This window comes from Antennarius striatus, chromosome 4, assembly GCF_040054535.1.
Source record: "Antennarius striatus isolate MH-2024 chromosome 4, ASM4005453v1, whole genome shotgun sequence".
Lineage (NCBI taxonomy): Eukaryota > Metazoa > Chordata > Actinopteri > Lophiiformes > Antennariidae > Antennarius > Antennarius striatus.
Window position 1 is genome coordinate 18376736 of NC_090779.1, and position 72089 is coordinate 18448824.

The 72089-nt window shown below is 39.4% G+C and overlaps 2 protein-coding genes and 1 long non-coding RNA gene across 4 annotated transcripts; 1 reads left to right on the forward strand and 2 right to left on the reverse strand.

Moving 5' to 3' along the window:
• Positions 1-7267: 7267 nt before the first annotated feature.
• si:dkey-246g23.4 (uncharacterized protein LOC559426 homolog) lies at positions 7268-14915 on the reverse strand. 2 transcript variants are annotated; one of them, XM_068313675.1, is made up of 6 exons: positions 14857-14915; positions 12910-13141; positions 12233-12376; positions 11444-12150; positions 10362-10602; positions 7268-8015 (listed from the first exon to the last, which is right to left on the reverse strand). In XM_068313675.1, exons 2-6 carry the CDS (start codon positions 13118-13120, stop codon positions 7885-7887), a joined length of 1434 nt encoding a protein of 477 aa, XP_068169776.1. In that variant the 5' UTR covers positions 13121-13141; positions 14857-14915; the 3' UTR covers positions 7268-7884. The 2 variants fall into 2 exon arrangements, with proteins under 2 accessions (XP_068169776.1, XP_068169775.1); XM_068313674.1 differs by having other exon boundaries at positions 14762-14901.
• A 15116-nt stretch (positions 14916-30031) lies between these two features.
• kcng4a (potassium voltage-gated channel, subfamily G, member 4a) lies at positions 30032-54001 on the reverse strand. Its single transcript, XM_068313526.1, has 4 exons — positions 53749-54001; positions 50390-51176; positions 49631-50272; positions 30032-32109 (listed from the first exon to the last, which is right to left on the reverse strand). Exons 2-4 carry the CDS (start codon positions 50495-50497, stop codon positions 31237-31239), a joined length of 1623 nt encoding a protein of 540 aa, XP_068169627.1. The 5' UTR covers positions 50498-51176; positions 53749-54001; the 3' UTR covers positions 30032-31236.
• On the forward strand, positions 50142-52672 carry LOC137594197 (uncharacterized). The gene is made up of 2 exons (XR_011035219.1): positions 50142-50544; positions 52540-52672. It is a non-coding gene; the product is annotated as an uncharacterized lncRNA (long non-coding RNA).
• Positions 54002-72089: the final 18088 nt, after the last annotated feature.

Sequence of the window (72089 nt, forward strand, 5' to 3'; positions counted from 1 at the left end):
AACCCTCCCACAGCTTCTCTCTACTTTATCATCATTCCCATTTTATCAGCCAATTTTTGTCACTCATATCAGCCTTCACCCTTCTGCTGTACCCTTCTCATCTCTGCTGGTGCTTATCACTGCCACCAAATGCGATGAACTCAGGTAGTTGTGCAGCATTCCTCAACATGACCCTCAGAGGCAAGACTGCCAGTTAAAATAAAACAAAAATAACTATTTCAGCTGTTTCTATAGTGACCTTGAGCTGAAAGGTCCCTCTGTGGGGCCAAAAGTACCCAAGGCCTTTCAGTAAGCTGCTCAACTTCAAAGAGCTTCCTGTGTTTTCTGCTTTATTGGAGATGATGTTCAAAGGATGTAACGCAGACATTCTCATATCTCTGCATCTCCTCTCTCACGGTCATTGAGTGGGATATAGGCAACAGGTGGAAACTGAAATAGTCCCACAGGTTTTACAGTTTATGAAAATGTTTACCTCGTGTGTCCCTTTCAAAAACTAAGGAAAAACTAATTCAATGGAAGAGCCAAAAGCACCCTGAAATTAAGTCTAACCTTTAATGCTGACTTTGATCTAAACTCTAAAAATATACTCTACTTTTTCATTAACTTACACCCAAAACATTTAAATAGCCTCTTATGTCAACCTGTGCAGCTTTATTTTGTCTTTCTCATAATAGCTTGGTGACATCACAATGATGTCATAATTTAAAAAAAAGTATACTGATTTTAATCTCCAATGGGAAGTTAGTGGCACACTCTAATTAGCTGAATTAAATTAATGTGTGTGTGTGTGTGTGTGTGTGTGTGTGTGTATCTATATATACAATATATATACGGTGTATATATATATACACACACACACACACACACACACACACACACACACACACACACACACACACACACACACACACACAGTACACATGCCAATATACATTGGACGACCTGCTCTACTGTCCGCTTTACCACTGAGCCACTGCCGCTCTCAAGGTTATTTCTTTAATCTCTGGAAAACTCCCAACAGAAGAACAGACGAGATGACATCTTTGATTATTAAGTCTTATACCCAGATAATCTGCATTTCATCACCATCCACATTTACTCATTTATCATCCCAGTCAGATATTTCTAACATACATATGTTTCGGGAACACAGATGTATAAAAGGATTATAGCACTAACCCTAGCCCTAACCCTAACCCCAGATTTTGGATTTGCTGGATGAGAATTTGTCTGACGACGTTGAACTGGCAGTCTTTCTTTTCCTGAAAGTAGGTGGCCTGTCTCACTCTTGGCAGTGAACCATGGTAAACAGTATGTGTGTCTCTGTGTGTTTGAGTATGGGTATCAGGTTTTTACGTTGTTGCTGTGAAACAATGGTTGTGTCTTTGTTCTTGTCTAGCAGATTGATGGTTTGTGGTGTTCTCTTAGTGTGTTTAGATGTGCTAATGTGTGTCCGTGTACATGTGGGTGTAGCTTGTGACTGTTATGGGCCACTGTTTGTAAATCCTGGTTTTGAGTTTATTATTACCGATTTATGCAGAGGGACTTATTTATATTTCTTATCTTTGAATGATACCAGCTTGAAGATGTTTATCTGGTGTCTCTTGTTGGTTTGTGGTTTTGAAAGCTAGTTTCTCGATTGTTACGCATACCAAACCTTCTGCCACAGGGGAATGAATCTGAGAAAAAAAATAACCTACTGACTTTTAGGGTCAGGCCTGACACTGTAATTTAACACTTTTGTTTTTAATGTTTTTTTTTAAACTCTGCCTTTTATATGGGAGCTTACTTTTTTTTTTTTTTTTACCAATGAAGAGCAAAGGACACACAGTTTAAGACTAGAGCAAAAGTGGCTGTAACATTCTGTAACATGCTTACAGTGTATGTGGTTGGCACTATACTGTAAATTCTCTATCTCTAAGTAGGCCTGCTAGAGGTTGCAGCTGTAATAGCAGTATTTTGCCACTAGAGGAAGCTGTAGCTTCATTCTCATTTTTCAGCTGATAGTCGTTCATAAATGGAGCTATGGCAGCAAAGAATTCCATAAATCCTGTTCATCTCTAAGGGATTGGTCACTCTGATTGGTGACAGTTCTTAGGAGCACCGAAGCTAATGGCACTGTCAATGTTCTAGATACAAAGCAGTGTTTTAATGATGTCTTGTTAATGTTTTAAGTGTAGCATGTAGGTTTCTCAGTTTGCATGGCTGGAATAGTTTCAGATTTTATTAACAATGTAGGCACCGTGACTGAGCCCCTTGGTGTGTTTTAGTGTGCTGGCCAGTGTTCCATTTCATGTAATGGTACCTGATGTACCATCTGCCATAAAGCATTGTATTTAATGCATGTGTTCTCATAAAAAAATCAATGTGTCTCTCTCTGCATAATGACAATATTTTTAACTGGTGAGCTATATGTCACTCAAAGCTAACAATAAGCATTGGTATTTGCTAGTTACCAAGTAAATATTAGTGTTGGCCCAGGCTGATATGAGGATAATTATTTGGTTATCTAACTACTCATTCAACGCTTGCTAACGGATGTACTTCACTGTGTATTCTTGTTATGAATTAGATTTTTATGGGATAATATAAGATCACCTTCACTCATATGCGGTATCTTTTTTCATAAATGCTCAGCGTTTTTACAGGTGAGAGCAAGGTCAAAATGACATTGTTCCCTGCTGAGTGCATCAAGAACTGAGTGTATCTGTCTTCTCTTATTTAAATAATCTTTGGATTGCGTAACTGGTAGCCTTTGGTCGACAGAAAAAAAGATTGTGGAGAGAAAGAGAGCGAGAGAGAGGAGCCAGAAGCAAGAGAAAAAGTGAGGTGAAGTGAAAGACGCTATGAACTCAGCTGCCTGAGTTCTTAGTGTTCAGTAGCAGGGATAAGAAAGAGTAAGGCTGTGAGTTATAGGAGGAAAGTGAGAAGAAGTTGAAAAACGAGTGGGGACAAAATTGGAGCATAGCGTGGGAATGAGGGCAAAGTTTACAAAGTTTACAGAGGCTGGGAACAGATTTGGAAATGAATAAAACAAGAAGAAAAAACTTTACATCAAAGTTTATAAGTAAAGAAAAACGTGATGACAAATGATGATTAGTGTATCTAGAGGGAATTTAGCTTAATGAGTGTTACTATTGACCAGACTCACACACTTCAACAGGTTTCAGTCATATACTCTCATGTACAGTATGGGGCCTGTTGGGAAACTGATATATAATGAGCCTGGGTCTTTCCAGGGATCTTCTGATTTGCTCAGTCACAAACTGTACAAATAAGGCAAACACGTTATAGGATAGATTTATCTTCCTTCTTTTTCTAATTAAGGTTTATAATCTATCTGACTGCTTCACACAGTTTTTTAAGAGTGAGACAGTAAAACTGCAAAGCGGGTTTTATATCCATGCCTCCAGATTGTAATAGATGGCAGAGGTTTTCCCCGCTTTAATCTACAGAAACCAATGCTGGTCGGACCAAATCCAAACTGTGAGAGGTGGTCCTCCAGACTACAAAACCTTTTGATTTAACAGCAAAAACAAATACTCACTTTTTACCTTTGTCCACAAAAGTGTTTTTAACAGGCAGGAAGAGGCCTGCTCAGCAGAGCTGCTTGGGTCCTTGGACAACATCTATGTAGCTGCCGGAGGCTACTATTTTCTACTTCCAGCACAGGTGTCCAGGTGCAGACATGCATGTGTAGCACAACTTTGTGTCATTTCAATCCTTGATGCTGCTGGTATCCGTCCTCCTCCCTTACAAGGAGAAAGTCTTCAGTCCAGTTGTGATCAGGGAAATCTGGCCAGCAATTAAAATAACTGCATGGATAATGTCGTCACAGCTGCATGAGCCCTCTGCTGATCCGCAATCTTGTTTTAAATTTCAATCTCCATTTTTCACGATTCTCAATTATACTTCGGTTTTCAAAAAAAACACAAAAAAAACTAACTAAAAATTAAAATTCAAGTTTAAGTCACTTCAATTCACATCTGTCCACCACAAATATCAGGGTCTTAAAATCACTAGAAACCTGTTAAAAGCACATAATATCATGATTAATATCAACACATTAAGGTAAAGCATAATCACAAAGTGACAACGTGTACAACATCTTATATGCATACAGTTCTCATTTGGCTGGTTACTTCTTACTCTCTCGTTGGTTCTTACTTTCTTATTATTCATCTTATTACTTGTGTGCTCATTCTGCTATACTTCTGTAACTTACCTCTGATAATGCTGCCGCAATAATGGAAATTTACCCGCTGTGGGATGATTAAAATAAAACTTGCTCATATATCATTTTTTTGGTTTCATATCATTGACATATGTGCCTGAAGGAGCTGCCCTGAGGAGCTGCCCTGATCACTGAGCCAGATCCGTCTCTGGACAGCTACCAACCATTTCACCATGAATCAGGCTGGAATTAATCTTTACCATCAGAGAGCAGAATAGGATATGAAGTTCAGGCCTCCTGAGATTTGCAGACACTCCACTCTGCAGAAACAGCCACAGTGTGTGTTCCAAAGAAGTTCTCAGATGAAAGGAATTTCTCTGTTGTCAGTGAAGTCTCTGAGCAGACCGAACGGAGTCTGCAGACGTTATCTCCGATGTGTCCCTTCCTCTCTCTTGTATTTATGTCCTATGCAGTGTTTTAGTTGTTTTCAGTGTTTTTCTTATTCTCTACTTCAGTCATTGAATTTCTCAAATAGATGCTGGATCCAGCACAGGGTGTGGCGTATTAAAAAGAATAAGATGTACGGTATTTTGATTATGGCAACCTTTTTTTTTTTAGTTTTAGTTTTTTTTTTCTTTTTCACAAAACTATTTGAAGTTCTGACACAATTGTTGTGTCTCTGATAAAACAGAATGTAAAACAGAATTTAAAAAAATATTCGTTGTTTTAAACTCAAATTTCAAGTTGTTCATGTCAAGTTCACAGTGTGTCTGATTTTCTGTAAATTAAAAAAAAAATCTTTAGCGGAGTTTGAATTAATTGGCCCTTAATTAAATGTCACCCCTTAAGCAGACTTCCCAATCATTGACGAGCATTCAAATTTTTACCATTTAAAAAAAAATCAAATTAAACCATCACATTTTAAATTGAACATTTGCAGTTCCATGAGCCTTTACACTCCTAAGAACTATAAAGAGTAATCGATCGCTTACAACATGAGGTATTGAACCCACACGTTGTTACAAGCCAAGTACAAATTGTATTTCTGCTGGCCCAGTGTGGGTGACTTTGTTTTGTCTGCCTGGGTGGCGCTGCACATTTTAAATGCAGCTGAGTTGTATTAGCACATATTTATGGTTTTACATAGAATAGAAACATATTATTAGTGTTGAAAAGGTAAAAATGTCCTAATTTGGGGGTTTAAACAATAAAAAGAATGTACGTATACCCTAAAGGTAGCTCGAACCCTAACTTTTATTTGGTACTTTTGGTCAGGCTCTAAAAATATATAGATACTACATTTTGATTAACTTAAACCCAAAAACCTCTTAAATTGCCTTTTATGTCAACTTCTACAGCTTTATTTTGTCTTTCTCACAATACCTTGGTGATATCACAGTGATGTCATCAAGGATATATTTTTTAAACTCCCAACAGGTGCACAGGAGGAAAGGATGGTATAATTGATTATTGAGTCTTATTCTCAGATCATCTTCATTTATAACCTACATTTCTAACATACATATCCTATGGGAAGAAGCAATTACTGCACATCCTGCTCAGACATAGCCTTTGTCTTGATGCAACACAGAAGTATACAAGGATTAAAAGATCAAACTTGCGTGTATATCAAGTAATTGCAGATTTTGGATTTGCTGGATGCCAGTTCAACATCATGTCTGATGTTGAACTGGCAGTCTTCCTTTTCCTGAAAGTAGGTGGCCTGTCTCACTGTTGGCAATGAACCATGGTAAACAGCATGTGTGTGTCTGTGTGTTTGAGTATGGGTATCGGGTTTTCACGTTGTTGCTGTGAAACAATGGTTGTGTCTTTGTTCTCGTCAAACAAATTGATGGTTTGTGGTATTTTGCTCTCTATTTGTAGTTTTCTTTTCTTCAGTCTCTTTGTGTGTGTAGATGTGCTGATGTGTGTCCGTGTGCATATGAATGGCTGTTAAGGGCCACTGTTTGTAAATCCTGGTTTTGAGTTTATTATTGCAGATTAATGCAGAGGGACATTCTTATTTATATTTGTTATCTTTGAATCATACCAACTTGAAGATGTTTATCTGGTGTCTCTTGTTGGTTTGTGGTTTGAAAGCTAGTTTCTCGATGGGTGCATATACCGAACATTCTGCCACAAGGGAATAAAGCAGAGAAAAAAATTATCTACTGACTTTTAGGGTTATGCATAACACTGTAATTGAAAAGCCTTTCATATGGGAGCATTGTTCATTTTAGATGTTAGGAGCAAAGGATACTGTCTAAAGGTTATGTAAAGGATAAAGAAATCATGCAACTTTCTGGGAAATGCCGAAATGTTCTACTTATAAATTCTGAAACAAAAGAGCAGCTGTTGAGATGATTGGCGTTGTATTAGTATTATCTTGCCAGTAGAGAGAGCTGTAGCGTCATTCTCATTTTTCAGCTCATTAGTCATTTATTCATGTATCTGTGACTGCAATGATTTTTTTTTTTTAAAGAAACCTATTAAACTTATTGCATTGTCAGATCAGTTACTAAACTCTTGATTCTGATAGAAACAAAATCCCATAAATCCTTGTCAAATATCATATCTGTGCATTTAATTTCTGTGATGTAACTACAGTACTCAGTATGAGACACATTAGCTGCAAACTGTGGCTCTAAAATATTTATAGTGTCATTAAAACTTGCAAGCAGTATTGTAACAGACACAGATGCTGACCTTCACATTAACATTATCACATCCAATCAATAAAACAGTGACTGAACAGGCAAACTGACCCTTCAAATGATTTTTCATGTGACATTCCCCTTTTTATCTGCTACTGCATGAACTTCCTACCTTTCAGGCATTAACTGTGAGGCAGCTGTGAATATTTGTGTAGTTTTTCATTAGTTCAAGTCACAGCAACCTACGGAATTTAAATTTAAAAAATGACTGTTATTTAACCTCCTATATAAAATTATTAAAAGGGATAACACATGATTGAGGTCAGGTATAGAAGTCCCCCACTTTTAATGACTTATATATCATGTACTGTATATCTAGTATATCTAGACAAGTCCAAAATACACAGTTCAACAAACATAAGACAAGATAATCCTTTATTGTCCCACAATGGGGAAATTTGTGACATTTATCATCTTTAATTTTTAAAAAAATGCTTCTTTTGTCATATTTCTATTCCAGTGAATAAATTCTGTCTGTTCACATTTGGTCAGTTTATATGAGCTGTATGAGAAAAGCCATACAGTTTAAACATGTTCTATAAACTACGTTTTCACAAAATTTGCAATCAGTACAGCTAAAGAATAAAACTAAATTCAGGTTTATCTTTTGAGAAGGATTTTCTATAATGCATGTTTTTAATCTGATGTAAATATTTGCTTTACTAATGATAGATTGTTTGAAATCCTTTCTTAGATTGTTTCTAACTCTAAAACTTAAAACTTGTTGACGTTGCAAATGTGATGAAGGTGAGGTCTGCTTTAATAACAAAGAAATAAACTTCAGTCAGAAGGTTTCTGTAACACGTCCTCTGAATTAAATTGTCTAACATTTCTCGGTTATTTAAACTTTCAGTCTGTGCTTTGACGTACTGTGATCCAGATGTCCATTCAACTATTCATTCACCGGAAACAGTCATTTCATTCTAGTCATGTCCAGCTCCTTTGCTGCAGCTCTGACACGTTGTCCTACTTTGTCTGTTTGCATATGGTGGACATCTATTGGGCTGATACCTTACCGCTGCGATTCATCTGATTGACAATGAGAAGGAACACTGCAGCGATCATGAGAGCCACGCCCGACATGAGGAAACCAGCTCCATAATCACTCATCATGTCTATGAAATATCCTAAAGGGAAATGCATGTGAGCATGAATGAGTTCATTCAGTGATATTGTTGTAATTAGTTATGTACAATTATCAAAACAATACCATAGTGGAATTTATTTATACAGACAAAAACCCTCAATTGTAATTATCTCATTTTTTCCTATACTGACAGATAGTGAAGAAGAGGTAAGGAAGAGAAGATTAATTTTATCCTGAGGTCCTATCAGTGCCGTCCTCCTGTGAGGGAAATATAATTAGAAGGCTTTGATGAATCCGCAACGTCCATCAACTCTCTGGTATTCAAAGTACTTATATCAAAGTACGTTCAGTAAATAAGTTAGAAATAGCCTGTCAGAAGGACCACTTTCAGTTATAAATAGAAGAGCTTGGGCACTGGCTCCTTAACAAGTTATAGAAGAGTCTTGAATCTAGCATTTTTGTCAAATCCTTGGAAAAGTTCTTTCAAATCTGCTGTTAAAATACTTGATCTCAAATGCCCTCCCTCAAGCTATTTCAGTAAGCTTTACAAGTATAAATAATTTAGCTGGAATGGCACTCACAAAGGTGGAAAATGATTTTTTATTATCATTATTATTATTATTGGCTGTAGACTCAGCCGAGTCAGCGTCTCTGCTATCGTTGCTTGAATAGACTTTGGCATTTGACAGAGTAGATTAGAAACACTTGAGAATTATTTTGACATCTCAGTTCAGGTGTTTCTTTGGTTGAAATATTTCATGATCACAATTTGTCATTTAATAAAACATTCTCTGAACCACATTCTGTTCGGCATGGAGTTCCACAAGGGTCTGTTCTTTGTCCTTTGGGATTTTCATTTGATCATCCATCTATCCATCCATCCATCCGCCCGCCCACCCGTCCGTCCATCCGCCCATCCATCCATCATCCATCCATCCATCCATCCATCCATCCATCCATCCATCCATCCATCCATCCATCCATCCATCCATCCATCCATCCTTAGACGAGACAACAGGAATCATCTCATCTACTGCAGGTTCTTCACCTTGGTTCTGGAGCCTAGCCCAGTTTGCTACAGGTGAGAGACAAGGTATATTCCAGATGCTTTGCTAGTACAACAACCACTCATGCACATACGTTCATGTCTGGACTATTTGGTGTCATCAATTTACCAAAACCCGAATAGAACCCACACAGACACAGAGAGAACATACAAACTCTGCACAGAAATTAATTGAACCTGGAATCTTCTTGCTGTGAGGCAACAGCACTACCCACTGCCCCACTGTACTGCCCCCACTGAGTGTGTGAGAGTTTTCACATTTGTTTGAGAACTAGTTTCATTGTTAAGCAGATGATTTACATTTGTTTATGCATGTGTTTGTGCAGATTCTCATTCACACACATCATGGAAAAGCCCAATTTACATAAAAATTGTTTCCCATCACAGCTTACTGCTGACTCTACTCAGAGGCATGGCATTGTCTAGCAGCCATTGTTGTGTCTGACAGCCAAAAACAAGCTATAGATCTGTCAGGATGTTTTTACCGGTTATTCCTTTGAGGTGCGTCTGAAAATGAACAATAACCTTCATGATCATATATATATTTCCTCTATTAGTTAGTAGAAAATAAATCATACAAAAAAAAAAAAAGGAGAGAAAGGGTATTGGGTTGCATTCATCAAGAGGTCAGAAATACAAATCTAAATGATGCTGATATTTCTCTCTGTCAGCTGGGCGTACAAGCAACTGCTTATTAACAGTTTCAAAGCCTATATGTTGATGTTATTAGAGCAAGTCATCAAACCATCAGCTTCTTCTTAGGGAAAAGGCCTGAACTAGTGTGAGAAAATAATTTATTTTTATTTTGTTAAATGCTTTTTTGCTTTTTGCTTTTCTATAATACAATAATGGTATTGTATTTTTGAGAAGCAATCAGTCATGAAATTAACAAAACCATAAATAATCATGATATTCCAATTTTTGCACAGTTGATCTGTGAATATGGAATGTTTTGTCCTGGTGAGATGGAGGACAGCCAAACTCCATGACCGGTGTTTTATACCATGAAGGAATAAAAAATCTCATTGTTTCTGAACTGCCTCATAGGAATGGAAATGCAATTCTAAGTGGTACAAAAGAACAATTTGTTAAATGTGTTGGAAGTCACATGCACATGCAGGAAAATTAGAATCAGCTGAAAACAATTCTCCTTTCACTTAGTGCAGCTTCATTTCCAGCTGGTAAATGGTTAGTATGGTGGAGTAGATCAAAAGAAATTTTACAGCGACAACAAGAAATTGGAAAGAATTTATTGTTGATATTGGCAGCAGGTAGATTTTGTACTTACATTTGACTGCCAAAGCATTTTTTCTCACTTACCAGCGACAGGTGGTCCAAAGAGGCATCCACTGCTGCGAATTAGCATGTAGAACCCCAGGGCATTTCTGAACTTGTGGATGCCCACCAACTCTGCCAGCACAGTTATATGAATGGCCACTGTACCACCGTACACCACACCATAAGCTGCGCTGATAGCAGCTAGCTCTATGAATGAAGAGGTCAGGGGGCATAAGAGCAACACAATTGCCAGCATAATCACTGTAGCCGTCAGCTGCACGATCTGGAAGGAGTAGACAAAGGAGGCACTCTTCTTTTATAGAATCATTGACAATTTGTTTAATACAGGTAGTCCTGAACTTAAAAACATTAGATTTACAAACATTTGAGATACGAACAAAGCACACAGACACATCTGACTATTGTACTGCAGTTTATCTTTCTGCCACAACCCCCACTGAGCAGCACTGCTCCACACACACACACACACACACACACACACACATCTCGAACACTCTACTCCCTCTCTTGTTCTTGTATGTTGTTGTCTCTGCGTGTCTCAGCATGTCAGACTTCATACCTTTTAAATTTTACTGTTTATCATCGATAGTAAAGCAAAGGCAGGAGACAATAGTGGTGAAGATCTCTCTGACAACCACTCTGCCTCTCACCAACAATAATTCCTCCCTCCACCTCCTCTTCCTTTGTTCGAGAGGTAAGCTATCTAAAAATCTAAAATGAGCCCCCAAACAGCAACTGATCAGCTCAGCCTGGCTCTACCTAAAAAAAAAAAAGAAAAATCCACATGACAGCATTACTTTGATGAGTATATTTTAAATTTGTTATTAACTTTGTTCATAATAACAGTAGCTGTTTCCCCTTTTCCAGGCTGTTTGCTATGATAAGATAACTGTCTGATGGCTTGAGGTTCCTCATTACCATATAGACATAATAATTGTATGCATCTTCTCAGTTAATTCTGAGAAAGAAAGCAGACATGCTGGCAAACCTTCCCTCTATTTACTCTCATGCACTATGCAATGGTATGATGCGAAAACCAAGTTTTTTTTCTTCATAATTCACTTTAAAACTGTTGCATTGGTTGACTATAACATTAGACCCACCATCTTCATCATTTTCATGTTTGCCACCCAGCCAAGGAACACTCTTCCGCATAGGCCCAACACTGCAAAGATGGACATGAGTGCAGCTGCCGCGTACTCTTCAATCCCCTGACTACGAGCATAGGGAACCAGGTAGAGAGCTGGGGCAAAGTAACCCAGTGCTGCAAACAACCCAAACATTGAGTAGACCATGAAATGAGCATTGGTGATGAGGGTAAAATCGACATAGTGAAGGATTCTGGTGCCGAGTTCAACCCTCTTTTTGATGTTTAAACCAGGAGCTTTCACTGCTGAATCAGATGTCCCTTTAGGGATTTCAGGACATGCTTCAACTGTCACCTTATCTGACCCGTTATTTATCCTCAGGTCTTCTGTCTCTAGGGAGTGCGATTTGCTGTGCTCTGAGTTGTCTATGGATAGTAATTTCAGGGGCAAGCCATCCTCCATCTCACAATTCACATCTCTGGTCACGTTTATGGGCCTCAGTAATATCCCGCATACACACAAATTAAGTTGCAGACCCCCTAGGATTAACAAAGCTCCCCTCCAGGAGTAGCTGTCAATCAGCAGCTGGAACAGGGGTGTGAGGACTAAGGTGAAGATGTCCTCTCCAGCGCTGGCCAAGGCATTTGCAAACGGCCGCCTCTTGTCAAAGTACAAGCCTAGGATGCTCATTGTGGGAGTCCATGTCAATGCAAGACCAAATCCTGCAGCAAGCCAGACCAGTGAATATCATATTTAGCATCACTGAGTTACTGTTGTCTAAGTGTGTTTGAATTTTCCACTCACCATTTAGCAATCCCACTGTTACGTAGAGTTCATTCAGGTTACGAGCAAAAGCTCCAACCACAATTCCTATGCTGCATATCAATCCTCCTGTTATCACTACAGAGCGATGGCTGTAGTGACCACTCAGAGCTGATGCCACTGGAGCTGCAGTTGGACATGGTCATTGATATGCAATCCTATTCAGGATTTACACACAGTAATTGTATTTGGGAAAGCAAATTTGCACTATATCTATGATTATGATCTTTGCATTGGGCCAATGGTCTATTTACTTCTTTAACATTTAAATGAAGATGTTCGTTTATGATATAATCCAGGATGGCTCATATTCTTGGTAGACATAGATCTTCATTTAAAGAACATAAGACTTTAAGGGGTTTAAAAGTTATTAAATTATTTGCAATGCATCCGGATAGGGTTACATTGGAGCAGAGGTGATTTCTCTATGAATGGAAGGGAGGGTTAGCTTCGCCTACAATGTCAAAAATTAAGTGGCCAAATATGTACTGTTGTGTTAACATTTCATTGACTACAAATGCATTAGAACACTTTCATGTCCAAGATGAGTTTGTCCAGAATCAGCTACAAGTTGACTTGACTCAACATTAGCCAATAGAATCCAAGCCTCTATTCATGCCTACAAAGAAAAGTTGATTGATTGATTGATTAAAAATTACCTATAACATGAATGGCAGCCACTGCTATAGAGCTAATCCAGGATGCTCTTGTCGCCGTTGTGCCAAAGTAGTGGTGTATCTCAAAAAAGAATACACCAAAGGAGTTAATGACCCCAAATGACAGGCCGTAGACCACAAAGCACGAGAGGAGGATGAACCAGCTGTAGCCACCATCAGGCGCTGCCATCACATTGTGTGCTTTCATGTCCATGCCAATCTGTGATACAAAAAACTGCCAACAGAGAAACACTTGTGTGAATTCATTTACAAATCTTTAAATCCCTGTATATAATTGAAAATAGTACGAAGACAACTTTTCAATTGTTAAACAGGGAAATGTTATTGAATTTGACAGTGACAGCCTCACTTAAAATTTGTTGCCAGCATTGCATTTTATGTTTTCCACTGCGTTGCATCACCTCTTTGTTTTGAAATACTAAAGGATGTAAATGATTTGTTGTTTTTTTTAAAGTGAAAGGTTTTCCCATTCTTGCTTGATGTGGAATTTCAGCTTCTCAAGAGCTCAGGTCTCCATTTTTGTATTTTAATTGACAATGCAGAAAATAATTAATGTCTGACAAGTCAAAAATTTAGGAAAGCCACTGTAGAATAGAGACCGCTTTGTTATGGAAACCTGTTGTTTTATCATGTGTTAGGTCAGGTCAGGATAATAAGGTTGAATATAACTCAGTAAGTGTTTGACTCATTATTAATCCTCTGACAATGACTTCTACAGGAACGCTTATCTTCAGCCTATGAGATGTTTCTGGTGATGTTCATTATCTTTGATACAGTTGTAGAGTAGAAATTGTACACTCAATGTATGGACAATTTAGTGTGTCCATTTACTCTGTTGCATGTTTTTGAAGGAGGGAGGAAGCCAGAGAACCCATATAGAACCCACACAGAAACAGGAAGAACATGCATACTGACAGGTGGAATTGAATTGCTGTGAGACAATAATACCATATACTGATCCCAGATTATTGAATTAAATCCAGAAATTGTGGACAAAACCAACGTCATTACTTCACTATTGCCATCTTGTGTTTTAGCTCATTATCGGTCAGAGTTTGGTGCTGCTGGACAAGACCATAATGTTAAGACAAAAGCAATTACTGAATTTTTTCTCATTTTTTAATTTATTTTTTTCATTTTGACCTTGGAATCAAGTTATTCAAAAATATCATGGTGAAACAAATTACCACAGAAGCACCTGGGAACACGTTTAAGAAAGCTACAGTGTGGTTGGCTGAAAAAAGTGTGATCAGATTTTTGAATAGGATATTTATAGGAATTTTACATCTATTTCTTAGAAAATCCAACAGTAAAACAACTTGACAACTAGTTTTACACTTTGTTTTGTTAAATAACAAGGCTGTAGTGAAAGAAGCAAACAAGACAGTAATAGCTGATGTGTGCATTTCAACAAGGGAAACTAAGAACACTGGCAACTCTCTTTTTTAACATCTCCTTTATGGCCATTAAAGTACAGATTACTAAATTTATAAGGTGTCCTGAATACATCATACAGCCTATCAGTATCCATGTCCTTTACTGAATGAAGCCCTGTAGATGTACAGCTCTCCAAAGTGTTGATGTCGTGATTGCAGTGATGGCACAGGGATATACAGTACCCTAAATTCTTTAATGACAGTTGTAAAGTTTACTATTTTTAATTTTTAATTTATTCAATTCTGTACTTGTCTACAGAATTGACTAAAAAGTGGAAAACATTTGTAATGTCTTTCAGTTGATGAAAAATACACACAATTAGGGTGACAATGGAGCATTACAGACTGAATAACCTGTGTAATTTATTCCATATTTAAAAATCACACTCTTATCATACCTGTCAGGTTCAACTTGAACTTGAAGACATCATGGTCACCCTGCAAAGGAGCTTTTCAAGCTTGGTGTGATAAAAACCAAATAGCAGCAGTTTACCTTCAATGCTGTGTCATGAGTAGCGGTGTCTACTTTGTCCTTGTCTTGTTCTCAAAAAGGTGGATCATGCCAAACAGAAAATAAGTGACAAATATCGAGGCAAACAAAAAAAAAAGTTAAACCGGCATGTGGACATCAATAAATCATGAATTAAAGTTGTGCAACACAACCTGAACAGACCTTTGTTACTCATAACTGTGCTGCATGTAGGTCAAAGTTTCACACGTTGTTTCAGTCAAGAGCTAGATCTGAATCGCCCTTCTTTGATGCCACCAGTTCCCAGCATAGAGACACATGTTTGACATTAATTACCTGTTACCTGAGAACTCTGTTCCAAATTAAATATATCTATATACTGTATGGCATTAAATAACTATCATGAAATGCTTAGAAAGCACAATATGGATTTGATTTCAGTTCATAAAAATAGCATCATCGGTGACCAGCACATTTGAAGCTGTGATCCTGCCCTTTGTACAGGAGATTGTTAATCATTGGAATCCCTCTGGTGCTCCTGAGATGCTGCTCCTCCTCGACATTTTCAGGAAGTTTTTCAGGCTGTTTTCACATCTTGTCTTGTAATTATTAATAGCAGTTTGTCATCTTGAGTGGTCACTGCCAATTTTAAACATGCAACTGTTAAACCTCTCCTTAAAAAATTAGGGCTGGATCCCACGATAATGACAAAATTGAGACCCATCTCAACAGTGCCTTTTCTTTCTAAAATTTTAGAAAACATCATGTACTCCCAGTTTATGGACTTTCTAAATGATCATAATATTTTAGAGATTTTCCAATCTGGTTTTAAGCCATTGTACAGCACTGAATCAGCACTTTTGAAAAGTTTTTAATGATATAATTTTGGCGACCGACTCTGGTCACTGTGTTGTACTTGTACTCCTTGATTTGACTGCAGCATTTGGTACAGTGGACCATTATATTCTGATTGCTCGCTGGCAGCAGTGGGTGGGCATTAGTGCCACAGCACTCAAATAGTTTAAATCCTATTTATCTCAGCGAACATTCTGTGTCAGTCTTGATGATTGCGTGTCTTCCACTGCCCCTCTCACGTGTGGGGTACCACAGGGCTCTGTGCTTGGCCCTCTGTTATTTTCCCTACACTTACTCCCACTTGGTGCAATTCTAAGAAAACATGGCTTTTCTTTTCATTGTTATGCTGATGACAGTCAGATATATGTCCCACTTAAGAAGTCTGACTTCTACAGTCCTCGATTGTTTATGTGACATTCAAACCTGGATGTCTCAATTTCTGAAATCCCCATAATTAATCTTGATTGATTGACAATATACAACAAGACAGTTGTAATCAACTTGGGGTAAAAGTGGATAAGGAACTTAAAATTGACAGCCAGATTAAAGTGAAGTCGAGCTTTTTCCAGTTGAGGGAGTTGGCAAAAATTAAACCAATTTTAGGAAAAAAACATTTTGAGACAGTAATCGATGCCTTTGTGACCACTTGGCTGGATAACTGTAATGGACTTTATGTGGGGGGTTAGTGGGTCCTCCATTGCCCACCTTCAACAGGAACAAGTAAGTACAAGCACATCTCACTGATTTTAGCTTCATTGGACTCGCTGCCCATACATTTTAGGATTCATTTTAAAATCCTTTTATTTGCTTTTAAAGCCATAAATGGCCTTGCTCCAACCTACCTACTTCACAGATACACGCCCAGCTGCTCTCTCAGGTCAGCTGACCAGCTGCTCTTCACACAGCCTAAAGTCAGGCTTAAGCTCAGAGGGAAATGCCCATTTTCGTTATCATTTTAAATCTCTTCTTTAAACCCACCTGTTTTCTCTGGTGTTTGACACCATTTAGAGTGTTTTGTATATTATTTCACAGTATTTTAATTGTTATCTGATTTTATTTCTGCTTTTAACTTATTTTAAGTTATTTTATTGGATTTTTATTTGATATTTTATTTAGCTGCATTATGTTCATGGTTTTATGGCGCATCTGTTGTGTTTTTATCTATTGACTGTGCAGCATTTTGGACACCTTGTGTTTACTTAAATTGTGCTATATAAATAAAGTGGATTGGATTGGAAGCAGCAATTCTGCAATTCTCATAGTAGATACTGATAATTTAGCCTTTTGTGATTGTAAAAGGAGGCTGATTTTGATTTAAACAACTTGCCATGTTAAAACTCTCACATCTCTTAAAATTCCTCTCTGAAACCATATGGAACATGTATTGCAAATCTGAATCATATTGTGTACCTGAAATGAAAGAGAAATACATTGTCTTCATCTTCTCCTTCTTCAGTGCTAGTAATTTATCAACTCCATGTATTGAAGGTTAAAAAAACATGCACAAAGATGTACATATAGTCAAATGTCATCATAGTGATATATTTTGTTTTCAAAGTGCTTTTTCCTGCATGCAGCAGGTTTTCAAAGTTATTTATGAAGTTCCATCATTTTGCAAAAACAAAATATTGTCATTCAATTTTAATTGTTACATGACTGTTTAACACCCAAGCAGCAGGCTTACACAACTCAGATGCTAGTTCACAAGGTGCAAGTAAACGCAGTGGGGCATCCAGTAAGTTCTTTTATATGTGCTAAGCTCCCCCATGCTCACCACTCTCCTGCTGCTTCACAGACAGCTAGCATGAATCCCCTATGATCAGCATGTCTGAAAATGTCACAAATAAAAGAAAGCCAACAAAGGTGCAGAAGTAAGTCCAGACGTGATGCTGTTTATTAAATAGAAAATAAATATATTTAACAACCTCAAAACCTGCTAATTCTTTTATTCCTACTAGACAGCACAAAGAGCTCCATAAAGGCAGGTCCCTCTCCTCATCATGCCATTGTTACACTTACTATGATGTACCAACTCCACCTCTATGACGACTCTGGTGTCAGTCCTGCATTTTGTAGCCTTGCTTTAATGAGGCCACTAATTGTTATTTATAGTCTATTGATCACTGTAAAACTGTCAGCAAAACACTAAACGATTTGATGGTGTCACTGAGCTGACTCACTGGTCTGCTTTTGCATATTTAATGATATATTTTCATTTAAAAGCCTGCTTAAAATGTTGTACTCTCTATACATGTATCATTTTGTGTTTTGTACAATTTGCACTAAAGTCTTAAGCATCATGGTAGCTGCATTTTCATCTATAGCAGTAAATGTATTGTACAGTATTGTACAGTTTTAGTCATCGGCAGTTCAGATTGGCGTCGTATTCTTGCGAAGGTCACAATGTTGCAGTGCTGTTTGGATGTTAAAGCTGGGAAAGACAGAGGAAGGGGGAATAAAAGAATCAATCTTTTTTTGCTGCATCCTTCCAATATGGAGAAAATATTTTGCAAACTAGGATAGTTTCTGTTACATAATATTGCGAGTAATTGTTGCAGCCTTTTCTGTCAGAGGATTTCTCAGTAATTTTACTCTTGCTTTGGCACACAGAACATTGAATTATACATTCTCAATGGGTGTTCAAAAAACAATTAAATATTTATAAGGATTTGTGATGAATAATAAATCTATGACGGGGATGACTGGGAAGGGTAGACTAATGGTACACAGTAGACAGGAACACTTTCTGAATGATGGATGTCTGCTGGTGAGGTCTGACAGGCTGAGCACAGGACTGAGGGCACAGGACTCCTCCAATGCGCTTTGTCTTCTTCACTGAAAGCTCCTCGGGTTTCATGATGCCTCTCATCATGTCTGAGTTGTTTGGCTGTGTATGCTACTCTTTGATATCACCAGAGTCTCAACAGAAGAACATCATATTTCCTGTCTTTTAAAACATTTCATATTTTTTTAATGTTGCAGGTTCTTCATGATCAAATTTATTCACTGAATATTTAGTCAAGGATGTACTCACATTCATTAAAAAAGAGAAATTAACAGCTTTTTCAAAGAATTTCAGCTTACTGATACTGGTGAAGGCCTTGCTGATGAAACTGTTGTTGTTTACTACACATTTGTTTGAATATTTTATATCTACTGTATAATTAAAATATTCTGTATATTAATGACGCAACAATTCTGAAATGCAGTTCAGCTACATTGTCCTTGGAGAATCATATTTGATTTCTGCTTATGTTTGCAAGGAACTCATGTTGTAGTTACATTGCCTGAACAATTGACTTGTTTTTGGATGGGATTCCTATAAATATTGAGATTGTGCAATAACTTTGGTAGTTTTCATCAGCAGATTGAAGTTTTCCCTGTTTAAATGGAATTCATCACTGACAGAATGATCCTGTGAATTTTGATAAACCTCAACTTTGTCCTCTGTTTATAGCGTGAAATTTCATATACGAGATTTAAATTGAAATATCTCAACATCTTTCAGATGGATTATCATAATATTCACATTCCCCTCAGGGTGCGCTCAAAACACATCGATGATTTTTTAACCATTCAGTAATATTTGAATTTGCCAAATTCTTGGATCCAATAAGGCTTATCTACAATGCAATGCAATGTAAAAGCAATATCAGTTACATATGCCACAACCGTTCTGAAGGGTAGAACCAGATCACGATGGAGGTGTTTTGGCTGGCCTGGGGAATGTGAATCCCCCAGGAGGAGCTGGAAAGTATTGCTGGGGAAACTCACTTGTAGAATTTCCCATTGCATCCCAGACCTCCAAAAGTTGAAGAAAATGAAAAGATAGATGGACGGATTTATCTCTGCACAGTCTCAGTGTCCACTCACACATGAAGCAAACTAACTGCAAAGCAGTTAAGGACATAATTAGAAGCTTGATGATGTGATGAGCCAAAGGTGTTCTAAAGAACAAGGCGGCAATATTATTGGTCAGCTCAGTCTGCTCCTGCTTGTTTTCATCTCAGTGCATGTCTCTTATGGTAAAAGACAATTCCTGTTTTAGATAATGCTGGAAGCATGCCACACAAATATAAGTAGTTCCAGTTTTAACCAGACAAAGACTGGTCCACCCAAAAGAACCCACACCACACAATCAGAAGAGCAATCTGGTGTCCTTCAAATGCAACGAGGAATGTCTACACAGGGGAAACCAAACAACCACTACACAAGCGCATGGCTCAACACAAGAGTCAACTCATCAGTTCAGGACTCAGCAGTCTTCCTTCACCTCAAGGAAGAGGGACACTCATTTCAGGATACCCATGTTAAGATCTTGGACGGGGAAGACAAATGTCAACGTGGAGAAGCATTCTCTGAACGGGTAAAGTCAAAAAGCCACATTAAGTCCAACATCAGAACAAACTGTTCACTTAATCATATTTGCTGTTGTTTTTCATGGTGTGTGAAATGATAATCCATGGGGTTTTAATGTTACGTTTTATAGGGCTTTGTATTAGGATAAATTCTCTTATCCTGTTTGCTTGATCGTCCCTCATCCATGGTCCTGATATCTAATTAGACCATCTTCCACATTATGTTGATTACTTATTTTTTCATGATTTGAAACCCCCCAGGCCCTCTGTCTTTTTGACAATCGCACCCTTCTAAAACCATGTAGAGACAATGAAGGAATGTTTCTGAAGTCATAACACACATTGATATGTGCAGCTTGATGGAGCTCAACTGGTCTCTGATGACTTAATTAGAAGAAGTGTGAGGTTATAAATTGCACAGCTGGGCTGAAGCAAAATCTAAAAATGTTTTTCTGAGCAAATTTTTATGGTAGTCGCATTCTGATAAACTGTTAGGCACCTTTTCCACTCTTTTCTTCTCTGAAAAACAGCTTAGTCAGTAATCATTTAGGATTCAACCCTACTTAAAAGGCATGTCATGTACACACACTCATTCACCACACACACACACTGCCATTGCTGTGCTGCAGCGCAGAGCTCACATCTGCACACCCCTACAGCTTAGTCAGTGATCATTTGGAATTCAAACCTGCTTAAAAACCATATTGTATATGCACATTTACTCACACCAACCTACACACGTACTGACAATCCTGTGCCGCAGCACACACCTCACATCTGCACTCCCTTCCAGCTTGCAGATATCAGTCATCCATTTCCACACTTTTAGATTTGGCAGAGATTTTTGTTTTTAGCTGAGTATGAATTCTTCTCATGAATGAAAAGGAGAGTAGAGAGGTGTGGAGCTGGTTTCGTCTGGAGAGCGGCTGACAGTGTTTTCAGAAATTATGCAGACACAGGACAATTCAGCCAGGAGTCTCCTGGGGGAATAGATTTGACCTTTTTGAGGTTGATAACTCTTCCTCTTGTCCTCCAATCAACTTCTGTAAAAGTAAACTGCATGTTTTGTACAAATGTAGATGCATGCCACTTACTACTTGTAGCTGCAGCTTGCAGCATGTAAATTGAGCCTGTATTTCCAGCTCTCATCTCCTGCTCCCCACCTCTGCTTCAATGCTTAAGCCTTTGCTTGCCTATCTGTGGCACACTCCCAGTAAGCACAGGTGTGTGTGGGCTTACCCAGATGGTGTTGTTGAAGCTGGAGGGAAGCAGCCTACTTGCTGATTCCACATGGGTCACCACAATGAACCTTAACTAATATCAGCCAAAACTAAACTTCAATTAATTGTGTTACCACAAACGTGTGGGTTGACAAACAAGTCTGGTGATGAGAAATCAACACATTAAAAATCTGAAAATTTGAGACATGGAATAATCAAATTATGTCTGTGTGCTACATGGAGTTGGCAGCCAAGAATTGATTGGCTTAGCATGAAAACTGACAGCTGAGGAAACGGTTATGCCCAGTTGTTCAATGAAGACACGACTTGTCATTTTTCTCTCTGGGTGCCATATATCAGCACATTAATGCTCCTCCTTTTAAATATTTAAAAGACGGAAGGTAGATATTATAATATATGCTTTTAAGTGGGGTTAGTTACAGGACACCTAACCCCATCTCACTGCCAGGAGTTTGTAACGGATGTCCAACTTTTCTTTACTCATCACACAAGGGATTTTGAATGCCCCTTTTTTATGCACATGCAAATCAGATTGGCAAGACAAATTCTGTTCCTTATTAACTTATGTAAAAGAACAGGATATCTAGCACCATGCAAGGTGCAGAGTGCATTTTCTTCCAGCATTAGCACACACCTGAGAGGATTTTTAAAAGATTATTTCTCAATATTTTGTTACTGAATTCTCTTCTCATGTAAAATGCCCACCTTGTGATGAACTCATCCAACACAATATTTAATTTTGTTTCCCTTTTCATACTTGCAATCACACTTCATAATACAGTCGCCTTGCTGCAATGTTATGAAGCTGGTTATAAGTCTTTCATTTAATTCATTTTAAATAAATAGATTTTTCTGATGGTGTTGTGTTAATGTGAGATTGGTGTACCGAGTATAGTTTGGTCTGTCCTATCATGGTAACATCATTGACAAACATCAAAGACACAGATTAACAACAGAAAAAATGAGTGTCACAAATTTATCAGCAGTACAGAGTAGTTTCACATCAGTTATTTTATACCCCATCAGCATCAGAGAATCACAGGAACCCTCTGCAGAGACCGAGTTTGTACCTTTTAATTAGTGGCTTAATTTAAGAAGGGATTAGTTGGACATCATGGGTAGTTCTTAAAACATTTGCTAATGTAATATTGTGATGAACTGACTACTTGCTGCAACCAGCTGAGTATAACCAAACTCTGTTTATTGAAAATGATCACAAACTCAAACACTAATCTTCATAGCGCTGTACAACCAATTCTAAAAGAGAAGATTTTCTAAAAATTTCCCCCCAAAAAGTATGTTGCATGTACTAATCCTGTGAGTGTACATTAGCCTTACTGGCTATTGAGATACTGTATTATGCATTCCTTGTCTTCCAGTCAACAGAATAAAACCCCTTTTTACACCTACGCCTTGCCAAAAACATCCTTAACTTTAAATAAAAGGAAGATTTATTTAATTTATCATAATAACTTGTGAACAGCACATACAGCTCAACCACAATAAAAATGTGTAGATCTCCACAGACTCCACCTCACCTTTCATGGCGCAAAACACTACAACTCTCCTTGTACCACAATGTTACCGCAGGAATGTCTTTAGCAAGGAACAGCAGTTTGTCCAGCATTTTGTAAGGATTGTGAGAGAATGTTGGGTCTCTGGTGGACAAACCTAGAGGGAATAGCCCCAGGTCCAGGTCTTTGTTATTGCAGTCTTAAAGATTACGCTCAATTCTCCAGCTATGTGACTGCAGTGTCTAGCAACCTGAATGCACCCCAAAGTAATGGAAATGAGTCCCAAGGCGAATAGGAGAAATGGATATTTTGTGGAGGGTGACGGTTTAAATTCAGTGTGAGTACTGAATCTCTGCACACCTATTGCTTGTGAAGCTTTTCACGCACAAAGCATTCCATTTGTTTCCTGTCTTGTTGATTTGTATGATTCTTAAGGTCACCTTACCATCCTAATGAGAATTTGACTATGTAATATTTATCATGAGTAACGTACTGAGTAAAAAGGTATGTTACGTGAATCTAAGCCATGGTTGCAGCTCTCTGACCTTGCCGAGTGGAACAGCTAAATAGGTTGAGTTTAATGCAGAGTTTGAGATCTATTGATAGTTATAATTTATGACTGAACAAAGACTCTGCAGGGATTCAGTCTGAACAGGCTCATGAAGAGAGATTACTCTTTTCATTTCAGGATTCATGACTGCTGCTCGAGCTGTTCTACTGCATTCAGGCAGTATCCTATAGATTCTGTATGTATCTACTGTGCTATAGGCGATGATTTTAGTCCTTGTTGGAGGTAGGTCATCATCCAAGGTGAAGCAGGCACTTCAAAATGGGTTAATTTGGAGTTTAAGCACATACTCCAGATCATTATGAAGCTGAATAACGCTTGTCGACTTTAGATAAGATGCCATGACTTCTTATGCAGATTAAGGGAATCTGTTCCTCTCTGTCCGCCCCCTTTCTCTCTTTGATATCTTGCCACTTCCATGTTTCCATCTCTCTTCATTTCTGTCACCCCAAAAGGTGCTTTGATTTTCAGTAGTAATAGATCCACCCCCCCCTCCACACTCTTTAGATCCTGCCATGTGAAGCATTCTTGATTCATTTTAGAAATTAAAAAAAAAAAATCAGTCTAGCAAAGTCTTCCCCTCTTCGTTGACATTTTGTGTGATTTATTAGTTGGTTATTGTATCTGTATACAGTCAGATTACAGCACAAATTTTCCTGACTTTTGCATTTCATTTCTCTAAATTAGAGGGAAAAGAGACTAAAAGAGTTATTGGAGACCTGCTCAAATGATTACATTCTACATTTGCAGTCTGTGTCATGGTCCCTCAAACTAGACGGTGGGATATGGCCTCTATACGGGTTTCTGTGTCTGTGTGGTTTAATTGGATTCCAGTCTTTTTTTAGAAATCTTGTGGTATGCATCCACCTGGGGATGAACAGCTGGGGGCAAACTGACTGATCATAGTTCATGACACAGAAGGAATATTAAAAGATGTTCATTTTAACAAAGGAGAACAAAAGGCTGCAATAATTGGACAGAGTACAACCTCTCATGATAGTAAAATTAGTCCCATGGAAAAATCTTTGCAGGGAGGTCTAACTTCAGATGATAGGACAACATACAATACCAGAAATATGAAGTACTGTCAACAACATACACAACATAAAAAAAATATTATTCTTGTGTACCTCTGTGGTTGAAAAAGATTACCGTAATACCATCAGAACAACAATGTTATAAGTTGTACTTAATGTCGTAATACATTTTTTCCAAACTATAAAATGATTTCAAATTTTTAAAGCACCAATAATTAATCAGTGGTTCATCTTCTTTGTGGCACCCGTAGAAGCAGAGACTAAAACATATTAGATATGAAAAGAAGCAAAAATGTGCCGACAGAAGTACCAAACATGCATCTACCTTGTCTACCAATGCTGCCTATGACTGCAGTGAAGGCCAAGGAATTTTAATTTTCAATAAAAAAGTTTAAAGAACACCTCAGTATCACAGCTTACATTAAAAAAACTGCACATGTTTGAATAAGTTTCAGCTCATCATCATTCCTTGATGGGTTTTATGTAGTCCTGAATAAAGTCCAACAAGGTCATGAAAATGTAAAGACTGCATTGTACCATCATCTCCATTCACACTACACATAATACTAATGAGTAATATCGAGGTTCTGTCTGTAATCACACGCTTTACTTCAACAAAAATAACAAGTCTAAATGCTAATGGACAGGTCAATCCTTTTGAGCAAAGTATAAACACACAGCATTAAGCAGTAACTGCTTACATTCAGCAAACTAATCATTTGCTGAATGTATTAAAAATCTTTCACACATTACCAACTCCAGATTTTCACAAACATGCCCCCAGCACATAGTTCCCAATTCCTCATTTGTAATCGACAAAATATATTGTATATCCAATGGTAACATGCAGAAAATGCAGGAAAATCATTAATTTTGAATGATTTGTCCAGCTTGAGAATTGCTCTATATTTTATGTGTTGCTATACCGAATGATTGAGAAAAACAAGCTGAAAAAAAAAAAAAACAATGTAGAAAACTCCAGAGAGACTGTGCTGAATTCTGAATCACTCTACAAAGTTGTTGTGCAGAAGAAATATGCAAATATAGTTGCTGAATTAAATGGAAAATTACTTCCTGATGCTTTTGCTTAGCAATGGTGGCATAGGCTTTTTTATTGTTTTCCAGAAGCAACTGATACACCTACATCGGTGCAAGGTTACCCGATCCTAAGGACAGCACATAAGCCAGAATCCCTCCACACATTCACACAATCAATCAGAAATGAAGAAAACCGAAAGTCAAGTTGTACCCTCACTTGAAAAAATTACAACACTTCTTGGCAAAACACCACTCAACTAAGAAGACCCCTCAGGACATGACTGCAGCTGTGGAGCCCACATCATTTATAAATACAGGATGAAAATAAGCTTTAAACTTTAAAAATATTCTTTCCTCGATTCCTCCCTTCAAGCTGTCTTTAGAGGGTTTACACTGCTGAAGACTGGTGGGTGCTCACAGCACAACACCAGCACTACAAGGTCATTTTTTGTTCATTCAGTTTATCTTTGGATGCAAGTGTGTCTTCAGAGTACCATGTCAAATATTTAAAAACTTTTAAAGTTCAGTCAATAGTTTGGCATTTAGGGAAATGTCCTTTCTTTTCTCTTTAGCCAAGAGTATAATGAAAGAATGAGACAAATCTGAGTTCTGTAAATATGAAGATAGAGCCAGCAGGTGATTGATTCAACTTAGTACTGACATAAGGGGCCGACAGCAAAATTCAGAATCCAACTGTTTACTCATAATAGTCCTTGATTTTACAGTGATCAAGCACTGGTAAAGGTCCAGTTACACTTCCCAGTAGAAAAGAAGAACCCCATAACAGGTCTTATAAGCAAAAAAAATTCAATTTCTTAATTTACATTTACTTAGTTTCACCTACCACCATTCCTAATGTTCACTTCTTTAGATGTAAATAAGTACTGTCAGGCCTATCTGTTCCCTGTTGCCAGCCGTCATGCTAAGAAATAACAAGCCACCTGCTGGGTCTCACTACATAATCACAAGAGTGGTGTCATGTAATTATTGGTTAAAAAAAAAGTTTGACATTTTCTAAAAAGTTACTTCTCTGTTCGGTCCACAAAATGTCTACAAATCTTTATTCACTCATACTTGATGAAAAAATATTGGGTGGATTTCTTGTGAAAGGCTGCATTTCAAAGAGCATAAAAATTAAGTATTAAATTTCTCTCAAACCTTCTATTCTAATGAGATTTTAATGAACATGTGCTTATAATATAAAGTCTCTGACTCATATCAGTCTTTCTGTGAATCCCAGGAATCCTTGAATTTTCTATTTAATTCATGTTTAAATGACGATTAATAAAATATTGCAGAAAACTCAATGACTTAAACATTATAAAAACGTTCTTAGTTAAATTACAGTGGAAATGTGGATATTTGAGGATGAAGTTGTGTTTCTTTCTTCATTTTCTTTCAATTATCATAAACATTTAAAATTATTTTTGTAACATCACATTTCTATAAGCCAGGGAAGCAGACGCACATGACAATCCATCAACGTACTGTGTATGCTTTGTGTCATCATCACCTTTCTCCATCACAACACCCAACACATCAGTCCTCTTCACCTCTTTCCTTACATACCAGCACTCAGACACACACATTTGCAAGTTAAGTTTGTTTGTGCAGCCTCCTCAATCACAGTTACGGTCTCAGGGCTTCCAAACGCCCACATTATAGGAACAATGACTGAATGTGGTGACCCCTTTAACCTATAGACCCTCAATGAGTCAGAAAAACTCCCACCAGAAAACTCAAATGTTTCAGAGAGCATTTGTCTTTATTGGAGGAAGAGAATGTGAAGGAAACAGAGGGGGGGGGGGGCGATAGATAGATAGATAGATAGATAGATAGATAGATAGATAGATAGATAGATAGATAGATAGATAGATAGATAGATAGATAGATAGATAGATAGATAGATAGATAGATAGATAGATAGATAGATAGATAGATAGATATATAGACAGACAGACAGACAGATAGATTTTTTTAATTTTCAATATCACGTTTATTCATAAAAGTCAAATTAGAAAATAATCCCAAAATCCAAAAGAAATTCACGTAGAGGATTTTCAGTAGTACTGTGTGTTTCCTGAACAAATAAACATCTAACCTTTTAACATTTATGAAACTAAAAAAAAAAAAAAATTCAAAAAAAGAAAAATTAAGAAAAAGAACAATTATCCTTTCTCAACAATCATCTCTTCTACAATCATGTCTTTTACTTTTTTCCTTAGGTTTTCTCAATCAATGAACCTCTTTGTCTGTAAAACTGGTTCGCCACTTAATTTTGAAATAAAAGCTGATGCTATCCAGAAACATGTTGAGGTCAGGAAAAACATTTCTCTGTTTGCCCTCGAACCTTTTGTGTCTTGCAGGAATTTTTTAATCTTTTGCGAATCATATTTTCCTGTTACGGCCTCTTTCAGACTGTTGTCATTTTCCTTCTCAGAGCTACTTGTATCAGGAGGTATCTCAGGTGTTTCTTTAGCAATTTTGTTTGCTTTATTTATTCTTGTGTTAGCATTTTTCCTTTTAAGAGCTATCTTTAATAATTCCTCATCTATCACAATATCATCCTCCTCCTCGTCCTTCTCCAGCAGAGACTCTACCACCCTGGTGGCTGTCTCTCTGTTCCCTTCAGCCTTCACCAAATCACTCTGTCCATCCTTCGTGCTGTTGTCCGTGTCCTGTGTGTTATTCTGTGGCTCCGGGTTGGCGGCCAGTGACTGTTTAACCATCCTGGAGGAGAGAGAGACAGAGAGAGAGCATATTTTTACAAACGTTGGAGCAATTTGTTTTGAATATAAAGTATAACTGAACTTATCCTGTTTCAGCCAAGCAGTCTGTTAAAGGTTAATTTGAAAACACAAAGAGAAAGACAGGCACAGATCAAATTAAATCTGAAAATTAATCTAAAAAGCAAGCAGAAAAGAAAGACACACCGTGGTTACCTCAAGGCAGCAAGGTCTTATTCCGCACAAAAGTGAAAATCCATGAGCTTCATCTTCAAGCAAGTGGGGTTTGTCTTGTTTGGCGATCTCTCATTTGATGAGCCTGTGAAGAAGCTCCTAAGAGAAAGCTGAAGGAGGAAATGGACAGGAGATCGATTGCAGTAAGATCTCATGAAACAGCCCTTGCTTTACCTGCCTAGGTGTGTGAACAGGTGTCTTTGTGAGAAGAAAGTCAGTGCATATTCCTTGGATCATCAAATCATTTATTATTTTGTGAAAAAAAACAAAACAAAAACCCACAGTCTGGTCTGATGACCTCATCATCATAATCACATGGAGAAAAAAATCAGGGATACAACTTAAAATATCAAACCAGACCAAATTGGACCTCAAGCTTCATTACCTGCAGAGCCCTTAATGCAGAACATCACGCTGACATGATGCAGGGTTACATGTCTTCACAATGGTCTCCAAAAGAAGTATTGGACATAGAGACATCTGTGGTTCTGTGGAACCATTTTTAATTTTTGATGAGGGATGCAGACACTGTTTCTATTTTAAAAAATCTGCTTCAGACATTAATTTTGATAAAGCTTTTAATTGAGCCTGGCTTAGAATAGTCTTTGGCTTAGATTGCTGAACCATGATGCACTGAGTTCCTCTCTTCTCTCTTAGCCAGACATTCATGTTACTAACTTCACTGATTGCTGACATCCACTAATATCATTATAATTGTCATTACCATTCTTATTAGCATTTTTATCACTTTTCAATAATGCAATAGTATATAGTTCAAACTGTAATTTTTCTATAAGTCTGTTGCATGTCTGTGTCACTGGTCCTCACTCTCTCTTTCCATCTATCCCTACCATCTCTTTTCCTTAAAATTAAAACCCAAGCTTTTTGTCTCACCCACCCCGACCTTGAGGGTTCTGCTTGTTAAAAGAAAGTATTTTCTCACCATGGCTGTTGCCTGGCAATGCCAATATTGTTTACAGTTAATGTAAAATTGTTAGGTTTTTAATCTCTTGTAAATGAGATGTTAGTTAGCTGGAGCAGGTTCTTATGACAAACAGTTTCACAACTGCAGTGAATTTAGTTTTAGAATAGTACATTCAGAAGACAAAAGCCTCAAAATCTTTATAATGTCACCAGCTCCAGTGTTTTCAGATGGCTAACCAGCAGATAGTTCATCATTGCTCATTAGCAACAAAGACTAAAAATACGGTTTATCTTGTGGTAAAGTACTAACTGCATTGATATGAATGCTCATAATCCTTTTAAATTCTTTTAGAATATTAGTATGGATCAGTCATTAAAAAATATCTATACTGTGGCTTTTGTTCTCAATCTGTCTTTACTTCTTTAGAATACAGATGGATAATACCTTTAATGTTTGTCATACATTATATCTAATTGTATTGAAAAACAAAATCAGATTGGGATTAATGTCCTCTGTGTCATGTGTTCTGATTACAGATTTCCTGATACAGTATATATAAATCTTACCATAGCTACAGCTGGTGAAAGTGAACGCAATATGGTCATTGGAAGCCACAGTTTGTGAAAAATGATTGCATCGGAATAACTGACAGTCTGTGGTGAGAAGAGAAAGCAAAGTCAAATGAAGAGCAACAGGATGAAGCTGAGTTTCTGACACTGCTTTTAATCCAAACTTTAATCCAGATTACAACCACAGATGGCATGTCCTCGCATGCCTCCATGGCTTTCTTGGATGTCAATGTGATTCTTTCAAGAAAAGGAGAGGATCCCACCTGGTTTTGGGGCCACCCCATGAATTAACATGAAAAGATTCAAAGATTCCTTAATCCGTGACTTGAAAATGTAAATTTGAGCAACAATCATTATAGAAAGATGCCCACTGATGAATTGCAGATTTGAAGTAAAATGTAGCCCTTCCAGCATCACAAAATTGCAGTCAACCAAATACTGATGTGCGTGTTTAGCTCCGACAGCTGTTTCTACTGTTGTGTACTCTACTGTTGTGTCAGTATTGTTAGTGGCAGGAGTCTGATTGAGCACCCTGGACCAGCAAAGGAGATTAGACTGAACATACCCCAAAAAACCCAACAATCCAGAGAGAGGATTTGTCTCATATTACTAGATCTTTTATTTGCATCTTTGCAAAGTACATGTTATGATAGTTAGCGCTTATCACATCCTTTCTCAACAACACAAACACCCCTCTTTCACAATTCTTTTATTTCCTCATAACTTCTGTTGTACTTCACACGGTTTAACAAAGCTCACGGTAGAGTATGGACAAACTTCCCAAGCATATTGTGCATAAATGAGAGAGAGATATACATCATACATTAGTTTGTTTATATTTCTTCTCAGAACATGGCTTCAAGCTTGTCAAAAATAAACTAAGATGAGGATGTCTTTGAATTCATGGTAGAAAGAGTACACTTTAGGTCATACTGTAGGCAAAATATTAAAAAGATATGACAATGAAAATGTAAGTTGCAGTTAGGCTTTTAAGTATTTTCACAGTGGAAGGAAAAGCAACTTTGGATTGAATATTGCATGTTTATGGAAGCAGCCAGTTACTAATATTGATTTTCCGGTCAGACAAACTGGACCATCCAATTGAAACAGTTTAAACAATGTCCGTAGAGTCCACATTTTTACTCCATTAAAGCAGACCAGTTCTGTTCTTGTCCAGTTCTGATTAATGTCCGTCATAAATACCTCCGCTCTGATCCTTATGGGGAGTTTTGCCTTTTAATATTTGGAGAACATTTGGTAATTTGCAGTAATTTTATTGCAACACAAAGTTTTGTGTTCTCACATCTTGGGAATTTAGTGTTGAGTCAGTAAGTGGTGTTTAAAAAGCTGCTGCAGGCAGGTTGTGGTTGTTATTTCCTTCGGATTCGCTGTCTTTCCCTATCAGAGACTCGAGTGAGTGTACACTATCTTTGTCTAAATGAAATCCCAGCCCGGGCGGAGCTGTGCTGCCCCCCACCCCTCCACCTCCTATCTCCTGCAGCTCCCCAGAAGCAGCAGCAGCTGCAGCTGCTGCACACTCCTCTTTGAACAATCGGTCATGTTCCATTTTGAGCTCTTGGTAGGAGCGAGAGAACATGTGGAAGATGGAGGTAGCGGGGAACGCCATGATAAGGATCCCACTGAGGATGCTGCTGAGCGCTACAACCTGTCCTGGAATGGACCTTGGTACCATGTCGCCATAGCCTACGGTCGTCATGGAAATAATGGCCCACCAGTAGGAGGCAGGGATGCTACTGAAGTCATGGGTACCTGTGAGCTCGCTCTCAGCCAGATGGACAAGTGGAGAAAAAAGAGTGACAGCCACACAGAGAAAAAGTAGGAGAAGGCCAAACTCCCGAGTGCTGCGTCTCACTGTTAGCCCCAATGTCTGCAGACCTAGAGAGTGGCGGGCAAGACGCATCACGTAGAGAATCCTCAGGGCTCGCAAAATCCTCAACACCAGGCCCAGCTTGTCCAGGTAGCCCTTACCTCCTCCTGGCCTGTCGTGCTCCAAGGATGGGTCCTCATCTGTCACGACCAGAGACACATAGTAGGGCAGGATGGCCATGGCGTCGATGATGTTGAGCGGCCCACGGAGGAAGTCCAGCTTGCTGCGGGCCTGAATGAAGCGCAGTAGGAACTCCAGGGAAAACCACGCCACGCACACCGTCTCTATGATGAACATGTTGTAGCACTTGGAGGAACATTCACCCTGAGGTAGAGAGAGAAGAGAAGGTATTGGAGAGAGAAGAGGGATTCAGAGACAGAGATTGAGAATGAGAGGAGTAGGAGTCGACAAGGAGCAAGACAAATGCAGTAAGGGGAAAGGTGAAAATGTGAGAAATAGAAGAGGAGAAACAAACATCCTGAGGTCAGAAAATCATGCTTGCTAGTCATAAATAAATCATGAGCTTCAGGCACTTAGTATGCTAAAGCTACCACCACGGCTCTGATAGATAAGACTGTCACAGTCAATCAATTATTTTATTACTGAAGGTTTCCAAGATTATGACTCTTGGTTGGAGCTTTAACAGAAAATCTGCCCTGTAACTTGAGTATCAAGGGGGAGAATATACAATAATCAAAAAAACAGTTGTAGTACAAACATCTGCTGTGTACTGACCCACCTCTTCAGAGCTCGGCCACAAATCATCTCATTTTCCCCCTTTCTACTGATTACACACATTTATTGCTTCTGCTCTTATGTAAAAAATAAAAATCTTACTGCAGTACATGTGTATTGTTGAGTGTTTCTACATATTTGAACAAAAGGCTACTTCCTGTTCACCTATATCTGATCAAACAGCAACCATTTCTAAAAACTGAAGATTTAATTCTGTCTTTATCCAAGGCCGGATCTTTTTGAAAATGCAAATTTTTTCTTACGGTTACACCTTCCGCCCACACGACAACACAAATATCCAGAACGAAAACTCAACTTTTCAAAAACGCTGGCCAAAGTGAAGTTTTTTGAAAACGCTGGGTATGCAGGGGCGTCTCCCTACTACAAAAACTGCTGTGACGTTTGGTGTGTGTGACCCATCTCTACATATACAAACGGAATGGACGGAGTTAAAACCGGCTATTTTCTGACGAAAAAGCAGCTTCACATCGAAGTGGCATTGATAAACATGCTTGACAGGTGCATATTTGTTCGTCTGTTTCTTTTTTTATGTGTAATAAAGTTTAGATACATTTATTTATTCATTCATTTACTTTCCTCGCCGAGGATGCCGCCGCCAGTTCTGTGTCAGACCGGGACGCGCTTCCTGCTGGAAGAACTTCCTGCTGAGAACTCTTTGATGGAGGTCATCATCCAGGAGGAACGGCGTGAATGTCCACACATCCCGGTCCTCTCTCCTGTCGTTCTCAGAGTTATTCTGCTTATAAACGTGTTGATCAACGCACCTGTGCGGTCATGTGCGGACAAGATTTTTTCAAAAACGTTGTTACATGAATTTTTTTCTATGTGGGGTGAAAAATGTTGCATTTTCAAAAAAATCCGGCTACGTGTAGACATGGCCTATCATGTCTTCCACAAATGGTTACAGGCAAAAGACAGGGTACACCCTGGACGAGTTGCCAGCTTATTGCAGGGCCCCACCTACGGACAATTAATGCATCCAATTCATCGGAGCTGTCTTTGGTGGGGGGAGGAGGCTGGAGAACCCATACAGACTTGGGGAGAGCAAGCAAACTGTCCAGAAATGCCCAAGATGGAATAGAACCTAGGACCTTTTTGTTGTGAGGCAACAGTGCTACTGCACCAATGTGCTTCCCCTCAAAACTGACATAATTCTTGAGAACATATTTGAAGGTCCTCATAAATACTCTTACTATAGCCGACAATTACAGATGCATTTAGTGTTAGCCGACCAGTACTGCTTTAGGGGTTCAACTTTGTAACGCTTTAATAACATAAGACAGGGTGGGTCAGGACAATCTACTCTGGTATCTATTTTTGGATTTTCTGTCTGTAGTAACTATGCATTTTTTTGGCAGTGTGCGATAATAAATGTGTTCTCTCAGGCCTTCCATTCAGCTTCTTCCTATTTTCTCTATTATCCTCATTGCACATTCTGCATTTTTCTGTATGCTAATGTGTGTCTCATCTATTTTCCTTTTTCCTCATCATTCTTTTCTCTCTTCAACGCCCTCACTTTCTCCCGATGCCTTTTTGCTACCTTCTCATCACTCATTCTGTTTTCTCCTCCATCACCCTCACTGGACTCCCTCCTTCTCATCCGTCGTCCTCTGTTTGCCACTCATACCACCCTCTCTATGCTTGAAATCTATTCATTTGGTGTTCCTGTAAGTGAAATACAACTGGCCCCACTGTTTCTCTATGCATAATGCATCCCTCACTCTTGAGCCCCATTCCTCCCACTCTCATTTATCACTTGCATCTTTTTGCACCCAGTCTCATCCCAGTGTGACTCTTAGCCTTTCACTTTGTTCCTACATAAAATATTGTATCTGCATAATTTCTAAAGCTGTATTGAGTATACATGCAGTTTGTATCAAATTTGACCGAGGGACATGTTCTTCATGCATTGACTGTAAAACCTCTGCATGCATCCAGTTTTTTATTCTCTCAGAATTTCAGTGATAGGACTCTGATTCAATCACCCCTTTGGTTTCCTTCAAATGTTATTCAGGAGTACATCTTAGAAAGCTGATACTTGCTCACAAATGCAGACATGGAGCATCAGATGAATGAAAGTCTAATACCCAACTTGATTTGAGTTCTGTTTAGGTCTCGACCAAATACCAGAGGACATAATTGTCTTTTCAGTTGCTAAACGCTCCTTTCACACACCAGCCTGTTGTTAAGTGTCATTTTGTGCAATGTAGGCAGGCTTACTGGAACATCTTTCTGCATGTTTGTATACTGACTGTGGCTATAGTCAGTATACATAACAATGCTCTGTGGATCTGTGGATCACTAAAAGTAAGGTAATTCACATTTGGCATGGTCACTTGATTCACTTGTAATAAAAAATAAAATAAAATAATTTCTTACTTCTTGCTTGTTAAAGAAAGTGAGACTTTAATCAAGGCATACTTGTCCAGAATAACAGGTAGTAGTTGCCAATGCCCACACAGTAAGATGTGGAACCATTTGAACACTCCATGATTCCTCTGGAGGTCTGAAGGGCAGGCTGGGGGATATTTATTCCTTATGCTGTGAGCATTTACAAAATTGGAGGAAAAGTGCCGGCATGCTACGTCTCTCACATCTATCTCTTGTTTTTTCCCATTTTCACTGCTCTTTGTCTCATTCCTGCTGACATTAGGGCCATCAAGGCTTTGCAACATCATTGTCACCCTCCGCATGATAGGCCATTTGTTACAGTTAGAAGCTCTCCACTTCTGTTGCTCTCTCTCTTTCCAACACACAGAGATATTCACACACAATACCTCCCACAATGCCCACTGTCTCCCTGACCTTATCTCCTCTGTACGACTCTCTCTGGAACTAATGTCGGTGACAGCTCATTTCAACACAGACACTGCTCACCCCAGCAGCTGTCTCCAGTGCTGTCCAACATCATTGTCCGTATTAACACATCTCACTGTCACATTAAGACAAAGCAATGGGGGAGTCAACATAAACATTCTAGGAATATTTGAAGTGACCGTGGGTGAGGGTATTGCGCTGTTGCTACAGCTTTTTTCTTTTCAAAGAGTAACACAACAGCAGAGAAAGAAAAAAAAGTATATATCCCCAAGCATTAATATGTAAATGCTACATCTGTAATGCATATCATGATACCTCTGGATGAATGAGGAAAATGTATAGCTAGTAATGTGGAGAATATCTCCATATTAAATGGACATCTGATAATCTTGAATCATACTGAACCACAGTTTATTAGAATTGCTACTTTACTTTTCTATTAGGTTTTATTTAGTTGATAAATAATTAGAAAATCCAAGCCCAACAGATTTTGTGGTTAGTACAATAAGGGTAATGTGTGGGGGATGTATCATAAATGAAAAACAGAATACAATACTCTTCCTGTAATAACCCTACCACCAGAAATGATATGTCTCACCCATTAAAAGAGATGAAGTAAACACAGTTTAACCCCAATGAGTATTCTAATCCCCCAACAGACAGAATCGGTCCTCATCTAATGTTAATTAATGTTGTGCTCATTTCCTTCTCCAAAACACACACACACACACACACACACACACACACACACACACACACACACACACACACACACACAATCCAATGAAAGTGAAAACAGTTACACGTCTGATAAATCTAATAAGCGACTTAAAAAGCTGCTTCATTAGGTTAATTATGAAATGTCAAACACACGCCTTGGCTGACTGACAAGTGCAGTCATGTTGTTGCTGGTTGTGATAGCAGTTAGCTGAACAGGACGAGTAATTCAACAGCTATCATCCTGAGTCTTTGCACTTGTCAAGGACACATTGGTGGATAGTTCCTGGCTTGTCCATGAGTCAGTAGTATTTGATCATATCTGAATTTGTTTGTATACTGACTATGGCTATCTATTGCCAATCTTACGGAGTTGTGATGCTGTCATGTTACAAGGAAATAATCAAAACCCCATTTCACTTGTAGGTTTCTGAATCTACTTTTGTAGGTTTGTATTCGACTGTAACTAACGCTCAGTTAGTTCAAGGGTATTCTTCCCAGCCATTTCTAAGGGGATGAGTATAGATCAAGGGTGAGACCACTCGATCGCACATGGACACATGAAGCTGCCATGTGGAGGTTAGGACCCATACGCAGAACACCAGTGGAGAAGCTTTCAGTCATAGTTTAATCATCAGTGAAAATCCAGGAAAGACAGAAGAACAAGAGGTGGGAAAACGTACAAAACAAACTGGCGCCGAACCAAAGGACAAGGCGGTTTAAAAAGCCTCAGGCTAATCAGCCTGATCTGGTACAGGTGTGGAAATGAGGAACAGGTGTGGCGACGAGGCCCCGCCCACCAGTTTGGCCCCGCCTCCTGCCACACTCCAGCACAGCAGACAGCAGTCATTTTTTTTTTCACATCCAACTTCAGAAACAAAAGCCACCACCTCATTGTGAAGAACAATTAGTCCTTCCAAGCCGTAGAGATGCTAAAAGAGGCGTTCGTTGAAACAGCTGACTCCATTAATTAATAAATAATTCACGCTTTCCAATGAAAGATGTGACATATGTCCTCAAAGTTGATTTGGAACTAAGCATTGGAGCTGGTGATGCTAGGCAAGTGCACACTACACAGAGCAGATTGGCAATCGTCTGTTTGACACTTTCAAGACTTTTCCCTGATCAAGCCAGTCACAGCTACATTCATGTGCTATCCGTTTCAAGAAGACGCTGAGGTTGGTGCACTCACATCTCCTGAACTCTTCTGAAAGGGAAAATGAGATGTTGACGCTACAAGCCAACATTCAGCTTAAGTCCAGGAAATGAGGAAATGTTCTACCCCCTTCATTTATTACTATTTTGTTTTTTACAAGTAGTCTGCATGCTGAACTTGTGGGCATAGAAATTCTGGGCCCAGATGATGATCTGGGTCACCACCAAAATCTATTAGATTTTTTTCTGAGCTGCACCATACTTCTCAAAAAATAAACTCATTCATAATTCAGACTGCTGTGAGTAGCTACCTGGAAACAAACCAACACTAGCAAAAAAACTTCATCTTCTTGGCGGGGGTACTAAATGGATGTCTCCATCTAATGTCAATACAAATTTAATATCAGAATGACTTAACAGACTGGAGCTGAAAGTGATGCTGAATCAAAACAGACATGGTGCATTCACATACGGAGAAAAATAGAGAAAACTGATGTTCATTGATAGTGGCAGCTACATATGAAACAGAAAACAAAATCACGCACATCTTGTTTTCCATTAAGTTACATAAATGCTAAATGTTTAGTAGCAACTCTTAAAGAAGGGTTGAAGGTAACCACAAAGTTTTTCAGTCTGGAATGTGATGAGTACTGCTGCCATTGCCTGTCATCTCACCACTGTGCAGTGAGAGCTGCTGGATACTTCAGCATCAGACCACTTTGTGTTCAACATGTCTTAACAATCCTTCTTTGTTGTTGGACAAGAGAAAGCTTCTATAGATTTGAATTATAAATGCATTTTCCTCACTTATGGATCAGATGATGGCCAGGTCAATGTCCTCAGCTCAGTAATTAGATTAACTCTTCCTATGGAACTGAAATAACATTGTCGTAAGAGATGCAAGTAAGTGTGTCTTTCAAACCAGTGCAAGAGTCTCAACTGCAATTAGAAAATTGATCATAGCCTTTGGTAATGCTCTGTGTTGTGTTGTTGTAACTTTATTCTGTGCTTCTCTTACAGTATGTCTTCAAATCTGTCTCTGTCTCTATTCATCTGCCTCTCTCGGGGCATTCTTCCCTCAGTAAAAACCCAAAGGGATGGACAAAAAAGGATCAAACAGAGATTTCTCCTCTCAGTCAACTTTATCTTGCCCTCCTAATTTGCAACACTGAATTTATCTATGCTTCTGTACTGACTTTGCACTCATAAGAGTTCTAGAGAGAAGAGAGAGGAGGAGGGAGGGGACGGATGAGATAGAAAGACATGGATAAAGATTAAGAGGTTTAGGATGAACACGACTTTGATGGCCTTAACCTGAAATACTGCACATCAAACACTAGTCAAGTGTTATTGAAAGGCTTGTATTATATGACACCTGCATCCATCATCAGGCTGTTCTCCAGTGACTTGATAGCTCTATACACGCTCAAATGCACACACAACGACACTGGTCAGGGGTTGTTAGCAACAGTTCACTGCCAATGTATTATTAAAAAGAGAAACATCCAGTCAACCAATCTGCAAAGAAGCACTTACTGCCATTTAAAAGTTCTCACTTTTATTTTACAATAAAATCTTGTTTAGTCCCACAGTTCTGTCAGGTGTACAATATATCTTCATTATGTAAAATGCTTTGGAATACATACGTTGTGTGTGTAAACTCAACCCAGACTAGTCAATGTAGCTGACAACGCAAACCAGCATGAACTCGTTCCTTACTCCTCAGAAAAGGTTTCGATCATCTTACCTTAACTGCCTTCATTTCAACAGTACAGTCCACATGATGACACTGAAGCGCTGCAGCCCTTTATTTCTGATTGATTGCACTGCACTTGACAACATATCACAGTTTGATAATAGTACAGCATGTCTCATCAGATTACACTGTATATTTACATTAAAGTTTAACAGCACAATGACATCCACAGCACAGTGGATGTGAGAGTTTTATCTGAAGCTGCGATACAGACTGTCAAGTGTGCTATCACTGACCAAGACAGCTTGTTTAAGCACAAACACCCTACAGGATAATAATGAAAGTGTGGGGAGACAGATACAACAAAAGAAGAGTAAGAATAGATAGCCACAAAGTGTGGCAGAGGGAAAGGGAGGATTACAAAATCAGACGATGAGATTGAATCGAAAGACGAGGTGACATCTGAAGCAATAGATGCATGCACATGTGTGAGTATATACACATAAACACACACACACTTAGAAAATTTGGTTTTTAAACAGTTATGCAGTGGGCTGAAGGAGGGACAAAAATGGGACTGAACATCAACGTAAATATTCAATATTCAAATCAGACTCCCGCCCAAAAACACCCAGAGTGTGAGATGACAGTGGAGGTGAGCACTCAGCAGTGCTCACCTCCAGAGCACTGCCGAGGTGCCCCTGAGCAAGGCGACGTCCCCCACACAGGCTTCTCATTTGGGGCGCACCAAGAAGAAGCAGCCCGCAACTCTTCCTCCCATTGCATGCTTACAGGCCCCCTTGAGTGTGGTTGTGTGTATTACAGGAACCTGTACACAATAATACTGTATAAACTGCCCGGCCAAAAAAAAAGTCACCGTTTGGGTTTCAATAAGCAAATTGCAGTGTTATGATCAGGGGTTGCTTCGGTTGGTCAAGTCTAGGCTCAGCAATATTATTCAGCAAAAAAATTAAGTCAGCTGAGTATCTGAATGTACTGAATGACCAGGCTATCCCATAAATGGATTTTTTCTCCTGGATGGCACAATCATATTCCAGGACAACAATGCCAAAATTTATCGGACTCTACTTGTGAAAGAGTGGTCCAGGGAGCGTGAGGAATCATTTTGACACATCAATTGGCCCCCACAGTCCTGAGCTTAACCCCATTCAAAGTCTATGGGATGTGCTGGAGAAGACCTTGCAGAGTGGTTTGACTCCTATCGTCAACACAAGAACTCGGCTAAAAATTTATGCAATTCTGGACAGAAATAAATGTGACGTTGTACGAGGTTGTCGAAACAATGCCGTGGCAAATGCACACCGCAATCAAAGCTGGCCGGGCAGTGTATATAATTAACAAACTAGTGTGCATTCGTAATTTCTCTTTGGGGATCATAACAGTATATATTCATTCATTCATTCATCTTCCAACCCGCTTAATCCGCTAACGCAGGTCGCGGGGTAGCCAGTGCCTATCCTGGCAGTCTCAGGGCGTGAGGCGGGGGACACTCCGGGCATGACGCCAGTGTACCGCGGAGCCACATAGAAACAAACAATCATTCACACACACACTCACTCCTATGGTCAATTTGGGACCGGCTAATCAACCTGAAGCGCATGCTTTTGGAGGTGGGAGGAAGCCGGAGAACCCGGAGAGAACCCACGCAGACACGGGGAGAGCATGCGAACTCTGCACAGAGCGGGACTCGAACCCGGGTCCGCCGTGTTGTGAGGCAGCAGCGCTAACCACTGCGCCACCGTGCCGCCCATAACAGTATATAATATATATAAAAAAAATACGTACTGTATGTAAACTCAAAAATGTAAATAAATACAACCCAGTCTTTTTACTACAAAGTTATCGAAAAACATCCTCTGCTAGGTTTATACTCTAAAGTCTCTATACTGTATCAATAAACTGAAGTTGCTGCAGTATTAGTACATCAGCATTGCACTCAAGCGCACAGCCGTGAACACCATGCAAGCTGTGGTACCAATGAACTCCATATTTTGTTATTTTTCAGCAATTTGTTGCATAAATAGACAACGGAAAATACGTACACATATTTGCTGCAGGCATTAGAGGATTGAAGAGTCAAAGTCCAAATGTGTTTGATTTTGGCTGAGATGGAGCGGAGCTACATCATGAAGAGGGGAGTTTGATTTCTGCAGATGGCTCAAAAATCCGATGTACTGCATTAACTAGAGGGTAATTTGCATGAATGGGGACCTGCTGTGCCGTTGTTTAACCTTGAGGTAATGGAGCGGCTGTGAAGTGTGTGTTTTGTATATTAGGTAGCATTTCATATAATGGCCACAATTGTTTTACCTCTTGATCAACGTCTGCTTGCAGGACTTCTCTGAGTTTCCCTGCCTGTGCCTCTCTTGACTAGTCTGGTAGGCAACCAGGTGTGCTCTCCAGTTCTGGACACTGGCTGTTCCATGTTAATCATTCCTGATCTGTTGCTAGGTCTACATCTGCTTCTGAAAATCAGCAATGATACACAAAGAGATTTGTTTCGTATATTTGTTGGCAGGTTGTGTGAGTGATTTTTTAAAAATCTTTTTTTTTTGCACATCAAGAGCCTTAAGCTACTTTCTTGTCACGCAGGTTGTTGTTTATTTACAATCAGAATTGATGGATCACACTGTGGCTGTGACCTGTATTGAGTGCTACTGTGAAATTGTCTGTCTCTATGTTTTCACACAAGCCATCTGTGTCACCACAGATAAAACAAATCATGTTGGTGAGACAGCTCCAGGATTCAAACCAAAATGGACACAAGAGTAGTGACTGAATGCATAAAGTTTTGCTCTGGAGGAGGACAAACACTGCATCAGTTGTTTGCAAGCAGAATCTGAATTGATCTGAATTCTTTTTGTCATCTGTCTGTTCTTCTCTTTTCAAGTGCACTGCTGATGATGACATGAATTTATATCTTATTCCTATCCATCACATTCATACTGTGCATCCAGAAATTGGATATGGATACACATAGACTTGAGCCCACATCTGAAAATGACTCAGATCTAATTTGAAAAGAGTGTTCTGTTCAGAGAGCCCCAAAACCTGATTTGTAGCACTCTATTACCTTTCCTGACATCCTTCATCAAACCGTCATCCCACAAATCCTTGCAAGTACATGAACGGGTACATTTAACATATATTTAAAGTCTCACAATTTTAAAAGAGCACAGTTTTAACAACCAAAGTTCCCCAACTGTGAAAGCAGTATTTTATTATGACATCAGCAACTATCCCCAGCACTAACACATTTAAATCCAAGAGGCTACTTCACGTCTATGCTGTGCTGTACAATCCCATTCTGGCACAGACAGAATAAACACCTAATACTTTGCAGTTCTCTCCCATAATCCTGCTTGGCAGCCATGCAGCACATCAGTGAGAAAACAGCTCATAAGCAGATAGGCTACAATAGGCATGAAACCTGCTCCAGACTGATACGGTCAAATTGAATACCTACATGCCTTTACAAATATTATGGAAAATATATGTGGATGGTAATTATTGGTGTGTGTGTGCAGTCACACGTGTAAAGTAGTTTTTTAATGGATTCTGGTAATTAGCATAAAGCTACACATCCTCCTGTGTCCTCAGGATATGTAAAATTTACACAGATCCTATCCTATATACTGTAGTTGTAACCCATTATAGCAACAAATGAGGTTTGGAGTTGAAGGACTCACATGTATGTAGGCACACACACACACACACACACACACACACACACACACACACACACACACACACACACACACACACACACACACACACACACACACACACACACACACAACCATTAACTGTCTCAAACATCTTTTCCATCATGATTAGTCACACTTGTTCTAATCATAAGGTCATCTGTAACCAATGTAATGTCAGCTTTCGCTCTCCCTTGTGTGTGTGTGTGTGTGTGTGTGTGTGTGTGTGTGTGTGTGTGTGTGTGTGTGTGTGTGTGTGTGTGAGTGTCTGTGAGAGAGAGATCCAATGGGTAAACCACCCCTTTTCTGCATCACCCCACCATACTTAGCATTAGTCTTATTTGCTTTCCTTGACTACCATTTGCACCGACTGGCTGCCAGCCTCAGTCTCACCATGCTGAACTAACAAACCTTTTTCACTAAAGTTCATTTAACTTAGTTTGAATTATGGGCAGGGTGGACTTGAAATATGGAACATAAGGAATTAATTCTTGTCCAACTATTGTTCCATTTTTAAGGGACTTTCATGGTGGATGATGCTAATTCATCTCCTTGGCTTGGTAGCGGTGGTGACTTTGACTTTGTCACACACATACACAAAATGAATAGCTCTGCATGTTCATATGTTTTCCCATCCAATGCGAGAACTTCAATTACTTTAAAGAAATACACTATATGTGCTTGAAAGCCTGGAAGCTTTACCACTGCATCACGTTAACAAAGAACTCTTTTTTTTTCACATCAGACTGTGGACCATATTGCTTCATGTGGCTTTGCACCTCGGGGAAAAACTCCTTTCCTTGTATTCAAGTCAAAACAGAGACAATCACAACTGTTTAATCACAACTCCCTTTCAGAGAGAATAAATGCCGAAACTGGTTTTGTTGATTTGCAAAACACAATTCTGTGCAGCTAAGAAGCAGAAGACACAGCCAGAAATTACTTTGTTCCACAGCAAACACTATGATCTTCTCCAAATAATTGTCAAAGAAGGCGGACATTGGTTCACAATGAAAAGAGAACAAGCTCTGTTTTTAGCATCTGGCTGTTGGTGATATAACAAACAGACCTATCAAAACAAAGGACACAATTCTTCCTGGTCATTTTCTTACTTCTGTTTAATTATATTGGAAATAGGATTCAGCTCATGTGGCAAACAAGAATGCTGCCTTGGATCAGCATCAGACATTCAACTTCTAGTCTGTCCTAAAGAGAGATGAGTTTTCACTGTAACTGACCTAATAGGGGACTAATAGTTTCAGACCGCTATCTCAGAACCGATCATCCTCACCCCTCAAACTGTCTGTTAAATAGGTGTTACCCTACTGAAGGGACTTCTTATGATCACATATTTAATGCACAACATTAATTTCATTTAGAAAAAGGTTTCAGATATTTTCCATGGTTGTAGAGTAGTGTTCATATTTGAGATCTGTTAACCATAATGAGAAAGGCCTTCAAAACATTCACTATATTTACATATTCTTCCATTAGTTCTCCATAGTCCTCCATAGATGAAGCAAATGCTGGGTCACAGTCACAATTCACTTTCCTAAATCAGTACAAAAAGAGATTCAGATTAAATGCTTGGAACTTTTCATGCTCAATTTGAGCCTCACAAATAACCTTTTTTTCAGTGAACATGAAAGACAACTTTGAGACTTCGTATTTATGAAATATTCTATAATTAGACTAAAGTAAGAACCTTTGCTGAACATTTATCCCGACATTCAGATATTTAATTGGGAATAAAAGAGAAGTATGGTACCCCCAAAGTACAAATCAAGGCAACAAACAGAAAACACAACAAATCAAAAGCATAAAAAACAAAACAATAAATGTGTTTATCCAATCAGCAGCGAGCAACATACCGAGAGCAGATACCGACCTTTTCAGGTGGAAGTTAATATTTTGCTTTTTGGCTTCTCTTGTCTTTTGATTTTGTGAGTAGCACTTCAGGACCAAAAACAACCATCTTTTACATCTTGGATACTCGATTGATCTGTGACATTCATTCAATTTTGTTTTTTACAAATGCTCTTCATGTGTGAAAATGGACAATAGAAATTTGGATTTTGTCATGGCTGCACTCTTTTAAAAAGACAAATAAGTCATTCTTCTTTATCTACTCAGTTAAAGTCATTGTTTAACTTTGAACAAGAAAGGAGAAATGATGAGAGAGAGAGAGAGAGAGAGAGAGAGAGAGAGAGAGAGAGGGAGACAGAGAGAGAGAGAGAGATAGAGAGAGAGAGAGATGGGGGTCATGGTTGGTTTAGTTTTTACATCCTCCGCTTTTACATTTTTTTTATTTTCCACTCCCTCCCCATGACCTACACTCCTCTATTTCCCCTCTAATACAAAGGATTACCTTATCTCCCCTAAGAACATCACAATAGACATTATCTCTGGCTCATTCTGTCCCTTCGGTTGATTTTTTGTCTCTTAATAGAATAAGAAAGCCACAGACCGATCAAGCCTCTCTGTAATCGCCTTTCTGGACTGGTTTCGTGGTTCAATAAGATTATTGACATGTCTGTATTTGGGAAGAAGCGATTAGTCAAACAGAAAACATGGTAAAACTTCACACTCTGTGGATTAATTCATGCACTCTGCTATCCTGTGTCTCTTACCCTGTCTTCAGGTTTGTTGCCCTGGGCTGTAATTATTGAACTGAAAATCCCAATTTATGGCACCAAGAAAATAACAAGGCCCCTTCAATTACTCCCCGGGCCAGAGTACAAGTGAATTAAGAGGAGAAGAGCAAATCTGATGAGCCTGTCTGAAAATCCTCGGTGAGAATATTAAAGGCATGAATCTGACTGGCACTTGCTAAGAGTATAACATTTAGCCATGAATGCAGTAAATGAACGACAGTGGATGTAGAAGGAATATTTTTATAACTTAGACCGTGTATAGAAAATTAGCTCTCGTCCATGGACTTTTGGACGTTTTTACAGCAACAAGAAGTACATTTGTACGGCTTATTAATTCCTGCTAAGACTTTCTCATTTTGCAGGGCTAAAACTGCATACAACTGCCATCTTGCCAGAGATCACTGTGGTTGTTCATGCATTTGAACAGGGGTGATGGTAGAAATGTATCTAATGAACATGAAGGTAAAGACAGATACAGGCAGACAAAAGACATCATACATGTTTCCAACTCAGAGGGATTACACACAGAAGTAATAACCAGATATCCATGGAATACAGCACTAATACATTTGCTTTATTTCTGAGCATCCAGGTTATTGGAAAATACATTTAACTATATTAAGAATTTTTTTATTATTTTCAGGATAATCATGTGGCCTGGAGTAACACTTTATTTCGAAATAGTTTGTTTAAAGACACTGAACACTGAAATCTTATTCCGGACTCACTTACCTTGATCTAATTTCAATTTACTTGACTCATTCAGCCTAACATTGTGTTTGCATGTCTGAGTCCTCAACTGCAACTGATTTCCTTTGTGTAATTTAAAAGTTAGTTGTGTATGCAGGTATGCCAAGTTCTCATTCGCACCGCTCCAATTGGCCAATTGTCTCCACCAAATGAGGAAAACCGTTGATGTTTAAAGTTATTCATTTGGTGAACACATCTCAGTTGTAAGTGTTGATTCATTGGTGTCAGACAAGGCTAAAAGTAGGTCAATTGTTTTTATCTTTATAATAATGGAGATCAAAAATATTTGTTACATTTGAACACAAAGATTAGAGACTACAGTAAATCTCAATTTGAAACGCTGATGATGCACAAATTGCACTGGTGTGTTCACATTTCTATAAGCATAGACTGAAAATCTGTTACCATTCTGAGGGGGGTGGTAACAGATTTTTAGTCATTCTTTTAGTTTTTAAAAACACGATGGGGAAGTGCCTCTCATTGTAATGTTTCACATCCTGAAGGAATAATAGTGGCACCAGAATCATATGGATTTTTTTATGCAGAGCTGACTGTTATAGAGATACAGTGCACCCTCGTTCCTCGCGGGTAATGAGTTCCAAGAACCACACGCAATTAACGAATTCCGCGATAGAATGACAAACTATTTATCTTATTATCTATGGTAATTTAAACATTTATGAACCCGCCCCATACTGATATTAAACCACCTTCTATCTGTATTACCTTTTCCCACTCTTATCATGTTTAAAACACTATTTATTCTCACGTAAGTCCAAGACTCACGGAACATAGCGCACTTCCGTATGCCGTCAGCCAATAGAATGCTAGTACGGTATCATGGGACCGTCTACCAAAAATCCGCGATGAGGTGACGTCGCGAGCGTAGATGCGCGAATGTACAAGGGTGCACTATATACACACACCAGCAGCAGGGGATAGAGCAGGACTGGAATGGTTATTATGGGGTGAGTTTGAAACTGAACTTTGATTATAAAGGCTCCTCTGAAAGCATTTAGTTCATGGTGATATATGATTTGATAAAGGAGATCAGCTGAGGACAGCCAGGAACGCATTAGCCATGTAGAGATAGGCAGAAGGGACCAAGTGGGAGGAAAAACATTTAAATACTGCTTATATCTTGCTTCATTGATACCAGAATCTTACTTTCATCCGTCTCCTCCATCATTCTCTCAGACACATATTATTTCACTCCATCTCTCATTCTTCCCCTCCATAAGATATATCCTCTATTTGTCCTCTTCTTCCATCTTCCACTTACTTTAACTCCTCTTTCACACTCCTAACCCAAACTGGCAGGCAGAGAAGCAGGATGAATAATGAGGGGACAGGGGAATTCTGGCCTGCCCCAGCACAAACCAGACCTGAGAACGAGACAAACAGCAGGACCATGTGAATTAAAGATGACAAGAGTCCTGCTACTCCTGCTTGGGCAGGCTAACTGGACACTGCAGATGGAGTTCAGCAGCCAAACATACGAGGACAGTTAGCAACTCATGAGCATGCAGAGATAAAATCATGAAAGCAGCAGATGGATTTGTTTACTTTGGTTGGAGCTGCAATCCTGTTCCCAAGAATGAGCACTGACATGTATAGAGATGCTCGGATGAACATACACACTTAACGAGCCCTTAGAACCTTCTCATGGCAGTGAAATGCCAGAGACACAAGCACACATGCGTACACACACACACGCACACACACACACATACACACACACACACCTGAGAGGTCTTTCATATGCACATTGTCTTCAAAAGACATAAGAGACATGGAGGCATTTGACTCTGAACTGCACGAGCATGAACGCACACACAGCTGTATAAAATTCACAAATCTCTGCTTTGGCCTATCAGTAGTTGATATGAGGAGGAATACCGTTGCCTTGCAGAGCAAAGAGACTGAGCCACATTCATTTTGTTAAGATGCCAACTCAGTCCATTCCCATGCTGCCACCAATCATCGAATTCTGTTCATCCACAGTCCCAGGTGGCGTCCCATTTTGACCTGAAACGTTAATTGAAAGAATTCTTTCTTTCTTTTAACGGAGCAGCATTTCTAGTCTTTGCTGCACGTCACAAACCCGATTGCTTGCTTTGTAAATCATTTAATGTGACACTACTCAACCTAAACAAATGGGCGGGAAGAGAGTCGACAGTTGCTGACACATCAGAAAAGCAGTCAAGAATCCGCAACTCACAAAAACCATTCATCTGTATTCACTTGCACGGTGTCTGAACATCTGCTGTGTGTTTGCCTCTTTTGTTTTGAACATCACTGCACTGAAAACATATCTAGTAGCATCTGACACCATTGTGCTTCATTCCCTGTAGGGGATCTCCGCAGATTTGTCTAATCATATTCTATAATGATATTCCAAAGACAGTTATGCATGTTAAAGGACTCAATGAATCAAACAAAGGGACTGTCTAATCCTGAACTCTATCTTCTCAATCTGTGTTCTTATCACTGATTTCTGGACTCGTCTTGGAGGGGCTCTCAAATCGTATCTTCAGCCTTTACAACTCATCTAGCAGTCTGAAAGCACTTCTCCGCTCCTAAATTCTACAGTGTCGAACAGCCTGCACACCATCCTTGACTGCTTATGACTGCTCATATCAAAATCAATATAGCGGCACTGCTGTTGAGGACTTTGGGGCAGCTGCTGAACAAGCGTGTTGAGTTTTCCTGCAGCAACCAACCTCTGCATACGCTTGAGATACATGCATATGATATTTTACTTAAGGGCAGATGATTAAAATTGAATCAGAGATACTGGAGGAGAAGGTCAGTTATAAGTGAACGGAAGACTCAAGGGTAACTGTAAGCCGTATCAGTTACAGCGTATGAGTTCATCGCTGTTACATGTTCTCACGTGTGCTCGTCTGCACACGTGCACAGATGTGCGTAGGCATGTGATTTGAAGTACACACATGTGAAGGTTTTGTCAAATTTGTGTGACTGACAGTGTGTTTACTGATGCGCAAATTTTGTACGCGCTTGACTTTTGTGTGAGGCACAGCAAGTCCATTCAATTATTGCGTGGTGTTTACTGAGAGACGCCAACCGGACAGGCGTCAGTGAGCAGCTCTGGCTTCATAATTTTATGCTGCTATAGACACAGATCACAGGACACAGAAGGCCGACACATTAACAAGAACATCCCAGAGGGACATTTAAGGCGGTCGTACAGTCATTTCACTTTGCTCACACGCCCTGCCATACTGTACTCACACCACATTTTATTTTCCAAGAAAACAAGGTTGCTATTAGAGATAACGGTCATCTGACTTATCAGGATGAGTTGTGAGCAGCTCTGTTAGTATGTGATGGTTGTGTCTTTGGACGGGTAAAAACTGTAAGACAAGACAGCGGTAGGTTGATTTCTACTCATTCACACTACACATGCTGAATCTGAATGACAGACCAGTATCTTACTACAAAAATTACTTTTAGACACTCTAGATTCAGGCTAAAAATTTTAATTGCTTAATTAGCATTATGACTTGGCTCACAGCCATATGTACAACGTGCAAAAACATTGCCTCACTCACCCTGTCCTCCTCCTCTCTCAGGTCTGGCATGGTGCTGATGCACAAGCTGACAACTGTCACGGCAACCATGATCACTGACAAGAAGGCAAAGATCTTCCCTGGGATGCCAGACTGGGGATTCTCCACCATATCCCTCAGCCAGTTCATCACCCTTCGGTATCTGGTCTCCTCCACTGTCACATGCTGCATTACATTTTTTTGCCTGCGTTCCTCCTCTCGCCGTTCCAGCTCATGTGCCTCCTCAATGCGTGTGTACATCTTTCTCTTGCAGCAGCGCTCCATGTACGCCATCTCCACTCCCCAGTAGGTCAGCTCATCATGCAGAGAGAGGACGCACATCTCTCGCAGCAGGCGCAGTTTCCCAGCAGCCAAGAAGTTGAGGATGACCCTGAAGGCAGATGGTGAGCGGTCGAAGAAAAACTCCTTGTGTGCTTCATCATAGTCATCGCAAATGCTGGCAATGTCCTCGGGTGACCGACAGCCACAGAGGCGGCCAAGTCGTGTGAGAGGGAACTGCTCCAGGGTGCTCCAGGGGAAAGTGTAGCGGTTTCCCCCAACATTGATCACCGCTAGAAGGGCATGGTCGACAGAGACGAGGTCCTCTGGCCGACGGATGAACTGAGCCCTCTGGTAGTGCACACCCTGGAGAGTGAACAATGAAAAGCTTCATTGCCAGAGCAGATGTATCTGAAATACGTCTGAGTTGTTTGTCCAAAAATGTATCACTTAATTGACATGTTAATATTATGTTATTCATACCTTGATCGTCTCAGTCTCTGGGATCTCTGTAAAGATACGATCCAGACTGCTGTCATCGCTGACAGACAGATTGCTGAAGTCATGGTTGGCGTTGCTGATGATGGGCATGGCAGCATTTGGAAGCACACTGCTCTGGACCAGGCAGTGCAGACCAGGTAATAAAGACTATAGGAGACTACAGTAGAGTCTACAAAGAAGTGCAGAGATAGCAAAGGACTCGACTGTTCAGTCTTACTACGCAGCAGTCTATTTTCTATATTGCTCTCCAACAGTTTATGTTAACTCTTGCAAATGAGAAAACATTTCTTGCCTCATCCCTGGTCTGTTTCAGATTACTTGAATGTGGATATAGTTGTATATTTAAGTCTTTTTGATCTCAGGCCTCATAACCAGGATTTTTTCCTAACAACATATGAACTATGAGTCCTCTTCCAACCATCACAGGCAAAACCAAAAAGGGAGAATAAAGAGTAGCATCAGACAACCTGTCGTCACGATTGAATGTGTAATAAGTTTTAAAAGTAATGTCAGAGAACCATAATAGACTCAGATGTCATATCAGGATTCAGCATCTGATCAGTGAGTAATCCTCGTTTGAAGCAAGCGTCTGGAAAAAGAAAGCCTGACTAGAAAGAGGGTTACAAATGATGTGTGTCTGATAGCTGCCCTGGATGACTGGATGAGTAAAGGAGCCAAATATGTAGCACTGAGTTGTCCAGGGACTGAACGGGATCCTCTGTGACGCCACATCAGGATTATGGCGGGCCGAGAAATGTGGCAGCAGGCACTAAGAGAGCGAGAGAGAGATAGAGAAAAATAAAGATAAATTTCAGAACAAAACAAAGAAGCAATGAGATTAGGTCACAGTATAGAACACGAATGGGCAAATAAAAGGAACAAAATAGAGTGATGATAGAAAATAGGGAAGAAGAAACGGACATCAGCAGTCACACTGCAGTACCCCCCTGCCCCAATTTTTTTCCCCCAAACCCTTTCACCCAAACCTTCACCCCATTCACTTCAATTTCAACAAGACCCTCAGCTGGTGCTATAAATGACCCGTCACTGTGGACGGTGCTGTACTTGAAGTGATAGCGAAGGCATTTAAACTCAAATCAATTTGCAATAAGGACGGCCTGTGTGTGGGTGTTAGAACATTCAAGGAAAAACAGTAGACAAAAAGATATTCAGGTCTGTGGTGTTATTTACACTCAGAGATATTGGCTGTTGCAGACGGGCAGCAATCCATAGCAACAGACACAGAAACACAGGGCCCAAAATGTTTTTCTTGGCACAGTTAGTTGTCAGAGAATGCCTCTTTGTGTATCAAAACCTTAAATAGCTATGGTTCATTTCAATCCCTGTACTTTTGTATTCATCATTTATTTTCTATGACTACTGTACAGTTTTTCTTCCTTGGGCTTAGTTACACTTTATGCATGATAACCGGCTGCCAGTAAACAAACAAAACAGTGAATGGGTTTCACAGCTTTGTGCTTCCGTAACAATGTCGAAAATGCATGCAGTGAAAAAACTATTTAACATCAATTTAATCTCATTCTTATTTAAATGAATATTTGCATGATTGTAAATTTCAGGCAAGTTTGTTTTGACAATGACAATTAGGAGCAGAAGGAACCAGAGGGTAAAGACAGTAGGTGAGAATGGTTTAAATATTAAATGACATGGATCCAGATGATGAAAGAATAAGAATGAGCTTTCTGTGGCTTTCATGTTGGAAACATCCAATCAGAAGCAATGCTTGGTTGCCTATTGCGTCTAGCTATGAGCAACAGAGCTGACTAACATTTGGGTGGTTGCCCTTCACTTCTCTGATGCCAGCTTTTGCTATCAGTGTTAAGCTGTGATAGCTTTTCTGCACACACCATGGCAAATTATGAAAGCCGGAATCTTCACAGGCCATTCCAGACGTTATGGACTTTTAAACAGGCATGTGGTCTAAATGTTTGTGAAGACACGTATCACTCTGCTGTCACTATATATATATGTAATTCAGACATACAGATGGGGCTCTGATTCATCAGAAGTAAAGTAGCTTTTTGTTTTGTTCTCAACAGATTGTATAAAAAGATATTTTTGTCACCAGTGCTGGGCTTATTTGTCTCTCTGTCTCTGCACGGTAACCCCAGGGCTATTGGATGAGTGACTGGACAGCACAGACAAGAGTTTGAAGCATTCGACCACACCAGCATGAATCATTGATTCACATCCTGAAGAGTAAAGTCCTGTACAGGAGGAACCAATAAATCACATCTGTCCTGATGCTGGTGTTTCATTTCCACCTCACAGGGGGAGAGCGCGATAAACTATTTATTAATCGATTCTTTCTCCCAATGGATGTGACTGGGTTTTCTTGGCGGAACCTTAATTGAAGGAGGTGGTTTAAACTGGATGCTGGAGTCAGACACAAATGACACCAATGAGATGAAGGATATCTGAGGAAACCACCAGCAGATTCAGCTTGTTCGATTACTGATGAAGATTGGTATTTATTGTAAGGTGCATTACAATGAACAGTGATTACATTATAGAAATATGGAAACCAATGAGTAAGTATCTTCTATTTAAAACCTGTATTAAAAAATACATATATTGATATTTTCCATGCAAAGGGGCATGCACCACTCAGTCTGGGTGCTAATATTACTGTATATTCATGGGTGAGTCACTGGTGACAACATTTGCTGGGAGCTGGTGGAAGAGATCGAGTTGCTCTCTCTCTCTCTCTCTCTCTCTCTCTGTCTCTCTCTCTCCCTCTCTCTCTCTCCCTCTGTCTCTCTCTCTCTGTCTCTCTCTCTCTCTCTCTCTCTCTGTCTCTCTCTCTCTCTCTCTCTCTCTTTCTATCTCATACCAACTTGTAAAAGAACACACGCGTCAGCAAACATACGCACATACACGTACGCACACACACACATGCGTGCGCAAGCACTCACACACACACACGCACGCACGCACACACACACACACGCACACAATTGTCCGTCCTCACTAAGAATTGACCTATAATTAACCCCAGATAAAGACGAACTTATGTGTTTTTAATGTACTAATGTTGTACAAAGAAAGCTGATGGGGGGCTCTAAAGTTTTGATCAGATGTTGCTTCCAGGGCAGTTCACATATGTTCCATCTCAGACATGATTTCAAAATGGTAACACTTTTACTCGCGTATTTTAGAAACATCTACCTTCAAAAACGTGCTGTGTGTAGTTTCTCTAATCCTAAAGCAAGTTGCAGCGTTTCAGGACAAACTCCACCAGCATTAGAACTTCAGGCAAATACCGAGATGGAAGTAAAACCCGTGGCAGGCATCGGTATAACTTATGAAGCTGAGCTTACCATCCCGACCCGGCGCTCATCTCCAGACAACCAAACCAGCTCGGCGTGAATTCCCTCTGTAGCCCCGAGGTTCCTTCTGATAATTCAACACCAAATCAGGGTGTCAACAATCACCCCCCAAACGCCGCATGTTACGGGAACATGAACGCGTGTGTCTGGCATCATCCAAACAGCCGCTGGAAGGCGCGCAAAGAGTCTGCCTGGACATATCGGCGATGGAAGAGAGTGAAGGCTTGGTGTGCCGAAAGTGTCCCGTTACAGCTCGGTTAGCAGTGCTGCAGGAGGAGGAGGAGGAGGAGGAGGAGGAGCAGGGGAGGGCTGAGTCTGAGCCGCGGTGCGCAACAGAGGACGCTCCCGGGACCCAAGTTCAAGATCACGCGTAATGCCGACCACTGGCGCAATAATGAAGCCAGTGTGAGAAAGAAAAAGACATTTTATCAGGGCTGACGGAGGACGGGGGCTGTCAAGTGTTGACTCGACATCTCTTCTTTACATCAGATCATCTGAAATTCAAGGACACCAAGGAGATGTTGTCGTGTATATACGAGTCCTACCTGACCGCTTCGTGCGCTACAGGGGGCGCGGTAACCTCCTCAATTACCATCAATAACTGTAGTTGTTACATCTGCCGGGAAGCAATAACTACCGGTCAAAAGTGAACATGCAGTAGGTCGAAAATGTGAGAATAATCTGTCGTAATTCATTTCGAAACGAAAAGAAGAAAGGGAAAATCTGTAAAGTGATGTATCTCGTGAATTAATAATGGCGAGAGAACCTGGAAAGCGATTTTGGTTCCACCCTTATTTTTTAGTGGAAACCGCAAAATACTTATGTAAAAACACAATTTTGTGAACATGAATAATGCACATAGACTACTGTAAGTTTGTTTGTTACGTTATATTTCTCAGTTATTTGGAGTAAAACCGTGTCAGGTGTATTTATTGTAGAATGGAACTGATGTGCTGTTTTTATGCCTTCTTGAAAAAAAGTGTTATTTATAAAACCACGTGGGATGAGAATAATATTTGTACTGACAGGCATAGAAAGGGCAGCGATGCATTTAATTGCCAAGGAACAGACTGGGGCAAACTTTTAGCTGAGTCAAAAGTAAATAAACCTCAAAGTTCAGCAGTGATTAAAAGAAACCCCTGACTGTTCCTGATCGACACAAGCTGTGTCAAGCCCCCCCCTCTGCTGAGCCTTAACAAAACTTGCAGGAAGTGAAAATTCAGGGAGGAAAATATTGTTACGCTTGCAGATTCATCTGTGTCCGATGGCTTGGCGCACCCACTTTGTCCTTGAGAAGCAGCTCATTAGGTTGCATGTGCCTGGGGTGTTGGGTCTGGGTGTGGGTGGGGGTGGGGGGGCTGCTAAAACAAGCAAACACTTTGTCCAGGCCCTTATGGTCGCCAGCGGAGCAGACAACACATTAGTAAGAGGTAGAAATGGAAACTGAAGCGGTGGGGGTCTGGGTGCGTGTTTGTGTAGAGAACACAGACGTTCACTTTATTAAATCTCTCCATTATTATTCATTAACCTTCAGTACAGCATATGCCCAGGGCTGTTTAGCGTATGCAACATGAGACTGATCACACACCCCGGCCTATTAGACCTCAGTCATTTGACTTTTTCACAAAGGAGATGACGTTTCAGTCACAGCTGAATGGATTAGATGCCCTGCAATCCACCTCAGCGATGCAGTAATGTAATTTTCTTGTAATCCATTCAGTTTCTTATACCTTATCATTCAAATGGCAGGGAGAAATAAACTCCCACTCACTGTTGATCTACCACATGTGGAGAACAAGTCCAGCAGCATTAAACTAGACTTGTTACGTCCCGCTTCAAAGTGGTGATGTATTGTAATTATAAGTGTTGGTCTATCGTTCGTCCACCAAATATCTTTGCAACCGTTGCAGATTAAAAAAAAAAAGAAACAAAAAAGCACATTACTCGGGCGGTAAAGGGGATAAAAATGACATGATGACCTTGACCTTGAGAAAATTAGGTCAAAGTCAAATTTCAATTTTTGAACACTCAGGAACCGGATAAGACAGAAAGATGAGTGAGAAGGCCAGTGTGAGTAAGACCATAGATCAAAGCTACTGCTTTGATCTATGAAAGTAGGTGAGGGCAAAATTTTTAAGTCAGGGGTGTCGCAAAATGTTGCATTCTCTGACTGCCTTGGTTCTGGTTTTTGTGTTGCACCACCGCCAGCATACTCTTTTGTGTCCCTTTGGATCACACACACACACACACACACACACACACACACACACACACACACACACACACACACACACACACACACACACACACACACACACACACACACACACACACACACACACACACACACACACACACACACACACACACACACACACACACACACACGCAGCAGAAAACAACCAAGAAATGCAGCCCCGTCTGCACTAATAGCAAACCTCAGTCTGGTGGATTAACAGTTTAATCCCTCACAGGCAAGAGGGGCTGAGATGAGACCACAGCAGCAGTGGCACTGCGGTTGGATGATCAGCGGTGTGAGGTGCATGCAGAAGAGCACAAATGAGTCACTCAGCTATTTACTATTAACTGTTTGAACAAACGGTTTCACGCTGATGGTGATGTAAAGATCCCCCAGATGGTTCTTTCCATTTTCTCCTCCTTTCACCCTAAAAGTCCTCATCCTACCTTTCCTCATTTGCAAGTGTTTCCTCTCACTGTTTAAATTTCTGCTCTCCTGTGCTGAAATGTATTTGATCATGAGCAAGGTTTGGTTAGCTTGATTTGCTTTCTCTCAGCATGAATGGACAGATTAACACTCTTTGCCAAGTGTGGACGAAAGAGCAAGGACAGGAGCAAAGACCTGAGAAAAGGGATGCAAAAAGAGAAGCAAACTTTACCCTATGTCTAGATTGTCATTGTAGACTGAAAATTTAAAAGTGCAAACAAGTTAATTGGTTCATAGGAGACATGTGTTGCACATGCAAGCCCACAAACAAAAGCACGTCCATGCAAAATCACCCTTTTGTCTTCTTTGTTCGTTTTCAGAGTTGGACAAATGAGGAGTCATGACATCAGTAACTTCACTATAGCTCCACATGAGTTAGATTTTAACAACTTTCTAGAAAGACAGGGTGGATTTGGTAGGTCTGGATATAAAAGGCTTCTCTGTATTCTGTCAACAGATTGAATCAGACCGAACTGGAACTTAGTTTTTTATGCACAATCAATGTTTCTGAGTTATAGATTAAAGATTACTATCACATGGACGGATGATAAACCACACAAACATTGACACTGTTCTATCACGTATAGATAGATTACATTAATAGATTAAAATATGATTTGTAATTATTCTACAGCCATGCCAGCAGCTCTGTGAAGCTAAAAATCAAACTTGTTAATATACACAAAATAAAAATGCTAGCTTGTTGATGGTTAACAGGTATATAGCAAATATATATATACAGTATATATACACATACATACATATACGTATACACACAAATATATATATATAATTATTTTTTATATATATAATTATTTTTCAATTATTTATATATATATGGATAGATAGATAGATAGATAGATAGATAGATAGATAGATAGATAGATAGATAGATAGATAGATAGATAGATAGATAGATAGATAGATAGATAGATAGATAGATAGATAGATAGATAGATAACTAGCTAGCTTTGTGACCCTTTGTGGTATATGGAAGATAACGATTGAATCAGTATTCCTTGTCTGTGATTTTACATGAAACTCTTACTGCAAAACACAGAGCACTCTATGCAAATACTGTATAGCTAGTAACCCTTCCACTGCAGGGAAGTGAAAAACATTTCCACTTCGTTGTTATTCTGCTCTCCTATGTCGTCAGACCTAAAGGTGTACAATTGCAGAAAATACAAGTTGACACTTAAACTCACCAAACACCCCTTAGGGTGTTTGTGGATCTGATCCCTTCATGCCCTCTGGATGAAATGTGTGATATGTGAAGAAAGATACTATTCTACAGAATACAGGCTATACAAGGTTCTGTAGTCGTACATTTAATATATCTGCCAACACACTATACAGAGATATATCTGTGATGGAGTGTAGTATACAATCACACTCAGCCTCTGTCTGCTCATTTACCTTTTATACTCCTAAGAACATCTGATATATTTTGCCTCAAAAGCTTAGTATTATCGTATCCAACATCGTTGCACATCCTATACAAGCAGAATGAAGTCATAATATTTTTTGCCATTTGTCCTGGTTCTTTCGTATATGTCTACATTGTTTACACTATTTTGGGATGAGAAGACTGAAGAGAAGGGGCCTGTGGGAATGCAGTGTGGGGGAGGTATAGTGGCGGGCAGCTCCTGCATGGTGTGCCCTAATGAGCAAGTTTTAACCTCGGCAGTGCTCCGGAGGTGAGCTGAAACCTCCAACTGTCAGCTGACGCTCCGAGGTGGCTGGGTGGGAACGGGAATCGAACCGCCGATCTTGGAACACTCGATGACCTGCTCTACCGCCCGCTCTACAACTGAGCCACTGCGGCCCCTTACAATGTAATTTATGAGACATTACTATACAGTATTCTACCTTAGACACAATCGCCACTGCTTAATAGGGATGAAAGCTAAAAGGGGTGCTAGTACAATTTGGTAAGTGTTTATCTAAGAAGGAATCACTGTTAAAATGTTTCCCTATCTTGGTCTGTACAGGATGCATGTTCCAAAAAAATGACTTCTGTCGCATCATATCTAAGTTAAAACAAACAAAACAAACATCCCACGACTTACCCTGACCTACTTTAAGGGTAGGTCAGGGTCAAAGCTTCGGGGTAGGTCATCAAAGCTAAGTGCATACGTAGATCAAAGCACTAGCTTTGATCTATGGTCTTACTCACACTGGCCTTCTTCCTCTTCTATCTTATCCTGAGTCTTATCCTTATTCCTGAGTGTACAAAAGTTGAAATTTGACTTGACCTAGTTTTCTCAAGGTCATCATCTCATTTTCCTCCCCTTTGCCGCCAAAGTGATATGTTTTTGTTTCATCTTTCTATCTGCAACGGTTGCGAAAATATTTTGAAGGACTAATGAACGAATGGATGAACGAACGGACAAATACACGAACACTGACAATTACAATACATCACCGCTTTGAAGTGGGATGTAACAATACAGCACTGTATTATTCCAGTATAATAATACTGGAGTAATACAGTGGTGTGAGCAAAGATGATGCAGAAGACAGGGTTTGATGGGGGAAACTGATTTGCTGTTGCAACCCCTGAAGGGAAAAGCCAAAAGGAAAAGAAGATTTGATGCAAACTGTAACAGAAAAATGGTACAAAGACGATAATCACACAGTGTCTGGTCATCTTTGGCCAAACAATAAATCTTTATCTGAGAGAATCTTTTTGTCACCTTCATTTTTAGAATGTCTTAAAAAAGCATGCAGCTCTGCCAAAGTCACTCTCAGTTTGGAAAGAAGTGTCCCTTGCAGCACTGCCAAGTTTTAGAAAATGGATTGAAATGCAGGATAGAGTTCTAATTTTGTACTTGAAGTGTGTTTTACTTTCCACCTAACAAACACCCCCCCATCTCTACAGCTGGCCTTCACGTAAACACAGCGACACCAAAAGGTGCCCAATTTGTTTGCACTGTGGGTTCATCTGGTACTTTATTGCCGTAGGGTGATCGCCATTGCATTTCTATTGATTACCGTCTCTCTAAAATGGTAGTGGTGGCTCATGAGAGTGTGCGTTGCCTGTTTTGGACTAATTGTAAACTACTGCAGCATCAGTAGAAATGCTATCGCTAGTAGACTGGTGTGCCTGAGATGCATCTGCATCATCTGCAAGAGTTGTTCATTGAGAGACACCATTACAGATTTGAGTATGTGAGATGACAGATGGAAAAAAAGTTGAGTGTTTTTCTTGATGTCTGATTGGTCTCTTGTTTTTTGGTTTCATAAGCTTTACACTTAGTACTGATTCAGAACTTCAGGGATGGAAAGTTCATTTAATACCTGTTACTAATCCTGATGACGTCATCATTGGGTACTGTGGCGGCCACATTGGCAGTCATTTGCCAGTTTTTATATTGCTTGTCACACATTTACATTAATTTCCTATCAGTGCTCAGTCTCGGTTCACATTTTACATTTTTTTAAGAACTAACCCCTTTCTAGTGCTACACACAAACACATGAATGGAATGGAAATATTGTAGATTGGCTTTTTCCATTTCTTGTTTCTTTTCTTTTCTTTAAAATTATCCCACAGGAGAGCTGATAAAATATGATTCACTTATAAAGCATCCATGATAATGAAAAAATAAACCACAGTAATATTCTATTGTTATTATAGTCACAGTTTGATAATCCTACACTTGTCATTAGTGATGGCTGATTCATACAATCCAACAGGTTACCGTTAATGTAAATTTATTCAAAACTACAAACCCTTCAATGGTCTACGTCAATACAAATGAGCCAGTGCTGTATATGCTGCTGAATGTGAAATAATTTAGATCAATGCAGGTTCACAGCTTATCAGCAAGGCTCCCTGCTGACTTCAAAATCCCTTTCAGCATAAAAGGAATCCTATACAGTACAACTGGCTGCAGCTTCCAGGGCGGCATCTCATTGTTCTCATCGTGTCAATAAAATCACATTTACACACTTGTGTTCCTTAGTTTCTGGACATAAACCAAATCATACACATGCAAGCTAAAATAAAATATTTAACTTTTTGAGTCTAAGCTATTTTTAATGCGTTGCTTGCTCATTTGGGAGTGCACGAAATTCTTCATGACAGTATCGTTGGTTGGAGCTCCACCTTGGGCATTGACTAAATGAGTCAATGCCCAAGGTGGGATTAATAAATATACTTTTAATAATTCTAAAATCTAATCAACGATATTGACTCTGGAGGTAGAGCAGTCATCCACCGATTAGAAAGTCTGCAGGTGAAGTAACCTTGAGCAAAACACGTTGAACCACAATTTAATTCCTGAGTGCTGTAATGGCAGCCCAGGGAATGTTGGGTCAAACGCAGAGAAAGAACAAAAGAGTAAATTTTTTTGTTGATATTAGCTGCAGTGCAGTGCCCACAGGCCCATCTCAGTCCACTTGGAAACAACTAGAGACAAAATAAACTGCCCATCCTCCTCTATTTCCATCTAGTGTACGTATCTGAAAGACGATTCCAAAACTAAAGTCCAACGCTATCAAGCAAGCAGTGGAAAGAAAAAACACTCCAACACCATTTGTGTCTCACATTTGGTCAAAACCATTACAGCTACAATTCAGACAAGCCTTAAGACATCCCTTACTGAGATAGGGAGCTGTCATCATCCATATGAGGAGTTATAAAAATATATGAGCATGAACATTTTTACACTTTGCAAAGTGAATTATATGATTTCACTCTAGTGGGATGATCTTTCTACCAAAACTACGACATTGTGTGCACCTCATCAATAGTATGGTGAGAATTTATGTTTTTCCTCCCCACTGCCCTGATTTGATCGTGGTAGATTGTTTTCTTTAAGGAGACAATGGAAAAAGTAGCCTGTGCTGGAAAACCGATCCTAGTTGACTCTAATTACACTCTCAAGTTCTCTCTCAGGTACGCCTCTCTCCTTTTCTATCTTGTTACAGGTAACAGAATATACAGGATTGAGCCCTAAGATCAAAGTAGACCTCTTGATAGAGAGATAACATCATTGGCAAGAATAAGAACCTAATTTAGTCAAGTGGTGAGCAGTCACCTCTTGTTCATCAGCATTGCGGTAATTGGATTGATACTGATTTTCTTGATTGTCTGACTTCACAAACTTGTGCAAATTCTATTCCTATTACTCCTCATGCCCTCATTGTCAATTTAAATAGTCCATCAGAAACACCCTACAATATTATGTATTCTGTCACGCAGCCAATTGTAAATGTTGCCACTGATGCTGTTGATTGCTTTTAGTCAGTCCTGAAGGAATGCAAATTTTACTTTGGAATGCAGCCATTTTAGAGTTTTTGATGCTATTTTATGTGTGATTTCTCTGGCTTTTCAACAAAATGTATATTCCGACAGCATGATGAAGACTGACCATCAGTAACAAAAGCACGTATGATTAGTGAACCAATTGCATCCTGTAGGTGAGCTGTGGTGTCATGATGGCATTTCACATTAAAATACAGAAAAAAATGCAGCAGAACAGAAAATTCTCAAAAATGTACAAAGTCAATTACATACAGTACATCGCATTTTAAATGTCAGGGTGCACTTTTAAAATACATAGTCTGGCCACATATAACCATACAGTGGAGAAAATAAGTATTTGATCATCCGCTGATTTTAAATATATTCATTAATTTTATATATATATTGTATATACAGTATATATTCATACTAACAAATACATGGACACTGATTTTTATGGACGCTTTATTTATAGAAAGAATATCAAAATAAAAAATTGAGAAAATTACATGAAAAGAAAAATAAAATTAATTTGCATTTCATTGAGGGTAATAAGTACAGTATTTGACACTGCAGCAAAGTATGATAATACTTGGTGGCAAAACTATTTGTTGCAAGCACAGCAGTTAGAAATTTTTTGTAGTTTCTTACTAGGTTGGCACACACATCAGGAATTATTTTAGTTCACTCCTCTGTGGATCATCTCTAGATCCTGGAGGATTTGAGGCTGGTGTTTGGAAACACAAAGCTTCAGCTTGCTCCATGGATTTTCTGTAGGATTTACATCAGGAGAATGGCTAGGCCATTCCACGAGCTTGTGCTTCTTATGCTGCCACTCCTAAGTTTCCTTGGCTGTATGTTTTGGTGGAGATGATGGAGTGTCACTGAGTCTATTGGCAGGTGGAATATCATACAGGTGACAATTGGGGACAGGTGTCTCTCATGCAGGCAATCACCTCACTGAGATTAGGAGAATGCTCATGGTGGTAGGGCAGCAAATACTTATTTCCCTCAATGAAATGCAAATAAGTATTTTTTACATTTTCTTATTGATATTCTCTCTCTCTCTCTCTGTCTCTCTCTCTCTCTCTGTCTCTCTCTCTCTCTGTCTCTCTCTCTCTCTCTCTCTCTGTCTCTCTCTCTCTCTCTCTCTCTCTGTTAAAATAAAGCTAACATAAAGCTATTTAATTAGACCACCTTAATTATTTGTGGGGGATCAAATACATATTTCCTCTACTGTATATGGTACATCACTTTACTTCATGTCAAAATTCTTTTTATTAATGTGTATCATGTTCTATGCTCCTACAATCTGTTCTCATGTCCCTTCATGTTCACATGTGTTAGTTTGTTGTATGGGGATGGTGCATGGACCACGAAAGTACCCATTAAATTTTGGTGCACACCCAGAGAGAGGTGTGTTTCTAGGAATCATTTCACAACTTACCCTAAATTTGCAAAATGTGCTGATAATACAAAAACTACCAACAGATGCTCACTGAACATTGTCCAGGTGAATTTATGTTTCCATTGTGATAGTCCAGTGGCCAGTGGAATCTGTCAGCCATGAGAAAAAGACCTCACTTTGCTTGACAACTGTGGAACCATGCATTTATACTTTTGACATCTAGACAATAGGGAAAACATGTTTCGCTTCACTTGTGTGAATAACATTGTGTCAGCAAACTGTGGAGTAGTAGGTACAAAGAACATAAATGTGGACGCAAACAGGTTTGTGAAAGCATGATTACATCCAGCGAGCAAGAGGGGGTTGAATGGAAAAAATCACACAAACACACAGAGACTTAACTGGCAGAGACTTTGATATGCTTTTGCAGAATTTGTTGTTGAGAATTGGTAAAATCGTAACTTCCAGTGTTCAGTTTGGATTTGATCTGTTTTAGCTTTGGTCTTACAGTCTATTGCAAATGCCTTACATGACCATTCTCCTCTCTGCACATGCGCCATCTAATACAAAAGCACATTGCCCAGGAGCTGTGGTGCTCACCGTTGTGTGCTGTCAGCAGTATATTTTCACTTGTTCCTTAATGTGGGTAGTGTGACAGTCATCTGCCCTCATTGTTAATCAGAGCATCCCATCCAAACATGTAAGCGTGCCTTAATGCATGTTGAGTGGCCGTTTTTCTGCAGCTGCCCCTGGGTTTCTTCCTGGCAAAGGAATGTAACTCTTACTACCAGCCATATGCAGGCAGTCAGACTCAACGACAGAAGGACAAAACAATAAAAGAACGAGTGAGATGGCTCATAATGCGCTAACAGGAGCTGAGAAGAGAGGAAGTTTTGCCTTGTTAAATGTTGCCTGTGCACAGTGGCATACATTGAAGCGTATGCCCACAACCTGGTATGTTTACTGTCATTCTCACTCATTCTATTACAACTGATTAGCAAGTCTGCAGTCTGCCTCACTGTGACACCAGTGCCTCGGCTGTCATGCTGCTTTGTCAATGCTGCTACGCGTTTCTCTGTCATTCATTAGTTATCCAATATAAAACTGATTGCCGTCTAACAATCGTTAGTTAGTGTGCTGTACAGTGGCAGCTGTGAATACATATTTAAATGTGGTATAGCTACATATTAAACTGGGGTTGCACTTAATTGCTCACATTTATAGACATATTGTCCCTCAACATACCTAATTGTTTTCATCAAAATCTATGTTTTATTTCCTGTGTATGTTTCTGCAACAACATTGAATGAGCTCTACTCTGTGGGACCAATGCTCCCACAAGTTTTATGGACATCCATTAGTCCTTGTATAACATTACTGGTGAAATTATAACCTCATTGGTGGTGATAATAAAGCGAATGACCATCTAGATCAATATGATAGTAATACCTACATCAGCATGTCATCATTGTACAAGTGTCAGGAGGGTTGTGTAAAATATCTTAAAAAAGAAAAATATTTCGACAAAGAACAATTTACATAACAAATTCTTGTGAGTTAATCTGAGGAACAAGGGCTTGAATAACAACAGAAAGAATTGCAAACACGGTCAAGTCACTGAAAGCCTGCAGAAGCGGGTTGGAATGGATATGAAAAGCAAACAGCTCTGGTTAAACCTCAAGTACATTGTGAGCATTCTACAAAATAGAGAGCATGTGGGTTCATGAAACATCACAGCTGTTTGGCGTTTTACTATTGTTATTAGACTGTAGCAACTCTCAGAGACAGGCAGAAGCAGTCAATCCAAAGTTCCTCTCAAAAACACAGTCAGGCTGAAAGGAAAATGTTAGAAAAGTGACACAATTTGTCCATCTGCTGCATTTACAGCTGTTGTGAATGAAGGAATATTTGGAGTGGACCTAGTTAGAGTTGTGCAGACGGTCACGCTTGAGGAAACGTAGATCTCAGCTGATATGTGGTCTACTGTATAGAAAATGGGTTGCTGGAGCAGGAAAATGCTTCGCTGAGTTATTTGTTATTTAATGCCTGAGCAGTGGATATATGCAATTTCCTCCGGGATTAATAAAGTATCTATCTATCTATCTATCTAGTTTGTATGACTTGGCTCAAGGGGAGGAAAAAGCGATGCGTACCAATAGTTTTAAAGCTCCCAAATGAACGTTATATTCTCTTTGTTTAACAATACAACTCCAGATTAAAGCTAATATTTCTTCTTTGATAGGTGTTCTAACTACATGTTATGCTAAGATTAGCAATCCAGATGTGAGGTGCCACACTTTCAAACCTCAGGTAAGACAGTGAAATACACTACTTCTTAAAACTGCAAAAGAAGAAGGCAGTTGACCGTCCTGATCATAAATCTGGCTGCCTCCAATTAACCATTTGAGGTGATATAAGCAACATTTATTCAGAATAACGAGCCCATTTTAAAGTGAACTGTATGTTAGGGATCTTTCATGTACTGTCCATCAATAATGCATCCTACCTTGCTGTACCAGTGTTTCTAAATTGATTCAGATTAATGGAGCAAATGGAAAGCAATGAGTGGAAACTGGAGAGCAGAAACGATTGATCCCAGTGTCGCCTATACAGAAGCTGCCTGAGCGAGCACGTTATTCCTCTGGCATCTTCCCCAGCTGCTGCACTGTGAACTTCATTTGACTGCTGTTACGTTTTCATGAGTGGATTTCGAACATGGACAGAGTGTCAGATTCAGAAATGTGGATCTGACGTTTTTAAGTACAAGTTAAAATTTGGTGGAACTACAATATTACTGTTCTTCTTAACAGACTCTCAACAGACATTGACAAAATTAAGAAATATTTTTGACAGAATCTTATGACGCTTCCTTTAAAAGTTCTGCAGTGATTTGTGTTCATCGTCCTGCACAGTGAAATAAATGTTAAAAGAATGTGAAAAGTGGTTCATTCCTGTTTCAGTTGCAAGAGGCACCTCTTCAGGATGCTTTTACATGTGAATATATGTACTTGTGTGTTTATATGCAACACAGAAGCCTGAGTGAGGGAAGGGGACAATCATTTTTTCTGTTTGAAGACTACTCTTTTGACCTCAGGCATTGAAAGCTGTTCAAAGCTTACCAGAGAAAGGAGTGAATGCATGGATGTCTGCGTGTGTGTGTGTTTGGGGGAGTGATGAAACGTGACTTGAATTCCTCAGGCGACAAAAGAAAAGCCTACAGATAAATACACAATGGCGATATCACATTCAATCCTTGCATCAGTCTTTCTCTTCCTGTTTGTCGGGACCTCATCAATACTCACCACACTTTCTCCAAGTTATTTCCTGTCCTCTCTGCTTTCTAGGTTTTTAACCACCTTTAACTCACTCCCATCTTGTTCCTATTTATGCAACTGTTCATTCTATATGCAATAACAAAGCTGTCATATTAAATTACAGTTAACATGCAATCATTGTTCACCATTCTACAATGAGGAGTTCTTGTTTTGTATGTCTTGCATCAACATATGGATGGGCAGAAATGTTCTAGGTGGCAGAAAAGGCCAACTTTTTTCTGTAATTTGCATGCAATTCTCACAAGGGAAGATAGTGCTGCAGGCAAGCTATCTGGTTCACAAGAGTAGAAGATGTACTGCAATATGCTTAGAAAGAGATATGGAAAGAAAAAGAAATAACTTCATGGGTTTGCGGCCGATTACTTCTTCTTCATCCCTTCCTATTATTAATAATCCTTTCATTATTATTCAGGAAACAAATTAGCTCTTGTTGCTCATCTAAATTCATAAACAATATCTTTTGTAAAAGCTTGCAGGGTAATATGCTCATTTGCAGCTTTCTAGTTGCGGTAGTTTCATCTGTAGAAAATCTCATTTCCCTCTTTTAATTTTTCGTCTCTTTTTTTTTTTTTGAATACCGGTATACTATATAAATGATAAACATGCTGGAAGAAAGCCACGCTTTCTTCCAGCATTTTCTTCCACGGAGTTCATATAAATGTGTGATTTCACTTTTGAGGCAGGAGGTATATTTAGTTCTGCCCTTCTCCCCCTCAGTTGGTCAAGTTTCTGTTCCAGCATGTGTCACTCATCATGATGAGCTGTCTACCTTGAATAATCACGTAGCCTGTGGCAGCAGTGGTCAATACACCTTGGAAACAATAGTCAAGAAAATCACAAACAGGGAATGGTAAGAAAAGAACAAGAAAAACAAAATGGATGTTTGTCTACTCTGCTACATATTTAGACACATGTGTATCTTCAATAATAGCTTTGTCAATAGTGCTTTATTATTAATCTAAAAAACTGTAATGATTAATTGAATGTATAACAAATCCTGATGTCACCATCAACCAATGCACTCACAGCAACTTTTTCAGTTTGTCATAGTAAGTCTATTATTCAAACCTTCATGCATTTTGACCCAACGGGCTGCTAAAAGATAAGCAACCATTTAATTAGTCAATTATCTGTGCAGTCATCTAGAATCTAATCTACTCTAAGGTTTATTTCAAGTCTTTAGAAAACATTATCTCATTGGATGCTCACAAAGCTTTAGACTAGATTGACATCAACCATATTTGGCATGCTTTCCTTCTTTATGGATGGTCCCTTCTTTGTTGTGTGGCCCTTTACCATTGACTGTGGAAGTCATTCACTCATTCATCCTCATACCGCTTCATCTTCTGTGGGGGTCGCAAAAGCTGGAGCCTATCCCAGCTCACTGACAGCGTGACGTGGGGGAAACTCCGGGCGCAATGCCAGGAGCCAATTAACCTGAATCGCATGTTTTTAGAGGTAGGAAGAAGACGGAGAACCTGGAGAGAACCCACACAGACACGGGGAGAACATGCATATTCTGCACAAAGTGGGACTTAAACCTGGTACCGCCTTGCTGTGCAATGACAGTGCTACCCACTGCGCCGCCGTGCGGCCCTACTATGGAAGTCCAAACAAATTATCTTTTTGTTGTAGCAGTACTTCTTGGAAACAGATCTTATATATTTGGAATGCCTATATATATATATATATATATATATATATATATATATATATATATATATATATATATATATATATATATACCCCGCTGGGATCATTAGCTGGCCAAAGGAGGAGATAGAAGCCACAGACATCAAGACGAGGAAGCTCCTCACCATGCATAGAGGGTTTCACCCCAAGTCCAGCATCCTGAGGCTGTACACTAAGGGGAAAGAGGGAGGCCGAGGACTAGTGAGCATCAGGGCCACTGTCTAGAATGAGACATCAAAAATCCAAGAGTACATCAGGAAGATGGCCCCAACAGATGAACTGCTCAGTGAATGCCTTAGACAGCAGAAACCTGAGGAGGAAGAGGAGGAGGAGGAGGAGACAACATGGAGGGACAAGCCCCTACACGGCATGTACCACCGTCAGATAGAGGAAGTGGCTGATATCAAGAAGACCTACCAATGGCTGAATAAAGCTGGACTGACAGACAGCACAGAGGCATTGATCATGGCAGCACAAGAACAGGCCCTAAGTACAAGGGCAATAGAGGCCAATATCTACCACAGTAGATCTGACTCAAGGTGCAGGCTATGTAAAGAAGCACCAGAGACAGTCCAGCATGTTGTAGCAGGGTCTAAGATGCTCGCTAGCTCAGCATACATGGCTAGACTAAGGGCAAAAGTGAACATTTGTGAGCAGCAGTATGGTTCCATGCCAAAAAAGAGTACTACAGATGCAGTATTTGCTTTGAGGATGTTGATAGAGAAATACAGAGTAGGCCAAACAGAGCTGCATTGTGTTGAGAGGTGGAGGTTTGTCCTGGAAGGGAGAGGAATGAAGGTTAGCTGTAGTAAGACAGAATACATGTGTATGAATGAGAGGGACCCAAGTGGAAGAGTGAGGTTACAGGGAGAAGAAGGTGGAGGATTTTAAGTACTTAGGGTCAAGAATCCAGAGCAATGGAGAGTGTGGAAAAGAGGTGAAGAAGCGTGTACAGGCAGGATGGAACGGGTGGAGAAAGTGTCAGGTGTGATGTGTGATACAAGAGTTTCAGCTAAAATGAAAGGAAAGGTGTACAAAACTGTGGTGAGACCAGCGATGTTGTTTGGTCTAGAGACAGTGTCACTGAAGAAAAGACAGGAGACAGAGCTGGAGGTAGCAGAGATGAAGATGCTGAGGTTCTCTCTGGGAGTGACCAGGAAGGATAGGATCAGGAATGAGTACATCAGAGGGACAGCACATGTTAGAGGTTTTGGAGATAAAGTCAGAGAGGCCAGACTGAGATGGTTTGGACATGTCCAGAGGAGAGATAGTGAATATATTGGTAGAAGGATGCTGAGTTTTGAACTGCCAGGCAGGAGGCCTAGAGGAAGACCCAAGAGGAGGTTTATGGATGTAATGAGGGAAGACATGAAGGTAGTTGGTGTGAGAGAAGAGGATGCAGAAGACAGGGTTAGATGGAGGCAATTGATTCGCTGCGGCGACCCCTGAAGGGAAAAGCTGAAAGGAAAAATTTTTTTTTGGATTTTTGCAAAAACACTTTAATCACATTCAAACATTTTGCAATTTTACATTAGATGATGCACTAAAGTGCTTCAGAAGATTTTTTGCAAAAAAACTTCAATCCCATTTAGAACATTTAGAGCATTTTACAATTTTTCATTAGATGAAACTTCAAAAACACTAAACACACAAAAACACTAAAGACCAATAAACAAAAGGAAAAGAAGAAGGAGAAGAAATATTGAGTAAGCTTCAGTGTTCATTTTGATTGAGAGTCTGCGTATGTGCCTATTTGAGACTCAGCCTTATTTTATTTCTGAATTGTATTTATTTATTTAACTGTATTTGTATTGCATTTTTGAGAAATGCACCTGGCCTAATTGGTTTGCTGATGTGCTTGGCCTTTTTTCTTTTGAATTTCATTTGTAAAGCACATTTAACCAATAAAAATGTGGATTTCAAGTCTTCTGTTCCTGTTGCATTCTATTGATTAGTCATGCACTGCAATTTTGTAATGTCCTAGAATTCAAATTCTTTATTTGGAGGTTTTTAACAGGTATGAGATTAAAATGCAATTAATTAGATTAATTAATTACAAATCCTGTAATTAATTAGATTTTTTAATCGCCTGACAGCACTAATATATATATACATACACACACACACACACACACACACACACACACACACACACACACACACACACACACACACACACACACACACACACACACATATACATACATATATACACACACACACACACACACACACACACACACACACATATATATATATATATATATATATATATATACACTGTATATATATATATATTGTTCATATTCTTCAACATACGTAAAATGCAGATTATATTATTACAACGTCTGAGGTTGCTCTTAGCCACAGCACTGAGATTCAATTGCTTTGACAACATCACACCAGGCTTCTTTATCCTAGCGTGATAGTCCCTCATGTATTCTGGGTTTATGAGCTAAAGTCAGATTTACAGTTTCAGGAAACCCTGTCTAATCCGTTACATTATTAGACTGAATCCAAGCAAACACTGTACATCAGAGATGTATCACATCCCTGCTACACTGTTCATTTTTCTCTGTTGGCTGTATTATCTGCTTTGCTTCAATTTGTTTATGCTGTTTTCATTACAAATACATAAATTAAAGTAACCTAGGGAATTATGTTGTGCAGGAAAATATTTGAAATTACATTCGTGTCCTGGATTTTGTTTGTTTTTCTCTCTCCTTTTTTTTACACAAAACAATTATAACACAGTAATCAGAATTTAAAAATGCCCCAAAATGTACTTTGTATGAATTGCTTGACTTCTATATAACTATGTAACTGTATAATTTTAATTTTTTGGAGATTTTCGGAGAATTTGACTTGACTTTGATACCAATATTGGTGTCACAACTCATAAACACAGTGATCCAATAAAAGCATTCTTGTCTGTGAGTCATGTCTATATCCAGTAAGTCTTTGATTATTCAAGGCTACACTGAAAGGCAACGAGTCACATATAGCATGCTTGAAATGATACGTCGACAGGAACTAAGGATCTATAATAATCACATGATCTAATGATTTCTGCTCTCTGAATCAAAGACTCACCGTGACATATGGTAAATGTAGCGTTAGCACTTCGTGGCCTTGGTGGTGGTATGCCACCTACTCTTAATGGAGCTTGTATTTTTCTATCTTCAATGTCTTAAAGCATACATACAAATGTCATACAGTCGGCTCTTTGTATATTGTAGTTCAATAACTCCTTTAACAGATATATTGATGCATTTCAGGAGCTACACAATACAAGTAATTTTACATGTATGAAAAGAAGAAAACCTTGTGTCTTTGCCGACGCATTGGAGATATTTTGCACCACTCTGTCACAGTAAGAAATAAGGTGGGGTTTAGTCATCCAGCACTGGAAAGAAAGGGCTAGAACTATCTGACTGAAGTTGTAAAGAAGATCACAAATGTATTCTATGTATTTCCAACTGTGACTAGCAAAGTTCAAAGAAACCAGAGAATGATGCTTTATGCACTGTAACAGTAGCAGGATAATCCATAATAGAACAGACACGCACAGAACTCACAAAGGCCTTCGTTGATATGTGTTGATTTTTGTCTACTCTATCACTTAGCATTACATTTCTTCTCAAACAGTATTCTTTATTGACATATAGAGTAGAGAAAATGGTGCCATATTGTGAAGTTTACCATCAGACTGTAATGGAGAACACTTGGCAGACGTTTCATGATTGTTTGAATGTCTGGAGCACTGCTAAAACCAAACATGAACTTCTCTTTTCTTACAGTGAGTGTCTGAGAGATGCTCTCCATGAAGTCAGGTAACCCTCACACAGTGTTGAAGAGTGGAAAAAGTTCACAGTTGTTCAGCAGTGCCTGGCAATTTTGAGATATAGAATTGTCGAAT

Bases quoted from the DNA above. Each gene is read 5' to 3' on its own strand.
- si:dkey-246g23.4 (XM_068313675.1), bottom strand. From the start codon at position 13,120: ATGGACATGAAAGCACACAATGTGATGGCAGCGCCTGATGGTGGCTAC. The intron at 12,151-12,232 runs GTGAGTGGAAAA...GGCTTGCTGCAG, and splicing joins AACAGTGGGATTGCTAAATG to GATTTGGTCTTGCATTGACA. The intron at 8,016-10,361 runs GTAAGTGAGAAA...ATTTCCCTTTAG, and splicing joins CTTTGGACCACCTGTCGCTG to GATATTTCATAGACATGATG.
- kcng4a (XM_068313526.1), bottom strand. From the start codon at position 50,497: ATGCCCATCATCAGCAACGCCAACCATGACTTCAGCAATCTGTCTGTC. The intron at 50,273-50,389 runs GTATGAATAACA...TTCACTCTCCAG, and splicing joins CAGAGACTGAGACGATCAAG to GGTGTGCACTACCAGAGGGC. The intron at 32,110-49,630 runs GTGAGTGAGGCA...TCTCTACCTCAG, and splicing joins TGAGAGAGGAGGAGGACAGG to GGTGAATGTTCCTCCAAGTG.